General features: G+C 36.1%; 4 protein-coding genes across 15 annotated transcripts in view; 2 read left to right on the top strand and 2 right to left on the bottom strand.

The window, feature by feature from the left end:
- The window catches only part of mrtfaa (myocardin related transcription factor Aa), a 45819-nt gene extending 16271 nt beyond the window's left edge, over positions 1 to 29548 (bottom strand). For 4 of the 10 annotated variants that reach the window (XM_084116695.1, XM_084116690.1, XM_084116692.1 and 1 more), the window contains exons 1-4: positions 29458 to 29547; positions 26980 to 27042; positions 21926 to 22099; positions 10468 to 10533 (exon numbers count right to left, since the gene is read on the bottom strand). In XM_084116695.1, coding sequence (XP_083972821.1) covers positions 10468 to 10533; positions 21926 to 22085 — 226 coding nt within the window. In that variant the 5' untranslated portion in view covers positions 22086 to 22099; positions 26980 to 27042; positions 29458 to 29547. Of the gene's footprint in view, positions 1 to 10467; positions 10534 to 10955; positions 11180 to 15904; positions 16059 to 21925; positions 22100 to 26979; positions 27043 to 29080; positions 29100 to 29457 lie in introns of those variants that run through there. The other 6 variants (XM_084116694.1, XM_084116689.1, XM_084116691.1 and 3 more) reach the window with 6 other exon arrangements.
- Positions 29549 to 30261: 713 nt separating this feature from the next.
- Positions 30262 to 39711, bottom strand: slc25a17 (solute carrier family 25 member 17). Its single transcript, XM_084116766.1, has 9 exons — positions 39478 to 39711; positions 39124 to 39184; positions 38953 to 39019; positions 38639 to 38790; positions 36085 to 36201; positions 35854 to 36002; positions 34362 to 34457; positions 32422 to 32507; positions 30262 to 32308 (listed from the first exon to the last, which is right to left on the bottom strand). The coding sequence occupies exons 1-9, from the start codon at positions 39550 to 39552 to the stop codon at positions 32158 to 32160; spliced, it is 954 nt and encodes a 317-aa protein (XP_083972892.1). The 5' UTR covers positions 39553 to 39711; the 3' UTR covers positions 30262 to 32157.
- Positions 39712 to 40598: 887 nt separating this feature from the next.
- LOC311067867 (GTPase IMAP family member 9) lies at positions 40599 to 42795 on the top strand. 2 transcript variants are annotated; one of them, XM_084090014.1, is made up of 4 exons: positions 40599 to 40730; positions 40838 to 41165; positions 41380 to 41457; positions 41789 to 42795. In XM_084090014.1, the coding sequence occupies exons 2-4, from the start codon at positions 41009 to 41011 to the stop codon at positions 42619 to 42621; spliced, it is 1068 nt and encodes a 355-aa protein (XP_083946140.1). In that variant the 5' UTR covers positions 40599 to 40730; positions 40838 to 41008; the 3' UTR covers positions 42622 to 42795. The 2 variants fall into 2 exon arrangements, with proteins under 2 accessions (XP_083946140.1, XP_083946141.1); XM_084090015.1 differs by having other exon boundaries at positions 41042 to 41165.
- Positions 42796 to 46911: 4116 nt separating this feature from the next.
- LOC311096963 (GTPase IMAP family member 7-like) lies at positions 46912 to 55064 on the top strand. 2 transcript variants are annotated; one of them, XM_084136438.1, is made up of 6 exons: positions 46912 to 46971; positions 48115 to 48222; positions 48361 to 48446; positions 48571 to 48630; positions 48728 to 48772; positions 53695 to 55064. In XM_084136438.1, exons 3-6 carry the CDS (start codon positions 48365 to 48367, stop codon positions 54546 to 54548), a joined length of 1041 nt encoding a protein of 346 aa, XP_083992564.1. In that variant the 5' UTR covers positions 46912 to 46971; positions 48115 to 48222; positions 48361 to 48364; the 3' UTR covers positions 54549 to 55064. The 2 variants fall into 2 exon arrangements, with proteins under 2 accessions (XP_083992564.1, XP_083992563.1); XM_084136437.1 differs by having other exon boundaries at positions 46915 to 46971; positions 48571 to 48642; positions 53695 to 55049.
- Positions 55065 to 60948: the final 5884 nt, after the last annotated feature.

Genomic DNA, 60948 nt, shown 5'->3' on the forward strand with positions numbered 1-60948 from the left:
GGCGTTTTAGTGTGGACGGGTCAAAACGGAGGACTTTAGAAACGATGAAGTAGTAGAGGCTCACGCTCGGCTCTATGATTGGGTGTCATCAATCATGGCGTATATCTTTGCTAGCAGCTGTTGTGCAAGTAAATTCTGCATTTTACAATGCTATAACTGCCTACATGTGCCGGAGGCAAGCTATTATTCGAGCGATCTGTGACAATTCCCGTGTGCAGCGGCGGTATCGACCGTACATGGAGCGTCGGTTTTGGGTTAACCTGGGAAGAACCAGCGCATGTGGGATAATTTTTATCAATGAAGTTGTGTTTACACCGGCACGCGCATCCCCAGTGTTGGTGAATGGTCACGTGATCCGCGTTTTCAGTCGTTTTAATGCAGTTAAAAAACGCAGTTAAAACGCTGGTGTGGACGGAGATCGTATTCGTTTTAATTCTCCGTTTCTAAACTAAAACGCAGTAGTGTGGACGGGGCCTTAGTTTGCTTTTTTTGGCTTTATTTTTGTTAAATAAATAATGACACAATGTAATATGTCAAGTGTTGTTTTTCATCTGAAGTTGTATTTATGTAATTTTAAGACCGGATAAAGACCGGATTATTTTTTTTATTATGTCCTGACAGTTAAAACCATAGAATTCAAAAGGGTGAATTGTTTCAGAATAGGTGATTTGCTCCTAATTTTTTTTAAATTTTTTTTTGTTATGCTGGTTGAAAGTCTCTTCACATCCTGATAGCAATCACTAAGTTAAGTGGTCTAAATGTATTTATATGTATATATAAAACGTCTGTGGAAAGCGTAGGACCATAAAATGTTCGTCCAATCATTGCATTCGGTCCGAATGCAACACTATGATGTCCTACCTGCCTGTCAACATATATGTATTTTCATACTTATGCAGAGTTAAATAGACTTCAGTCATCGAGCACCGCAACCGAAACAGCACCCACCTTTTACAGTTCCTCCTGAACCAAAACAACAAGCTTATGTTTATGTCAAATGCACTACAGTAATTTGGAAGAGATGGAAACTTGTGACGTTATACGCTTTCAAAGCTAGCTCGCTATTGGTAGCCTACCCTACCTTTAAAACTTTATTTTTAATGAAATGTTGCAAATCTAAGTACGTGTATGTATGTATGTATGTATGTATGTGTATAACAGGGTTCCCACACCTTGGTTAACTTCAAATTCAAGGACCTTTCAAGGACTTTCCAATACCCTCAAATTCAAGGACTTAATGTGGGGACACATTTCAAGTAAGAGCAAGGTAACATCATGTTACCTTGTAAGATACATTGTTACAGTTTTCATGTGTCAAACAGAACTATGCAAAAAAAGCATTTATTTGTCGTATTTCTGTTTTGCATAAAACTGAAGAATATCTGGTACATCCTATACTGTATTCTTAAATGATCTGATATTAACTTAATGGATTTTATTAAAAAAAGAGCTTAGGCTCATGTAATGACAAGTTATAAGATATATGAATATGCTTTTAAGTTTTGCTTGCCTGATGGGTTTACATTATCATAACAAGCAACAAGCTTTGGTGAGCCAAATATCTTGAAACTTGCATTTTCCAGGCATCATGTTTCAGCGGTTTCAGCTCATTTTTGCAATGTTTCACGGTCTGTCTGTTAAACGTTGAGGTACCATCGTAGTAGTTTCTTAACGCAACGCATAAATGCGCGTAATTAACGTAAATCAAACAAGCAAGTATGCATAGGCCACGAAGTGTTGGCGAAATAACACATTAGCGGACCTCAGGGAATAATATGGAATCTTTTCAGAAAACTTCTTGCACAAAATAAATTCAAGCACATGTATCTATGTTTATTTTCAAAAACTTTCCAGGGCCTTCAATTTTTTTTTTTTTTTTGATTCACACACTTTCAAGGATTTCAAGGACCCGTGGGAACCCTGTATATATATAATTGCGAAATGTATTTAAAAATAACGTTTTCAGTCTGAAACAACTGAAAATGATTTTTGTTCCTATTTTCTATTGCGTACTGCAAGTTTTTTTGTTCCTTTCCATCCCTTTTCATAATGTTATACAGTAATTATATAAAATAAATCATGTAAAGTTTAATTTGATTCAATTAAATTCAAGTACTTTTTAAGACCACTTCAATATTTCGTTTTGATGTCCATTATACATTGCACCCTGCCTACAATGAATGAGAATTACAAAGCCACAGACACTGAATTTATCTCTTATATTATATATTTGTTATTATTCTATGACAGCATGTGGAAAGAGAAAAAAAGAGTGAGCTGGAAAGAAGCAAGAAAAAGATGAGTGCTGTAGTCGTTTATTGAGAGATTATGGTCTATGGGGTCAAAGTGGTTCATGCACAGCAACATCACACTCAAACAACGCCCTTTAACCCTGACCAGCAAAAAGACAGAATGCAGTTCCGCCTCAAGAGAGAACAGTGTGTGAGAGAGAAATTATGAGGTTAGTGTGAAAAACCACTTCATCTGTGTGAACTCATATCGTCATTTTCATCTCTAAAACCCTATTAAACATAATGTCTAATCTTGATTAGGGATTCATCGTATAATTGGGGTAAAATAAAGTTGCTTTATCTGACATCAAAATCATGGACAGACAATCACAATGGTCCGCCACAGTCAAAAACATGGCGATGTTTGTCGTTTATCTTCCGGTGAGGAATTACTAAGGCAGAAAAGGTGAAAATTAGGGCACAGACATAATTAGTTTGCGTAGTAAATCTCTTATAACTGCATTCATAGATGTCTGTAGAGGCTTTATGCAGTGCCCAAAGACATTTAATTTTGGTTTAGGTTATGTAATCAGAATTTAAGCAGAAAGTCCCTGTAACCACATCAACGTCAAGCCAATCCAGAATATGCGATTCACTGTGCTAATCACACATATTTAAATGATTCTCAACAGTAACACGTCTACTGTGACTAAATCAAATCACCAACATAGTGTTATTAGCATCATTAACGTAAACTTAAAATACATACAAACATTTTTATTAACTTATTAATAATTAAATTAAAAACAAACATTTTTCAGAAATATTTAAAATTGGCCACAAATTGATTTTAGTTTTAGGTTTTGATGCAGAATAGTCAATATAAGTATAATATAGTGTTTATAAAATAATAACTATTTTATAACATATGACTTCTATAGATGGCCCTGACAATTGTAATGACATCATTTAGTACTCTTTGGCATTACAAAAATACAAAAAACAGAAGCGGTTACATTTTATTTCGATTTTTGTGTCCACTTCAGACATTCTACTAGCCTGGGTTTCCCCATGCTGCCTTGAACGCAGCGCGATTTTATTCATGCTGCTAGGCAGCCTGGATACCATGGACCAGATTTTCCCCTCAAAAAGGGAACCAATCACAGAACGGGGAGGGAGCAGCAAGACGATGACGACGTCTATGCGACACACCGAAGCAGTTTGTTCATATCTATGGATCCAACATGGCATCAGCCGTGACGTTACCTTTCGATGCAGCCTTAGATAGTGTTCTAAGTAGTTTAGAACGCAAGTTTATTTCGTCTTCTTCTTCATCGAATTTCTGTCGCTCTACATACGTCATCTGGTATAATTGAAACGATTGCCTATGAGCTACGTACAGGCGCATTTGATAGACATTCGTAGCGCCCAATAAACGGCTCTGGGCATTCGTAAACCACGCCTCAAATACGAGAAAATGAACATGTGGTTCCCAGACCACGTCTCAAATGAGACTAGGTCTGACGTTAGCCAGGCTAACATTCTACTACCTGCAAGTAACTTTGCAACTACATGCCAACTAATTCTCAGAGCACAAGTAGACTGTAAAGTTAAGGTTCAGGGTTAGAAGAATAAGTTGGCATGAACTTGCAAAGTTATTTATAGTCAGCAAAATGTCTGGAGTGGACTATTGAAATAAAGTGTTACCCTAAAACTAAATCCACAACTAACTAAACTTAAACTAGGCCTATAAAAACAACTAAAAGGCCTATATATATATATATAACTAAAACTAAAAGTAAGAGTGAAAACTGATGATAAAAAATCTAAATTTAAAAAGGACAAACTGAAAATAAAATAGAAAAGCATTCAATTCAATTTCACTGTTAAATAATATTTTTCGAAATTAGAAAAACTATAAATTTACAATCAGGCCTGATGATTCTGGTGCATCAAAAGGTGAAATTGTACTTATTTCTAAGGTTGTAATAATGTGTTTTAATGGGGGAAGCATGTCGACTCAGTCAAGGGTGATCAGACAAGGCAGATAAGAGTGAACTAGGGCATTCAAGTTGACAGGAAGCGCAGACACACACAGGAAGTGAAAGGGAGAAGACAGTGAAAGTAGGGCCTAGGAATACTCTAAAAGAGCAGATACACATTTGCAGATTTGCTGGTGGCTTTTCCTTCCCCTTGGGATCCATATTTAGATCCAGACAGTTATTGGGTGAGAGCTGTAAAGATCCCCTTAAGTTGCCATCTGCTCTCATAGCTGTTTATTTCTATTTTGGAAAGACCATTTCTATCCAATCAACTCGCTATATTCTCTCTACAGAGTATATAGTTTGCTTCGTATAATCGAAAGGATTTGGAAAGCAAATGGCTTTGATGAGTATAGCAGGCGTCTGACCTTTTACTAACAGATATAATGGGAAACATGGCATGTATTTAAATACACTGCTTATCACCTGCTCACTGACTCAACGGAGTATGTGTGTGTGTGTGTGTAACCCACCCAATAAAGAGCATGGCTAGTCATGCACTCATTACGAGTAAGAGCGCACAAAATATCTTCATCTTAGACTCGTTTTAGAGCATTACATGCTTAATGTCTGCAATACAAATATCTGCAGATCTACTGCAATTAAAACATTTAGATTGAATGCTAATTCTTGAACCTTAAAGCTGCAGTGTTTATTTTCTGCAACACTAGTGTTGTCCCAAATGGTGCACTACGCACTATGTACTCAACCGTGTAGTAGTGTATAGTGCTGCCCCGGACTGAAGATTTTTCTAGTCAACTTGTCAAGCCATTAGTCGACTAGTTGCTTGTTTATGCTTTATATATTTATTAATAAACAAGTGTTTTCTGAGTCAATGTCGCTGGCAAAGATAAAGAAGAAGAGAAAGAGAAGAGAAAGAAGAACGCTGACTCATCTCCGCAATACAGCATCTTTAGAAAGAAATACACGTTAAGTTAAAAATGTCATGCTGCAAGTGCTGTACTTATTTAGCTTCCACTCTCCGCACAAACACTTAGATATGCGCACATTATTCTAGGTAAACATTAATGTTAGAGCAAGCGGCCATGTAGAGTGGCTAACGTGAGACGAGTAGAATCCTGGTATAGATTTGCTATAACTGCTTTCAAAAGGGTTTCCCCAAACCTACTTTTTTTCTGATTATGCATTGTATTAAAAAAAAAAAAAAAAAAGGAAAGTTAATTAAGGAAAACACTAAGAAATTGCTTCTTAGATGGTGTTTTCTATGGCATCATTGTTGTTGGTTGAACAGTGTTGACAGTCCAGTCAGTGTGCCAAGCGAGATGCTGATATCAGCAGACACTGGGTTCAAACTGGATCACAGATGCTGGAAGATATTATGGGACCAGTATGAAGCATTACATAAACCTACTAAAGGGAAGCACCACCTCATTTGAACTCTCTGTTTCTGCTTTTCTGGTTTTCATTTCTTTTTCTTTTTAAGATGATTCTAAGAAGAGATCTTAAGCAAGCATTTGGTGGTTCCACTTTCGACACGCCTTCTTAAAGGGCCAGTCACACAACCAATGTTTCATACAAAACAAACATAAATTGACATAAAATCTTTTAGTAGGTGTTGTGAGCATGCAAGGAATGTGTAATGTATCTTTAGTTATATCATAATTACAGTATTGTAGGTTAAACTGGCACATGGAAGCAGATAAGTGTAAATTAAAATCGGAAAAAGACACATATGTGACCCTGGATAACAAAACCAGTCTTATGTCGCACGGGTATATTTGTGGCAATAGCCAACAAAACATTGTATGGGTCAAAATTATAGATTTTTCTTTTATGCCAAAAATCATTAGGATATTAAGTAAAGATCATGTTCCATGAAGATATTTTGTAAATTTCCCACCTTAAATATATAAAACATTTATTTTTGTGAGTGGATGCAGCACTTTCGCCAATAGAAATGGACAACTTTGAAGGCGATTTTCTCAATATTTCGATTTTCAAATAGTTGTATCTCGGCCAAATATTGTCCTATCATAACAAACCATATATCAATGGAAAGATTATGTACTCAGCTTTCAGATGATGTATACATCTCAATTTAAAAAAAATTACACATAAGACTGGTTTTGTGATCCAGGGTCACATATGCAAAATACATATGCGAAATTAGATCACTGATTAGCTAGACCAGATCTCTGGAGAAAACATGACATTGTTACAGGGTATTTACACATTTGAAAGAATGAAATTTAAGACCTTTAAATAAATATTCAAAATGCAAACTCATATTCAGATTCAGATGAAGGACCAGAGCAAGGGAATGGTTTATGCTCTATAGCTTCAAGCATCACATCAGTCCGATCATTTGGATTATATAACTAGTGATTCTCCACTAGATATTCTTAGAAGTTTATGCCTAATATTTCATAAAGGAGTAGAGCCAGAGATCAGAGGATGGCAACGACGAATGCAACATACGAATGCAATGGACGAATGCAACTGGTTGTAGGTTTCTTATGTACACGATTAGCTTTGAAAGCTTGAAAGCTTGAAAACTTGGAAACAAAATGGGACAGATTCCGTAATTGGTTTTGTAAATGCACTGGTTAAAAAAAAATATAAAAAATAAATAAAAATAATAATAATAATAATAATAATAATAATAAATAAATAAATAAACAGAATAAAAAAAAATCTATTTTGTTTTCTTAAAAACGTACAGTATGTAAACACTGCTTTATTAAGTTATATTCCAGTTATTCGCATAAATTAAATCTGGAAACATAGCTATGACAATTAATCGCACCATACAATATGAAAGTCTTTCAGCGCTGTACAACCATGACCTGACATTAACTATTTTGCTCACCAGCCACTGTGGCAAGTGGTTTTCCAAAATTACTAGCCACTCAGCATCACTGGCCACAATTTTGACATCAATAGATACCATGGGGTATTATGCTGAATATGCGAAATCCCACGGCAAAATGCAATCCCTGTAACCAGCAATAGTCATTCGGAGCAAATGAAACGCGGGTTTGTGTCTCACTCGCTGTCGTAGAGATTAGAGAGCGAGAACACGCGGCTGGAATTGTGTCTCCTGCGGAATAGTTTCATATACTTCAGTATCGAATGTATCGGAAAATTTATATTTTTGACAACACTAGACTGCACTTAGTATATTATTTTAGATGCCTAGACTACAGTTGAAAATTTATATCAAATTCAACCCGCCAAAGTAGCTAATAGGAGTGACTGCGTTACACGCCACAGCTGAAATCCACCCGCATTTGGCAGGTTGGCGGGTGTTAATGTCAAGCCCTGTGTACAATTTACGTACAAGGAGTACATCAGAATAACCCATAATAGTCCATGCAAAAGGGTTTATAATATTCTTGAAGGCTGATAAATGAATCACTTGAAATATTCAGATCTTTTAATGCCGACAAAACACTTAACGACTAGCTGAAACATTCCAAGACTCAACTGAACACACTTACAGACTATTACAACGACTGCAGCAGGTTTAAAAGGGTAACTCTCGCCAAAATTGAACCTAGGCTCTTTTTGTTAATCTACCCGAATCAAACTTTCGTGTAAAAGCATAATTAGAATGGAAACGCCACTTTTAAGATTGACCGTATTTTCGGTTTAGGACAAAATGCCTTTTGAATGGGAGTGCATGGGGCACTTATATGATAGCATCAAAAATCTCTATTTTTAAAACACTAAGAAGGCTCGACACAACATAAAGTATCACCAGGGGCTCTACACATGAACTTGAGCATTGACTACATTGTTTGTGTACACAAAGTTTACTAAAAAGAAAGGTTTGGTATGACTCACTTTATCAGTTAAGTGTTTCCGATGGCTCAGTCAAAAGTAGTCGATCTCCGAATGCAACGTAACATGAGGAGAGTAAAGATGGAAAGCTCCTAAAGCTTGTTTCCATATAAATTCACGGATAATTTTTTATCTAAAGCCCTATTCGCACGGGATAAGTATTACCTGGTGACCTCTAGTAATTTGTAATAATTGCAGAGGTTGTCTGTGATCTTAATCCCGTGCGAATCAGCCATGTCTGTAATTTGTAAAGTAAAAATTCCCCCGCATATGACCTGCCATATTTCGCCGAACACCGAGGTCCTGTGATAATATTAGTCCCGTGCGAATCGGTATGTCTGTGATTTGGTGGGGTCGTTTATAATTTTTTCAAGGTTTTTGTTTCCTGTGCGCTTTTTTAATCCATCTTTCGCGAAAGAATGGAGGCTGCCTTGGAGTGTTTTGATAGTATTTTGGGTGCTGGGTCATATCGCTATACACCATACGATATAACTATACAATTTGCAGAAAGAGAAAGCTGAAAACCATCAGAAGAGCAAAAACAAAAATAATGATTAGATGGAGATGGATGACATGTATAGCAGCATGTGGTAAGGAACATTCTTCTGTTTATGATATATCATACAGCCAGACCTATAATAATGACAAGACATTTCCAAGCAATAGCCTATTGACATCATATCCGGGAGATAAGTCAGTAATTTCGAGTAAAATCACAGGCTTCATTTATTCCGTGTGAATGCGCCACACGAAATTCAGATGTGGGTGGGTAATTTCTAAATCACACGAGGTCCCAAGATAATACTAATCCAGTACGTATAGGGCTTAAGTTCATGTCATTTCCTCATATGGAGTCAGTTCATTACGTTGCATTCGGAGATCGACTACTTTTGACTGACAAAATTCCAGCCACCGGAAACACTTAACTGATAAAGTGAGTCGTACAAAACCTTTCTTTTTAGTAAAGTTTGTGTACACAAACAATGTAGTCAATGCTCAAGTTCATGTGTAGAGCCCCTGGTGATACTTCGAGCACAGTATTATTATGTTGTGTCGAACCTCCTTAGTGTTTTAAAAATCATAGTCAAGCCCCATGCACTTCCATTCAAATGGCATTCTGACCTAAAACAAAAATACGGTCAATCTTAAAAGTGGCGTTTCCATTCTAATTATGCCTTTACATGAAAGTTTGACTCGGGTAGATTAACAAAAAGAGACTAGGTTCAATTTTGGCAAGAGTTACCCTTTAAACACCGACTGTGAACACAGACTGAACGCAACTGTCTCTCTCTGATCAGTCGTATGTATCAAATTACATTCATAGTCTTACATGCGTTTAAGTGTGGGCTTACGCATCTAAAAGAGTTGCATTTTTTAAACAGTGCATCCTGTGTGAGGCCAGTTCAGTGTTAAAGTCTCAGTTATGTGTGAACAGGACGCTTAACATGATTCTCAGACTCACCACCGACATAGAATGGCGTGACTCAAACTTCTCACCTGGCTAAACTTGATAACTACTAAAAAACAAAACTTGTAAGCATACCAGAACCTGGCTGCTTATGTGCACTGAAACGAAAACAACTAAAAATGACAAAAGTCCCAAATAACATCAGCAGACACGAATTCCAAATGTCAAAAATTCTGCTTGCACAACATCTTAGCAATGACCAACTTAGCTATGAGATGTTACACGAGTAATTACATATAATTTGGCCATTCTTCTATAAGAGACTTGGTGAAGGAGAACAAGTACAAAAGGAAAAGAGTGAGAGATGTGTTGAGTTATTCAAGCTGAGTTACTTTCGAAGTTCTGACCTAAAAAATAGCTTGTTCAAACATACACTGGGATCTATGTGTGGGTGAGACCTCTAGGTACTCGTTTTACTCATCATTAAGCATTCAAATTAAACTATCTTTTAATTTTAACTGACTTAAATCAAAATCATACATCTCCAGCCAACACAAGATGGAAACCTTTTTGACAAAATCGAGTGCGTAGGCACCATCAGAATAGCGATGACCCGACAGTTAAGCAGAAAAGTTGTAGTTTTGAGATGAATGGGCCGACGTTTCATGCTCTGTAAAACCACAGCACAAAGGAAGTGAGTTCGACTCTATCTTATGTTTACCAAACCAAATCAGCATCTTAGACAGGATGAGAGAGACTAGCTATATCTGCTAAGTTTAACCACAAGGCAACTACATTTTGCCCAGATTTATTTAAGGATGAAAACCGTGTGCCAGGTGTGACAAAACTTGTGCAAAAGGAGCAAAAACACCTTCAAGGAACAGAACATTTGAGATGTACTACAGAAAGATCCACTAACAGAAGTGCAAAATAACAACAGATTATTAACTAGTACTACTAGGAGTGTGTGAGTGGTTCTTACGTGGCATGATCCCCTGGCAAACCAGTTCTTCTCGAGTTCGTCTCTGCTGAAGTTTGAGTTGGAGCACTAGAAGAAAAAATAAAGTCAAAGATGAAGACATATAGTCAATTATCAAAGGATCAAAACAACTCTGATTCAACTCTGAGTATTTTTAACCCTCTTTGTTAACCTGTTGTTTAATTCACTTAACTCATTTCATCAATTATTGGGATATAAAGTTGCACTGTTACACAATGAAAAGACTGATAAACTGTACATTTAGATTCAGATAAGCAGCATCAACAAAAGTCAAAAGTCAAAAAGCATTTGTCAAAAGTGCACAAATACATAACTATATTTATATACACGCAAAAATTAAACATTTCATAGACTGAAAACCCAGTAAAAACCACAAAAGAGTGCAAAAAAGATGCTAACAGGCAAGTCTTGTGCAATTAACACATTTGAATCTCTCAAAACACATCTCAACTGAAAAAAAGTTTACAAACTCTTCACAAAACGATTCGACGCCTCAATATTTGCATGTTCAGGAGACAGCAGGCTATAAACGTAAGGAAACACATCATGACAGAAGACGCACAAGTTGATCAAATACCCGGCGAGCAGCTCGATCTGTCTCCTTCATCCTCCCCTCGAACAAGCTCTTCCTGACAGCCGACAGAGAGCTTATCAGTCATAGAGGAGAGAGTACAGACTACAACATACTTCCTCTTCCTGTTTCTACATACAATTAAAAACAGAAGCAAGTGCGCGAGATGTTTCCACGGCTTACCACAGGAAGAAAGACTGTCAATTCCATGAAACTGCCTTGAAGAGTGTTTGAATCTATATCGCGATTAAACCTAGAAACTTAATTAAAATGATCCTGGCACTTCTACCATGAATAATACAATATAGACGCTAGAGTTATGGATATTTACACTTCAAGCTAACATTTTCTCAGGTTATCTGGGGTTGAAACCTCAAAGATACAGCAACAACATACATTTGGTTAATCAAGTGATTTAGCAGTAAAGCCACAATACATGAGGTAAAATAAGGAGACAGCACAAGGTTCTTGCTCATTGGCTCATATTTGGATTAAAGCATTAAAGTATCGTCATTATCCGAACTACAAATGTCGTGCAAAAGTCAATCATCTTCTCCTTCATTAGAAGAAACACCAACAGAAGTGCAATTAAAACAATGTTTGCCATGTGTCAGCGGTTTTATCGGAAACAAAGCATCATAATCGTATTTTGGCATCATAACCCTGCAGGTTTCAAACTTACAGCATATAAGAATGCATATCCAAGTCGTTCATGTAACAAATCTGCAACTAAACACCATGTGGTAGGAACAGGCCTCTCTGTGTTAGATTAATAACATGATACGAGCCTAAATCGAGCCATCTCTAGCTGTGGTTTTGGTTCTCGCATCTGACATTTTGTCACATTTGCTCCCTGGTGTCGTCATTAACCATGTGGTGGTGTAAAGTGAACATGAATCTAGATGTTAGTGGAACTTCAGTAAGAGCTGCTAATACATGTAGAAAAGAAAACATCCAGTCTGCAATATTAACAATACCGGTATATGACAGATACAACATTTTTATTAAATATTGTTTATTAATATCCATTAAAAAAGAATTGTCATCAATTACTCACCTTCATGTTGTTATAAACACTTTCGTTCATCTTCGAAACACAGATTAAGATATTTCTAATGCAATCTGTCACTCCAATGAAAGTCTATTCACCCAAAACTCTGACGCTTTAAAATGTTCATGAAGAGATCATAAAATAAATCTATATGAATCAAGCGGTTTAGTCTTCTGAAGAGAGACGATCGCTTTATATGATGAACAGATTTAATTTAGGCTTTTATTAAACTTCCGCAAGAACTAATGAAGTTGATTCTCGCGCGTCAAGCAAGCACGGTTGAGTTTCTGTTTACTACATTTGAGTGCTCTGTGTGTGTTCGCTGATCAGTGTTTATATGCGAATAAAAGCCTAAATCAAATGTGTTCATCATGTAAAGTGATCGTGTCTCTTCAGAAGACTAAACCGCTTGATTCATATAGATTTATTTTATGATCTCTTTATGAACGTTTTGAAGCATCAGGATGAATAGACTTTCAATGGAGTGACCAAAATCTCTCTGATTTCTTTAAAAAATATCTTAATTTGTGTTTCAAAGATGAACACAAGTAATTGATGACAGAATTTACATTTTTGGGTGAACTAACCCTTTAAATAAATTGTATATAAAATACAGTACATACACACACATACAGTTAGGTACCACAGTTTGTATAACAAAATCATTTTAACATTCATTTGACAACCACAAAAGCCTGAAGACGTGTTTTTTAACATGGCTGCTGTTGTTGAGGTCAGAACCTGTCAGTACGGTTAGATTTAATAACCAAGCGCCTATAGCACCTGTTTGTGTTGTGGAATAGAGCCAGTGTCGCACCTGTTGCACAGCTAAATTGTGATCTGGCGTTTTGTCAACACAACAGCTGACGTGCTTCTGAATTTTGATCTGGCATGAGGTCACTAAAGATGCTCGGGAGGTGAAATCGAGATGGCTGACAGGAGGCGTGTGCAAACGTTTCAGGAAGACAACGGTGCTAACAGACATTAAACCTCAACACTGCGAGTTAATGATCGTAACACCCACGTGTGTGTGTATTCCTAGTTGTTTCAGCACAAACTGCAGCAAAGAAACACTTCATACGTATTGTTGAAGTGAAAAAGGAATCAACATCAGAGACCTGAAGAGTGTGAACAAATGAGGAGAATAAAGGGATGCAGGTCCTAACAAGGCTGTAATGTACACAAGCCCAACACCGTAATATTCTGCTCCATTGTGGGTTTGTAATTTCTCCTAATCCCATGTTGACGATGCTTCAAAATAATCAATGGCACATTTGTTTATAATTTAACACAGTTTAACAGTTAAAATATTTTTAGGCTTTTATCAGTAATAGAGAGTACTTTTTGCAAAATCACATATACAATTTAATTTATTTGTAAATATTATTTATATATAAATATTACACAGGTATTATGTAAATAGTAATATAGATGAAAAGCAAAAATATATAAAAAATATTGTACTATAGCCTATATGTAATTATATCCCATAAATACATTTGCCACACAGTTAAATGGTGAAGCTTACCATTTAAATTATATGAAAATATTAAACTAAAATATTTAAATATTAATATTTATATACATCTAATATTTAATGAAGCAGCATATTTTCTTGAACCGAATAATGCTAAAATGAACAACTAGATTGCGAATCAGACACTTGCGTATGCATGTGACCTCCACACAATGTCTCCCCAAAAGAAAAAAAGACCATAGATTATAATATTTTATTTGATATATTTTATACACCTGAAACTACTTTATAGCCATGTAGTTAAAGAAAATTAATCAATACCTTGCAACATCTGTCAAACAATCAGATTCAAGGATTCAACAAAGGCAGAATATAAACTGATCTGAACTGCTTTACTTATGGTTTCTATGTTCTTACCATAAATATCACAGTTAAGCTCACAATGCAAGACTTATGGAAGTTGTTTGGAATCTCTCCATTTTTCTTGATACCTTGTACTCCATATGTTTCTATTTGTGTCCTGACAGTTATTCTGTACCTGACACTCAATCTGTGTGGCAGGCTGCTGAGCTGCCGCTGAGTTATTGGGGATATCATTGTAATTTACGCCTCACATCTCAAATTGCAACCTGCAGGACACCTAAATGTGCTGTTAAGCATATGTGTGTGTGTATGTGCGTGTGTGCATGCATGAGCTGATGCTTCTTCATCCTGGATCGAGGGAAATGTCGTCACTCTGGTTCCCTTATCACCCATGGCATGCCAAGCACAACACGCAGGGCCACACAAACACGTGCAAACAGCTTAGTGGATCACACCTGTGTTTACATATCTCACTGATAAAATATTCAATAAAACAATATCACAGCTCACATTTGATCTAATTAGATCTGATTGCTAATCCACAGACAATTTATAAACTAGTTATACACCTAATTCACCCTTTGCAGGGAGTTTGATTGACAGGCGATCTGACCAATCATAATCTGCCGAATCCGCCATTTTTGTCCGACAAAGCAGCCAGGAGAGTTAGTAGATTAACGCTGTGGACTTGAACTTGAAAAACGGTGTGTACTGACGTCTTTAGACAATTGAAACAACATTCTTTCTGATGTTTATTTGATGCTATAAATGAACTAGAAGGAAGAGATGATCGGTTCACGAGCAGCTTAAACTGAGGCGCTACAGCGTTCTGTCACGACACATTAAAGAGCATCAAAACGGTATTTATTTTTACATTTCTTTTTAAAAAAATTACCATATTTGAAGGTTAAGACTGTTTCATATCAAAAGTAACTTGTGTGACTAAACTGTTAAATCAGAGTCCTCTTTGCTCCGCAATGTATTTTTCACTGCGTAAGAACATGGTGCGGCGTGAGAGCGGCGTGGCTTGTCGGACATAGCAACAGTAAATAAAGGGGGCGGGTCTTTGCAAACGGTCAATTATGTGTTTGTTTTTAGACTTAAAAAAAAAAAGCATTATGGATGTAAAACAGATTTAGAAGAAAGATACCGGGTTTTGATAGATTTTCTATAGCTGCACAGTTGCTAGTTTGTAGACTGTATTAGACTAGAAACATTCAAGTACATGAGCACTTGGCCAAAGTATGACCCGGCTGAACAACATACTTAAAATACGCTCATGTATTAGTCTTAAAGTAACAAAACTCAGAACACCAGAGGGCAATAGAGTTACTTTCAAACTTCTGTGCCACTAAATAAGTTGAGTTATTATTCATGCTACAAAGATATACTAACTTTCTTAGCAATATTCTGTTCAAACTGTTGCTCTATTATGATGGTATTTGACCTAAAAGAGAAAACTGACCATAAAAAAGACATTTATCCTATTAAGCACGATTTTTAACTGGTGGCGTATGTATATAGTTTTACAACATGCTTTATGAAGAGTTCAGATGCAAAAGCCTCTAAGTGCCATCTGAAATTTTCTTCTAGAATGATCATTTTTATCAAGCTCGTATATTTAAGTTCAGTAATTTCACTTAAATGACTAATTATAGGTCATTTTCATTGCCATTAAAGTGAAATTACTGAACTTAAATATACGAGCTTGATAAAAATGATCATTCTAGAAGAAAATTTCAGATGGCACTTAGAGGCTTTTGCATCTATATATATATTTATCAATATTTATGAGAAATTTGCTTAAAACCGTAATAGCACCCCACAGTTCATGTCTGTAGTATAAGGTTGATCTATGCGGCAAAGTTGAATAGAGTTAGGGCCTTGTTCAGACACTTGCTAAAGGCTTTAAGTGTGTTTGTCGGTCTGAATGCATACATGCAACACGACTCCACACCTTCTCTCAGACTCAGGCAAGCACGCCGCTCACGGTCCAATCGGACAGCTCTTTTCCTCATGACACGGCTGATTGGAGCAGATCCAAAAGGGGCGGGGCCAGCGTGGAGCCAAGAGCTGGTGTCCAGCATGGTGGTCATGTTTTCAAAAGGTAAATTAATCTTTCTGCGGCAAAAAGAAGTGATTCACTGCTTTTCCCTCAAAGAGACGTTCCCAATTGACTCAAAAACTTCATTCAGCAATTGTGTCTTTCATATTTCATCTGTTTCAGTCATTGACGTAGAACACCCGAGCTGCTGCTCTGCTCACAGGAATCCAGATGAGGGAAAAAGAGAGTAGAAGATGATGGAAAAGTTAGAAATAAAAAATTTAAAGAAGAGAGATTTCTGATGAGAAGAAACAGCCACATCAAAGATCCAGAGCTCCTGCTGTTGCAGTAGCAGCATGGAGACTGAAGTTATCCGCAGGGAAAGGTGTGTGTGTGTGTGTGTGTTTGTGTGTGTGTTTGTGTGTGACAGCACTACCGCAGCTGTTCCTCAAGTCATTCGTTCCAAACACACACACACACACACATTTGTGCTGAGTAGTGTGTGTTTTTTTTTAAGGCAACCCACTCTGCACTCAATGACTTATCCCTGCCGACAGAATGACACAGATATGTTCGTTCATTTCTTAGTATGAATACATGGCTGAAATAAAAACCTGAGAAATATTCTGACTTCCTAAAAATGTGCAGACTTTCAGGCAGCTGTAGAGAGAACATAATTGTCTGTTGCAGCTATTTAAGACTGCAGAATTTTTGGAAATGCATCTAAAGTCTGTCTGACAGCCACACTTCACTGTTAAGGTGTAAAATCGCTCTGTTTGGCAGGTGTTTTAGGAGCCATTTTTAGCAAATATGGCCCACTCTTTCCTGAACCGCATGTGATTTTACACGCTGAAGTGTGAGGGTGTAAAATATCATCGGAGGCGACAAATCGAGAAAGATGGTTGTGCTTTATGAATAAATGTGATGGGCTCAAGGGTACAAGTAATGAAACTGAAAAATTCTCAAACTGCGCATTTGAAGAATAAAATGCGTGCATATGCAAACACAGTCCTGAGTGACAAATGGAGTCTCTCATCAATGTTGTTACTGTTAAAGTCACCATGAAATCAAAACTGACAATTCTTTATTTATTGAATACTACAATATTTATTATAAATGAATATTTTAATTTATGTGTCCTTGTAATATTTCATCAAAACAACTTCCTCTCCCTCTTGCAGTGACATCTCTTCACTTCTCTGATGACGTGTTTGTTGACGTGAAGGCGGGTCGCCGTACTTTTTTTCTCATTCGAGAAGCCGCTTCACTCGGATATACGTCACAATAGAGAAGAAAAGACTATCACAACTTCCGTTTCATGCCGACTTTATGTAAAACAAAAACTATTAAGAATATTTAAGAGTATTTAAATAATATAAAAAATTATAAAATTAAATAAAATTAAAAACTTAACATTGAAAATTAGAAATGTTGCCTAAATTAAAAAGTATTTTAAAAAAGAAATTAAAAAATAATTAAATTATTTAAAAAAAGAAAAAAACTAATACAAATGACAAAAAACACTAAATTTAAATAAAACTGAAAATACAAAAATAACAGCTAGCTCCAAATATTAATAAATACTATAATAGTATATAAATAATAATAAAATAACACAGTCTCTCATCCCATTTGACATCCAAAACATGATCTGGTATGACAAAACATATCTGATACCGCAGCGGCAACCCTGCAGTGTGGCCAAATATACATGCAGTCGCCGCAAATAAATTATTCAGACACATGCTGAAAGTTACACTTGTAAAATAAATGACTTCGGATAAGATAACAAAATATAAAAGCATCCAAATATTAATTTGGGGTTGACTGTATAAGCACAGATTTCATGTCCTCTGAAACACATCAATGTGAGTTTCATTGCTGAAACTATTGTATTTGTTTCAAAATAATTATTATAAGAAACAAATTTTAAAAATCAAAATGCCAAAATCTGTTACAACATCATGCGACTTATTTCCAGTTCCTGTGCAGAGAGTGCAAGTGCAGACAGAGTAGAGTGCATGTCTGCAGCCAGACCCTTCTCGCTAGGGCCGATCCATTAGCCTGAACAAGGCACTTAAATCAGGTCAATCAGGTTTGGTTAAAAGCATCTGCTAAATGAATACTTAGGACTGCCAGACTGTATATATATATATATATATATATATATATATATATATGGTTGGACAATGAAACTGAAACACCTGGTCGACAATAATTTATTAGTATGGTGAAGGGCCTCATTTTGCAGCTAATACAGCATCAGTTCATCTTGGGAATGACACATACAATTCCTTGGCCAGAAAGATTTTGAGCCTTCCAGACAGTGGCCAGGTCACTATGTCATGCTGATGTAGGAAAACATTTAGATCTGGTGACTGTGCAGGCCAAGGAAGATGTTCAACTTCACTTTCATGTTCATCAAACCATTCTGTCACAAGTCTTGCTGTGTGTGTTGGTGCATTATCATGCTGATGCACGGCACCCCCTTCAGGGTACAGTGTTTTTAAGCATTAGGTGCACACGGTCCTCCAGAATGGTTCGGCAGTCCTTGGCAGTGATGCGTCCATCAAGCACAGTAGGGAATGCCATGATATCGCAGCCCAAACCATCACTGACCCTGATCCACCCAGTTCTTCACTCTGGGCAGCAACAGTCCGGGTGTTAAGCTTCTGTGAGGCTTCTCCACGCCGTGACTCCCACGATTGTGGAAAAGACAGTGAAGTTGAACAATACATGTTTCACATTGTCCACAGCCCAAGTCTAAGATTTGCCCTGTTGGCACCAATGAAACCAACTTTTGGCATTGGCACGAGTGACCAAAGGTTTGGCTATAGCAGCCCGACCATGAATACTGACTCTGTGAAGCTCCCGACAAACAGTCGAGGCGCACATTTAATTCTGCAGTGAGTTGGGCAGCTGTGGTTTTACATCTTTTGGATACAATCTGGGTTAGTACTGGACAATACTTTCAGACAGCTTCCTCTTGCATCAACAGTTACTCCTGTTGGATGTAGTTCGTTCTATGTGGAGATATGCCGACATTACCCTGGATACCATAGCTCTTGATTCACCACAAAGACTTGCTGTCTTGGTCACAGATGAGCCAGTAAGAATTTGTCCTTTTTTGAACTCTGATATGTCTCCCATAATGTTGTGTGTATTGCAATATTTTATGTGCAGCTGTACTATTGCTCTGCTAATTCAACCTTCACTCTGCTAATACTGATGTATAAAATCAGTGCAGATTGCTTATATAGGTGTGAAACCTCCAACACTTTATTGGCCATTGTTTCAGTATCATTGTTCAACCCCTGTAGTGCAAGTGATTTCAGGCTGACCAATACTTTTCCAGGATAAAAAAAAAAAAAAAAAAAAAATATACCAAAGTGCTGATATGATCCACTGGATGGCAGTAGCAACACCTCACAGATAACACAGTTCCTCCAACCACATTTTAACCCTGAACATACAGAGATTGTGGGAGGCAAGTGTGGGTGTTTACAAAAATAAACAATGCAAAATAAACCTAGAAACCATTATTAGCCAAAGGCCGGTCACCACATGCTAAACAGGTCATTGCTATGAGGCAGAACACGGTTAATCAGCCTAGCCACGTGTGAGCATGTCACATTTCGGCCATGTGCATGTATGCTAATCATAACATTAGGCTTATAATATCAGATCATAACATTGTGTTATTATGCACTTGTGCACGTCAGTTGAAGCACTTTCTTTTTGTCCTGTTTATGATTTTGGTAACAATTTACAATAAGGTAACATTAGTTAACGACAAAAGAAAATTACTTTATTAATTACTCTCCCTCATGTCGTTCCAAACCCATAAGACTTTTGTTCATCTTCAGAACACAAATAAACACACAATCTTTTTTTTTTTATGAAATCTGAGAGCTTTCTGTGCCTCCGTTGACAGCTACACAACATGTTCAAAAGGTTCATAAAGAGATCATAAAACATATGAATTGAGCGGTTTAGTCCACATTTTCTGAAGAGACACGATCACTTTATATGACGAACAGATTTAATTTAGGCTTTTATTCAGAACTAAATATTCATGAGCTCACTCATTTTTGTGTTACGCAGCTGGTTTGAGATTTTCAGAAATTGCTCAGATTTCATTAAAAATACCTTCATTTGTGTTTTGAAGATGAATGAACGTCTTACAGGTTTGGAACAACATGAGGGAGAGGAAATTATGACAGAAATGTTTTTAATTTTTGGTCAACTATCCCTTTAACTAACAGTGCGAAATACATTGATAAAGTATTTGATAATCTTTGTTAACATTAGTTAATAAAAATACAACTGTTGATTGCTAGTTTGTCAGCTCGGGTCCATTAAATAATGTTAACAGATACTGTATCAGCAAGTGTTGAAATTTGCATTAACTGATATTAATAAATACTTTAGAAGTTTCTTTTTCATTGTTAGCTTTTGTTATAGTAATTAACTAATGTTAACAAATGGAACCATAATGTTAAGTGTTACCGTGATTTTGTGTGTGTGTGTGTGTGTGTGTGTGTGTGTGTGTGTGACTCAAGCTACATAAAAAAATTAAAATAAAAATCAGCTTTTAAAATCTGTGATTGCACAGGGGATCCAAAATCAGCATCCAATAAGTGCAAATGAGAATACAATTCCTTGCCATTTGGCTGCTAGATTTACAAAAGTCCTGCGACTTTTAAAATAGAACAGTCTAAAATGAATCGTACCTTAAAATTTACCATCAAACATTTATCTAGGGTGCCTTAGTTTTTTTTTCCTCCATAGCTAGATGTGGTGACAGTGACACTGCCATTAATGTGAAATATTCTTCTCATTAAGACACCCAGACAAAAATATGAGGGACAAAATCTGTCCAGGAATTGTGAGATGGTGCCTTTTCACAGGTTATTTTAAGATGAGCTATTCTTTCTCTTAAAACTGTAAATGTTTTCAGTGGCATTGCATAGGTTGTAATTATACATTAGGTGCAACATTTCTATATGATATGAACAGTTGTTTTAAAGAGGCCATATTATGCCCTTTTACAAAATGCCCTTTTGTTTTCAGGGTCTTCTAGAATAGGTCATGCTAGAGTCTATACTGTTCAAAAATGTTTCTCATATTTTACATTGCTTCAGTACCTCTCTTCTCAGTCTCTGTAACGCTCTGTTTAGTTCCGGTCTGTGTGAAGCCCCTCCCTCTGAAAAGTGCAATGTGTTCTGATTGGTCAGCTGGACCAGTGTGTTTTGATTGGTCCCCCGCTTCGAACACATTTCGGAAATGCCACGCCCCTTACCATAACCGCAACTTTCAATACACCACTAATGCAACTCAAAGCCTAGTCCCTTTTTTGAGTATGCCTTGGGTGGAAATGATTTAAATGAGGAATATTGTGACGAATGTGTTCCTGGAAGAAAATTTAAGACTGCAATAGAGGTGTTTAAGGGAGTTCAGAAACAGTGGTTACTGATTTAGAGAATAACTAAATCCCTTTGGTGTGACTTTTTGCTTTGGAACTTTGCTGACCTTTTTTCATGCTCAAACAGCAACATTACACACCAAAGACAGTTGAAAATAGCCTGTGGTAAACAAAACTTGACTTGACTTTATTTTGTTCTACAACATGATTTACACACATCCATGAAGAAGTTAAATTCATTTTTGAAAATGTACATTTTTAATAAGTAACTAGAGAAGACAGCTTGGGGTGTGAGTGTGTGCAGTCATCTAGTTATGTTTACCACAGGTTATTATTTTACTCATAGCTTTAAAAAACCCACTATAAAACCCCATAGGAAAATCTAGATGGAACGAATTAGACTTTCGAGTTCTGACGTCATACCTGCACCACTCTATTATTCAAGTTTCTGATGATGTTTTTAGATTTAGTATTTAGATGGAATTGTTTTGGCATTATAATAAACTCACCATTCTTTCTCTCGTGAATAGGAAGCAAGTTGGGGACGGGCTGAAGAGACAGTTCTTGCAGCTCATTGGCTACGGCTTCACTCTGTGGACTGGAGGCGGAGCCTGTGGGAAGAGAAGGGGTGGTGACACTGGGACTTGACTCCTCCCCCGTAGTCGCCATGGTCAAAAACAGCCCTAAAGGAAAAAAAGAGAACGGATTATTAAAAATAATTACATTAGTCATTCACCGTTACCCTACTTTATCTTACATTTGCTAGGCTTATGTCCCTTTAAAGGGAACAAACTATCATTTCTGACAACAGTTTGTATGTACAAGTATGTACAAGGATATATTCCAGGAAAAAAGTAAACCATTGTGAATATGACCTTTAGTTACAAAAAGAAAAGAGGCATTCATTTCAGATTGTGTGTGTGTAGTGAAGAGATATATGATCTCACTGCAACAGGAAAAAAACAGTGGTAACACAAACTCTGCTGCAAGAATTTTAAGCAGATGACAAACACCATCACCATGGTAACATGTTATAACACTTCACATGCAGAAAGCAGCATCTTTGCAGTGACAGGTTGCGAAGGTATCATCCCAACACTGAGTCAGATATTCAGTCACGGCCGCATCTGCTAATGGGGTTCACTTTTTCCAACCATCAACTTCCAATGTTAGAAATCTTGAAAGATCATTTGAAAATTGAGAGCATGTCTGCTCTGACCTTTACATATTCTGTGTCATGGTGAAATGTCCCGGCAAACCTAGAGCTCAGATTACACTTTTTACACTCAATTACAGAACCTGAAAGATGGTTTCATGTGCTGAATGGGACAAGATTTTGATTGTTTAAATGTTCAAAAGCAGAATTTTAGAATGTCTTCAACATCTATAACATTTCAAATGTTGAAAAAATATATATATATATTTGAAGATGTCTGCAACATCTATAACATTTTGAATATTCAAAAAAGAGAATTTTTGAATGTCTGCATTTCTCAGCAACATCTACAACGTTTGAATTTTAGAATGCCAGAAACATCAAGAACATTCAAAAAATGAGAATTTTAGAATGTCTGCAACATCTTGAACATTGGAATGTCCAAAAACTGAATTTTAGAATGTATGCATCGTCTGTTAAGACCCCTGTGGTGAAAATCAAGTTTTTAAATGTTGTTTAAATGTGGTGTTTTTAATATGCTATATAAAACATGTGCAAATTCGTAAGTCAACACCATTGCCAAGTATTTTTCTTCTATATTTCTACTAAAGACAGTCTCTTGTAACTAATTACATCAAGGTGCCGGATGGCTTTAGCATCATTTATATTCTCTGAAGCAGGGGAGTCTAAAGAGAACCGATGAATTCCCGGTATATTTTTCTGTTGGGTACATTTAGCATTATAGCGGGTGAATTATGTATATGATGTTACGATGTTATGATGAACTATACGTCTTTCTCCACTGATGTTCTGAGTTGTTTCTAAGGATTGTTAGAAGGCAACTGTCTGACTCTGAGATGGTGAACAGGAACATGTTTTGTGTAACATTAGCAACTTGACTTGATAACAGTCAAGCTAAAGGCTAATCATATTAATTACTGTTATGTGTCTGACGTTGTAAAGAGCGATACCATTGTTTACCTCAGTTAAGTTGAGCGAGTTAAGTTCATAAAGTTCAGTTAAGTTCATAAATCTGTGAGCTGTTGTGAGTTAGTGGAGGCGGGGCTAATTTTCATATTCATGGCACTGCATTACTGCATTACATTCAAGCTATTTTGAAACATGAAGACGTTTAAATATGTCATTTTGGTGCTCAAATATGAGTTTTAAGGGATTGAATTATTGACTACAGGGGAACTTTAAAAAAGTTCTCTCATGTGCATGTTAAAAAAAGCACAACATGAGAAAATATGGTTAACATAATAATTTATAATCAGAATTGTGTACAACATTTTGGATCTGTCAGTGTGGAATATTGAAAATGTCCTGAATAATTTCTTGTAATTGCCACAAGTAAGATCTGGACAATTTGAAATATTATACAATGCATGCCTGTGTTTTTAACATCCAGAAAGCATTCACAGATTTCTCATTTTGAGCGAAATTTCAATGAAAAACTCTCAAGCTCTCCATCAGAACTGATCTCAAGTTACAAAATCCCCTCTTCAGAAAAAAAAGATCATTGTTAGATCCTATCACCTTGCTTTGAATAATAGGGAAATAACATTGTTAATTCAGCTAGTTTACTGAGAAGTTGCAAGCATCAACAAAGCTGCAAACTCAAGCGGGAGCCATATGAATTCATTTAGTTTATTTAATTGGTAAAGTACAGTTAATATTGGAGCAAAAGGTTTCTTTAAAATTAGTTTGAGCATAATTAGGTGAAAAAAAATGTAAAAAATGAATGTTTCTGTTGTCATCTAACAATGACATGAATCACAAATGAAAATGTCAGTGGATTTCATTGTAGTAAGGCTTCTCACTGAGCTCTTGATGATTTGATGGTGTTATTTGTCCTGTATAATCTGAAAAAGCTACATTAAGATTCTTATTTTGTGGAACAGAAAAAGTCATACGGATCAGACTTTCCCTCTACACAGAGGGTTAGCAGAAAACAAAACACTTTGTTGCAGAACAAGAGAATTGGTTTTGATAGAAGGAGTGTCAGGTGCTTTCAGAAACGCATTTCTCTCCACAGGGTTCGAGTACAGAGAAGAGGAGCAGATAACAGCTTAGTCATGTGCCGAGTGAGTCACGCAAAACACACACACACTTAGTTCTCATCAGGCCATCTGAGCAAAACAGTGCTGCTGGAATCTATCGCCATGGTGATGAATGATGTCACAACGGGAAAATATGATTGACAGGTGCATTCTGTTTACATCTCAGATTCTCAGCACTGCAGTAAAACTGTTTTGCAAACTCATTTGTTTTCTGTGATATGCTTTTTTTTCTTCCCTTTTGTTGGTTCACAGAACATTTCTGTGAAGTAATACTAAAAATATGAGTGGGAGTATTTGTGGTAAGAGAAATGTGCTGAGAGCGACGATGAACACAGGGAAGTTTGGGAAAAGGGACCGCAAAACACCAGATGTACTGTTTGGGCCAGACTGTGAATGTATATAGATATAGATGTATAGAGATTTGCATATACATATATAGCACCAAATCAGCCTATTAGAATCAATTCTGAGAGATCATGTGACACTGAAGACTGGAGTAACGATGCCAAACATTCAGCTTTACCATCACAGGAATACATCGTTTAAAAAGATTCTAATAGAAATAATTTATTTTAAATTAAAGTAATATTTCTTAATATTACGTTTTTTGCATTTTTAAACAAATAATGCAGACTTGATGAGCAGGATGGATGGATGGATGGATGGATGGACTTTAAAACTGAGACATCCTGACTCTGACATCCAACACACACTCACGATAATTACACTATACACTTACACAAAATGTATATGATTTATTGATCTTTATGGGAAACTGATGCTCAACTGCTGGGAACATACTGCACTTACTGACATCACTTATCGTACATCACTTTGTAGATTACTGCTTACCCTATTCAGAAGTTATAGTCTTTCCAATACACTGTTTTATTACCTCCCAGCAATTAAAGCCAGTACACAAACAAATTTCTGGGGGTTTTGGCTACTTTTATGGGCGAGGAATGGAATCAGGATATGACTTAAAGCCAAGCCTCCAGCATAAGCAAGGTCTTTTCCTCAGGTCTTTGAATTGTAAAACTGAGGTCAAGTTTCTTATTATGGCTTTCGTGGTCAGGCACATTTGCTTTTATCTGGGTCAGAATGCAAAACACCATTATCTCTGGGATGAACTGTCCTTCTACAAATGCTCTCTGGCGTTATTATCGGCTTCAACAGCAGGCAGTTGGATGGTTGTTTCTTCTGTTTACCGAGCTAAACACGTGGGGCATAGACAAGACAACATTTTAAGACTACACACATCACCAAATAGATGAGGTCACTGAGTCAGAATATCATGCCGTGTGCCTGTTGTCTCTGCAAAGTGGCAGCTGGCTAATCTATGCCAGGAACAGCCAGGCCAACAGTATCCAAGTGGCCCGCAATCCCAACTGACTTTCAGTCAGTTTTTGTTTTGTTTTTTTCTGAGATATATCAGATTACAAAAGCAAAATGGGTTGTGTATGGTGTTTCAAGTTGACTTTTACTCCTAGGCTATATGAATACAAACTAGGGCTGGGTTCGATTTCGATTCACAAGCTTGTGATTCCATTTAATTCAATACCAATTTCATTTCAATTTAATTCGATATTGATTCATTTGGATGTGTATCAGGTATAGTACATGTCAACTTTTCTCAAAGAAATCATTTTCTGACAACTAAAGCTGTAAACTATACAGGGAAACCTGTCAATGGGTACATGACTATTTTAAAGGTTAAAATGAGTTGATTTGTGTAAAAACGTGTAAATTACACAAAAATTAAGTTTTTTTTATAATAATAACCTTTTAAATTACACAGTTATGGTTCTAATCTAAGTAATTTTTTTAAATATAAACATTTAAAGGGTGGCTGTCATAAAAGCTTGTTTTCATGATGGATTTATTCAAACATATGAAATATTGTAGAATTTTGTTAATTTTTCTAGCTAACTAACGAGTTTATGGTCACTGAATGGCTTTCCTGTGGTAAATGTAACGTTATGTGACACACTGTTTACAAGCTGTTTTATTGACATCTCGCCACAGTTGAAATGCTAATTGAGCGATAACACTAGACATGATACGAATTGTGGTAAGTTGTACAGTATCTTTCAACATACCTTCTGATGTTCATTCATGCTTATTTCATGCTACTGCATAACTAGTAAAGCGAAAGAGATGATCAATTCACATGCCGTTTGAACTATATTAATGTACTACGCCAAATTAAAGAGAGCTGAGTTTCTGAGAAGTGAAGATAATAACAGGGTTTTGGGAATGGCATGCAGAACAGCAGCAAAATAAATACGAGGAGCTGTGAGGTGGAAAATACCCAGAGGCGTTTACATGTAGGTGATTCAGTTACCTGATTTATTCCCTGTTCAAAAGAGTCCGGAGTATTTCCATGTCAGGTGTGACGCACCACCAACTACAAGAAAGAAAGTAAGAAAAGAAAGAGCAAAAGATTAGCTAATAAAAAACATGGTCACACTTAATTCTAGAGTCCAATTCTCACTATTAACTAACTATTAACTGACTTTTGCCTCAATAAACTCCTAATTATTGCCTATAAATAGTTAGTAAGGTCGTTGTTAAGTTTAGGTTTGGGTAGGATTCAGGGATGTAGAATATGGGCATGCAGAATAAGGCATTAATAAGGCTTTAATAAACAACCAATATCCCAGTGATATGCATGCTAATGTAATAAGCAACTAGTTAATAGTGAGAATTGGGCCCAAAACTAAAGTGTTACCAAAAACATCTCAGAGATCGGTTCACATTAGGGGCATTAGGTAAAACAATCATGAGGATTCGACAATAAGGATTTGCCAGTAGTAGTTTCAATCTTTTTACTCACCATGTCAACACAGACCCCACCACAAAAGAATGATCATGTTAAGTATTTTCATATTTGTTAATTTTTATTTTATTTTAATATATTAGAATGTTTAATATATTTAATGTTTTAGAAATACTTATTTTAGAAATATTCATATTTTTCTTCACAAGATTTTTCTTTAAACTACAAAACAAAAAGCTGGAAATGATATAGCTAACAGTCATTTTGTAGTTTCCACAAAACCCTCATCTGTGTTAGCAAGCTAGATAGCATTGCTGTTGCAAATTCTGCTGATTTGTCACAAAGATAATGTGAAATACAAAACAGAAAGCAAAATGCTTGCAAATTAGCAAAGGATTAAAAATGCTAAAAAGATGGTAGCCCATAACCAGAAGTCTATCCACATAGAACAGCAGTACCACAACTAAAAGGACACATTAGACAATCTTACAGCCCAAATAACCCATATTTTAGCAGAAGAATTAATGTGCTTTATCAAAAGTACAAGCTGCACATTTCTGCTGCTGATAAAGTTGAACTTCAACATTCCTTGAAACCTGAGCTGCGAGACAAAAGGACAAAAGTAAGAGTGACTAAAAAGAGGCAGGCACAAGAAACATATTACAGAAATAAGTGAGGACTGTTGTTTTTTTAGCATTTTAAGCTGGTTTGTCTCAAAGTCTCTATATAGTGTGAAATGAAGCAGAAGTTCGAGTTCATTTTGTCCCACTTTATTGAGTCACTATGAATCATCAGCTGACCTAGTTTATACACACACACAGTGTGTGTGAAGCAGAAGGCATGCCTGTTGATCATAAACTGTGTGGTATTATTGTGTATATGTTAAATATTGTATATTCATAATGTTTCCAACCTGCAGTTAAAACGCTGATGTGACAGAAAGACAGATCAATAAGTCTTATGCATCATGCAATACATCCCAAGACACTTACAGCAGAACCTTGAACCAATTTATTTTAATACATATTTATAATTCTAGAAATATATTCATATATTTAATTACCCTATTTATTATAATACATTTTTAATTTAGTATTTTAGAAATATATTTATCACAAACCTATTTATTTTAATATATATATATATTAATAAATGTCTAATTTTAAGAAATACTCACATTCTTTTTCATAAACCTATTTACCTTAATGTAATATTATTAAATAAACTAAAAAAAAGATAACTTTTAAGTTAATTAAAAAACATTTATATTAACAAACCAACAAAATGATTGCAAAACAGGACATTAAACTATTGTTTATAAAGCAATAATGCAGTCATACAGAGATCAAATGCATCTGTATGGCCATCAGCATTTAACTAAACTAAGACTTTAGACTTTAACTGAAGTGTCTAAATTATTTTTTCTTTCATACACCTTGTAACTTGGATACCACATTCACATACACTGTGATATTGTACATGGTATGATAATACCATAAATGTCAAAAACTATTTGGTATTGTTTGTATTTATTGTTTAAGGTATATTGTCCAAAAACAAAACATATGGCATAATAACCATAGTACTTTTGGAACAAAGGCAAAAGAACACACTTTAAAAGCTTTAAATAACATGTTCTAAGAGCTTTCATAATATGCAAACTCACCTAACGACAGATGCATTCAATAAAAGAATAAAGACACCATGTCATGATGCACGTTACATAACAGTCCCACCTTCACAGCATCAGGACCACAAGCACCCTCCTATGCCCACTGTGGTCAAGGTGACCTGTATCCCTAATAATCTTCAGTCATACGCAGGACAACCCCAAAAAAGATGCTGTCTCATCCAGTAAACATATGGCACAGTATCCTGGCAAGCAAACTCAGACCATGTGCTTGCTGTTCCCAACTAACGTACATGCAACTTCCAGCAAGCTCATGATGCAATATTAAACACCCTGAAAGTATTGGATCAAAAGACAGCGCCTGCACAGCGGTAGCGCGTCAAACCAAGGCATAAGTTTAACAGTTGTCTTACTTTACAATGGTTGATACATCTCATCATCTGTTGGTATTCCAGTGGTCTGGACTTCACTAATCGTTTCCGATATCCAGCAAACTTCAACCGGAACCCCGCCCAATTTTTTTGATCCATCCAATAGTTGGCGAGTACTTAGAAGACTGGCATCGCAAATAACCAATAGGCTCATTTAAATGACTTCCGCGACAGGGACAAACCAGAGCCATATCTGTAAACAAACGAGGTCGACTGTGGACTGTGTTGAACGATGACCTACTAAACCAATCACAGCGCTGCTCACTGTTCTTGGTGGAATCAGAGGGCCAATCGGAATGCTCATCGGTTGAGGGTCTGAGCTCAGCGTTGAGATTTGATCAAATGGTAAAATGAAAGTTAGCTTGTACGTTATTTACTAAATAATAATAAAAAAAAATGTTATATGTTAAATACTACATACTTTAAAGTGTACAAATATCTCCAATAACATAAAAAGATTAGGGTTTTTTTTGTGGCCCACAATTCGGCTTTGTCTGTTAGTTTCCAAAAAAAAAAAAATCAACAATGATGATAATTTATTACAAATCTTTTTATAATAAAAATATTTTAATTATTTAAAAAATATATTAGTCACTAAAATCATGGGGACTTGGAAAACTTCTTATGGACTCTAGTCTGGGAATTTTTAGTTGAATAGCGCAAAAAGAGTGATCTTACTGCCTCCTCGAGGCCAATTTACACAAATATCTGTTTGTCTGACCCTGTCAATATTGAGGTTTACCATAAGGTTTACACCTTGAAAGCAAAACTCCATTTTGTACCACATTATCATTGATCAATTATTTTATTGTATAAAAAAATATTACACAAATTTTATGTGACATCAATTATAAAATCTAAAATCTGGGTTTGTGATTATTAATATATTAATCAATGTTAATAATCATTCTGACATTCAAGGAAAAAAAAAATTCACATTTTACATTCATAAACATCTGTAACAGTATGCTGACGATTCCACTTACATTTCAGTACAGTGTGGACATCAGCAATGAGAGAGACTTTTAAAATGCTTTTACTGTCCAAAATGCATTTTAATATCTGTATGGATTCACATGAGTCTGTCTATAAAGCATGCACATAAGCCTCGGTGTCTTGCAGTTTCTGTGTGCAAGTGCAACATTCAGAGTTCAGATGTGGTGATTCTGACTCACTAACTGGTTATTCCAGTCCCTTATCAAGAATGATACAAGTAAGATATTTTAAAGTTCAGGCTGTAGACTTTTTAGGTTAAAGGTCTGTTACAGCCTCAGTGGCTTTGAGTTGTCAAGTAAAATCAAGTACCACTTAAACAGAACCAGAAAAACCAGCCTGGACTGCGTTTCCCACAAACATCGTAAGAAGTTGATCATAGAGACCATTGGTGGCAATTACGATGCTTTTAGGAAACGTAGCCCTGGTTACGTTTGGCTGATCTGATCTGAGATCAGGGTCCATTGTTGACAGCAATGATCTCTCTCACAAAACAGATCCGTCATAAGCATTACATTCCTTTTGACGCTTTGTATCAGGACTGGTATTCGTAAACAAGGTTAGTTCAAAATACTATATAAAATAGTGACCAAGGCATTAAGGCAATTTTGCATTAATGAGTATATTGCATTAATTACTTAAGTGGGGTTGATTTCAGCAATTGTGCATATATCCTATAATAATTTGTATTACTACACTATCAGTCAAAAGTTTGGACACACTCCTTATTACTATTTGCCAAATTTCTCAATAAAAGTAATTAAAATACAAACTAACACTAAAGAAAGAAAGAATTACGTAAAACTCAATTCACAAATCAAAAATGACCTATATTTTAGCTTCTTTAAAGTATCCACACTTCATTTCTGGTTTATACTTTCAATCTGGTCATAAATGAATCAGTTTTATTTTAGTATTATTTATATACTATTATAGCATTTATCAATATTTTGAATTAGCTATATATTATATTTTCATTTTCATTCTAATTTTAAGTTATGTTTTAGTAATTGCTTTGTTAAATATGTCTATCTAGCTTTAATAATTCTTTTCAGTTAAAGTCATTTTAGTACTTAAACTTGTTTATTTCAATTTGATGCAAAGGCAACATTTCTATTTTCATTTAAGCTATTCAAGTTTTTAAGGATTTTATCCAATATCTATATTTAATTTTATTTCAGCTTCATTTCAATTACCGAAAATGACAATAACAACATTGTTCGCTCTTATGACAAATTGCTTGTGATGTTCCTTATTTCAAAGTTTCTTCATATAAAAGCGTCTGCTAAATGATTAAATGTCTAGATCACAGCTCTGCACACTCTGGACATTCTTGCAAACAATGAGGTGCATCATGGGATACTGTACTGACGGAGTTTCCATTTATGCTTATCACTAGTTGGTTGAATTTCCTTTCACTATTCAGTCCAACTCAACCATTAAAAAAAAGGTTTTTTTAACATACTATTCATATGTTGGCAAAATGCAAATTTGCTTGCAGAGTTTATATCAAGCATGTAAGCATAATAAGCCAATCAAACGTTTTTAAATATCTTGAAAAACAAACTGAGTCAAGTATGTCTAAACTTTTGGCTGGTACTGTATATTTCGTCCATTTCTAAAACACACATCATTTGACCACTGCTCAACACATGAGTACTCTTGTCAGCGCTTGAAATTCCTATGACATCAGTGGGAGGTCACTGTGCGTTTGACCCCCATGACCCTGAAGGTGGTGTTGGCAATCTTCTCGTACAGCAAGAACATCAGTGCGGCAGTGAGGACCGTCTGAAGCAGCTTCGCCTCCAGGCCTTTAAACAATCCCAGCATGCCCCACTTCCTGCAGTAAATCAATCAACAAACATGTCGGTTTGACAGGAGGAGTTCAGATGTCATAAGATAATAACATGTGAATATGTGCGTGTTTGAGAGTTTGAGTGTGTGTAATTGCACCTGACTCTATTGATGAGCAGATACATGACGGATCTCAGGCTATTCAGGAGTTTGGACTGATCTGCAGGCCTGCCATGCTGTCCGAACTGAACACAGAGGGACAGGACAGGTTAAATAGACCATATTATCAGTACACAAAGAAAATAAAAACTTTAGAAGAGGTGTGGATTCCTAATGTCTAACAGTGGTTCTGAACTGGTGAGCAGATCTGTTCTGATAGGGACAGCAGAAAAAAATAATGCTAAATGATTATAAGCAAATTAATCTAACCATATAACCGTGGATAGTTAAGAGAGATAAATAAATCCACTCTTAAAAGGGAGGAGAAAATGCTTCCCTCAGCTATCTTTTGTTGTTGAAATCAGTGGTCACGTTCAATCAAACTATACAATATTTTGGTATATATATATATATACAGACCCTTTCCAAAAAATTAGAATATCATGGAAAAGTTTATTTATTTCCATAATTCCATTCAAAACGTTAAACTTCCATAGATTATAGATTCAGGGCCCACAACTTAAACGATTTCATGTATTTAGTTGTTTATTTGTACATAATTTGGGCTTCCAGCTCATAAAACCCACGAAAACAGGATTTCAAAAAATTTGAATATTACATGAAATCACACAGTAATTACACAGTGATACCATGGTCATTGAACCAGGTTTTGGTTCTTTTGGCAGTGTGGGCAGGTGCAAATCCTGCTGGAAAATGAAGGAAGCATGAAGTGCTCTGAAAATGTCCTGGTAGACGGCTGCGTTGACTCTGGATTTAATAAAGCACAGTGGACCAAAGTCCTCTTTTCTGATGAGAGCAAATTTTGCATCTCATTTGGAAACCAAGGTCCCAGAGTCTGGAGGAAGAATGGAGAGGCACACAATCCAAGATGCTTGAAGTCCAGTGTGAAGTTTCCACAGTCTGTGTTGGTTTGGGGAGCCATGTCATCGGCTGGTGTTGGTCCACTGTGCTGTCCACTCAACGCAGCCGTCTACCAGGACATTTCCAGAGCACTTCATGCTTCCTTCAGCAGACAAGCTTTATGGAGATGCTGACTTCATTTTCCAGCAGGATTTGCACCGGCCCACACTGCCAAAAGAACCAAAACCTGGTTCAATGACCATGGTATTACTGTGTAATTACTGTGTGATTTCATGTAATATTCTAATTTTTGGAAATCCTGTTTTCGTGGGTTTTATGAGCTGGAAGCCCAAATTATGTACAAATAAACAACTAAATACTTGAAATCGTTTAAGTTGTGGGCCCTGAATCTATAATCTATGGAAGTTTAACGTTTTGAATGGAATTATGGAAATAAATAAACTTTTCCATGATATTCTAATTTTTTGGAAAGGATCTGTATATATATATATATATGTTTTTATATCAGTTTTTATTCAACTTTAATTTATTCCTGTGATCAAAGCTGAATTTTCACCATCATTACTCCAGTCTTCAGTGTCACATGATCCTTCAGAGATCATTCTAATATGATGATTTGCTGCCCTAGAAACATTTCTTATTATTATCAATGTTGAAAACAGTTGTGGTAATTCATATTTTTTGTTTAAAACATGATTTTTTGGTGAATAGAAATTTTGGTAACACTTTACAATAAGGTTTCATTAGTTAACATTAGTTAACTACATGAACTAATAATGAACTGCACTTCTACAGCAATTATTAATCTTATGTTATTTTCAACATTTACTAATACATTATTAAAATCAAAGGTTGTATTTGTTAACATTAGTAAGTGCACTGTGAACTAACACGAACAAACAATGAACAGCTTGAATTTTGGAGGATGGATATCTCTCAAAAAATTAGATTTCTTTCGAAAAAGTATGAATTCAAATGTCTTTCTTAGTGACCCCAAACCTTTGAATGTACATGAGACCTGCTTGGGTAAATTTAATCCAAATGTATTCTGGTCTTACCCGTAGAACCGACTGAACTGTCTGTAGTGGGTAGGTTATGGTGGTTGCTATGGCTTTAGCAATGGCTCCAATAAGAAACACCTCCACCGAGGACAGCTATTAACAATCAGACAGAATCACAGTGAAACATATCAATTAAAGGTATAGTTCACCCTAAAATGAAAATCAATCATTTCAATAACAATTGAACACATTGCAAACCCATTTACAGTCACTCTGTCAACACAGAGGAAACAGCACATTTAAAGGGTTAGTTCACCCAAAAATGAAAATTCTGTCAGTAATTACTCACTCTCATGTTGTTCCAACCCCGTAAGACTTTCGTTCATCTTCAGAACACAAATTAAGATATTTTTGATGAAATCTGAGAGCTGGCTCACTCCTTCATAGGCTGCTAGGTAATCGATATCTGCCATCCCAGAAAAGTTAGTAAAGACATCGTTAAAATAGTCCAAGTGACTACAGTGGCTCAACCTTAAGTTTATCAAGCGACGAGAATACTTTTTGTGCGCAAAAAAACCAAAAAATAACGAATTTATTCAACTATTAATTTTCTTCCGTGTGAGCCTCTGAGTGAGTTCATGAGAGCGCCACGACACATGCGCGAGAACTGAGAAGATGACGCTCACAATCATTTAATTAAGCCATTCATTTTGCGGCATTGGCACTTTTACGTTTTCTCGTTGGTTTCTCACGATTTGGACATCCAGGAAATGCACACTTTAGAACCATTTTAAACACTGCATCGAAACCCATAGCGTCATCTTCTCAGTTCTCGCGCATGCGTCGTGACGCTCTCGTGAACTCACTCTGAGGCAGAAGAAAATTAATAGTTGAATAAAGTCGTTATTTTTTTGTGCAAAAAAAGTATTGATAAACTTAAGGTTGAGCCGCTGTAGTCACTTGGACTATTTTAACAATGTCTTTACTAACTTTTCTGGACCGGCAGATGCAATTACCTAGCAGCCTATGAAGGAATGAGCCAGCTCTCAGATTTCATCAAAAATATCTTAATTTGTGTTCAGAAGATGAATGAAAGTCTTACAGGGTTGGAACAACATGAGGTTGAGCAATTACTGACAGAATGGAAACTGAACGTTCTGTGACATCATACGTGTTTGCATAATCGTATTGCTATATCACTATGGAATCAATACACTATCTGTGGAGTGGTTTACTCATCCTCGACAGATGCTTACTCATGAGTGCTGATCTGAATGGGCAGATCCACTCTAACAATTCTAATCAACATCTGCACACTCAGAAATGTATCAGAAATGCTGCGGTTACTGTTTCCCAGGCAACAGAGATCTTCTGAACAGACTCGTCTGTTTATTCATGTGCGGTCATAATCGGGTCTGCTGAGAAAAACCTCTAAATGAAGATAATCCATTACTGCACTGTCCTTAATATTGTACAAGTTTCAGACTATGAACTTTAGAACATTATAAAAGAAGTCCCCAGAAGACTGTATTTGTATCAGTAGTCTAACCTCTCTGCTCACACCCCTCAGGAGATGCCTTTTCAGTCCCTCGTAGATCATGAACTGCACCGCTGGATTGAGCACCAGCAGCAGGGAGGGAAACGTCCCGTTCCATAACGCTCCCACTCCTTCCTGCTGCATGATCTGTACAAACGCATCTGAAGAGAGACAGGTCAACTAATGATATCACACATTTTAATTAAAGGGAATGAAATTAGTATCATGTCTGATATATTTTACCCATAATTCCTCTGTAGTGTGTGGGCTGTATGTCCTCATTTCTGAATTTTGCGCCCTGCAGTTTCAGTCTGGTATTGACTACCCAGAGTGGAGTGGTCACAAGAACATTCACTACACCTAAAGGCAGACATATGGCTTTATTTTAGTCCTAGCACAAGCTACAGTACATGCATATAGTAGAAGATGAGGAAACATGAAATATAATCCATATATATACAGTGAGGAAAATAAGTATTTGAACACCCTGCTATTTTGCAAGTTCTCCCACTTGGAAATCATGGAGGGGTCTGAAATTGTCATCGTAGGTGCATGTCCACTGTGAGAGACATAATCTAAAAAAAAAAATCCAGAAATCACAATATATGATTTTTTAACTATTTATTTGTATGATACAGCTGCAAATAAGTATTTGAACACCTGTCTATCAGCTAGAATTCTGACCCTCAAAGACCTGTTAGTCTGCCTTTAAAATGTCCACCTCCACTCCATTTATTATCCTAAATTAGATGCACCTGTTTGAGGTCGTTAGCTGCATAAAGACACCTGTCCACCCCATACAATCAGTAAGAATCCAACTACTAACATGGCCAAGACCAAAGAGCTGTCCAAAGACACTAGAGACAAAATTGTACACCTCCACAAGGCTGGAAAGGGCTACGGGGAAATTGCCAGGCAGCTTGGTGAAAAAAGGTCCACTGTTGGAGCAATCATTAGAAAATGGAAGAAGCTAAACATGACTGTCAATCTCCCTCGGACTGGGGCTCCATGCAAGATCTCACCTCGTGGGGTCTCAATGATCCTAAGAAAGGTGAGAAATCAGCCCAGAACTACACGGGAGGAGCTGGTCAATGACCTGAAAAGAGCTGGGACCACCGTTTCCAAGGTTACTGTTGGTAATACACTAAGACTTCATGGTTTGAAATCATGCATGGCACGGAAGGTTCCCCTGCTTAAACCAGCACATGTCAAGGCCCGTCTTAAGTTTGCCAATGACCATTTGGATGATCCAGAGGAGTCACGGGAGAAAGTCATGTGGTCAGATGAGACCAAAATAGAACTTTTTGGTCATAATTCCACTAAACGTGTTTGGAGGAAGAAGAATGATGAGTACCATCCCAAGAACACCATCCCTACTGTGAAGCATGGGGGTGGTAGCATCATGCTTTGGGGGTGTTTTTCTGCACATGGGACAGGGCGACTGCACTGTATTAAGGAGAGGATGACCGGGGCCATGTATTGCAAGATTTTGGGGAACAACCTCCTTCCCTCAGTTAGAGCATTGAAGATGGGTCGAGGCTGGGTCTTCCAACATGACAATGACCCGAAGCACACAGCCAGGATAACCAAGGAGTGGCTCTGTAAGAAGCATATCAAGGTTCTGGCGTGGCCTAGCCAGTCTCCAGACCTAAACCCAATAGAGAATCTTTGGAGGGAGCTCAAACTCCGTGTTTCTCAGCGACAGCCCAGAAACCTGACTGATCTAGAGAAGATCTGTGTGGAGGAGTGGGCCAAAATCCCTCCTGCAGTGTGTGCAAACCTGGTGAAAAACTACAGGAAACGTTTGACCTCTGTAATTGCAAACAAAGGCTACTGTACCAAATATTAACATTGATTTTCTCAGGTGTTCAAATACTTATTTGCAGCTGTATCATACAAATAAATAGTTAAAAAATCATACATTGTGATTTCTGGATTTTTTTTTTTTTAGATTATGTCTCTCACAGTGGACATGCACCTACGATGACAATTTCAGACCCCTCCATGATTTCTAAGTGGGAGAACTTGCAAAATAGCAGGGTGTTCAAATACTTATTTTCCTCACTGTATGTATATATATATATATATATATATATATTAATACCATTGCCAAAACTGCTAAACTACTGGCCTAAAGTCTGGAAAAAATAAGATAATACATTTAGAAAGAAGTCTCTTATGCTCACCAAGGCAGCTTTTATTTTATCAAAAATACAATAAAAACAGTATTATTGTGAAATATTATTGCAATTTAAAAGAACTGTTTTCTATTTTAATATATTTTAAAATGTAATTTATTCCTGTGATGGTAAAGCTGAATTTTCAGCATCATTACTCCAGTCTTCAGTGTCACATGATCCTTCAGAAATCATTCTAATATGATGATTTGGTGTTCAAGAAACATTTCTGATTATTCTCAATGTTGAAAACAGTTGTGCTGCTTAATATTTTTGTGGAAACCATGATAAAGTACCACTACTTTTATTTATTAAGGATGCATTAAATTGATTAAAAGTGACATGTTATAAACGGTTTCTATTTACAATAAATGTTGTTCTTTGTATTAAATATCAAATAAAATATATTCAAACAAAAGTCAATCAAACATTTATTAATTTTAAATGATAATAATATTTCATAATATTACTGTTTTTACTGTAATTATGATCAAATATCATGGGGCAGTTGTGGCCTAATGGTTAGAGAGTCAGACTTCTTGTAATATAAAGGGAAATTGAGCTTTCCTGCTTTCCTCTGAGAAGCACATACAGTAGGCTACATTTTCAAATAAGCAAACCTGCAGCAATGCCAATGACGAGGTCTCGCCCTGGCGTTGACCTCTGACCTTGCAGCCAGGTGGCTTTCAGACTATGGAAACAATAGAAGTAGACGAAGTTTGAGCAACAGAGGCTGCAGATTACAGGGAACCAGCCTCTATATGGAGCTAACCTGGAGAGGGAGAGAGAGAGAGAGAGAGAGAGAGAGAGAGAGAGAGAGAGTTTGAAAAAAGACTGGTTATTGGTTATGCTTGCAACCTGAAATAAAATGAAAAAGACCTTAAGGCTTAGATGATGCCACATGCATTGATTTAATGCATTTGAAATAACTTACAGACCCTCTTCCTTGATGATCTCCGACAGAATGGCTGGAGTAGATTTGGCTTTCCGCTTTTCATCAACTGCACAGAAACAGAAAGAAATGTGGTCACATATTTTAAAACACAGAAAACAGAACATAAAGGGGCAAAAGGGAAATAAAAAATCAATGTGTTTCACTGTTTACCTTGCAGCCGAAGCCGAGCTGTGTCAAGAGGAAAGAAAACAGTCATTGCTGTAACACTGCCCTGCAAACAAATGACTTATATTAAAAATAAGTGCAAATTTACCATATTCGATTTTTTTGTGTCAATATTTTAATATGCTGACTTTAAAGGTTCAAAGCAATCAAAATCCACATTTTATGAAGACTTATTGATTTCTTTATTTTTCCTTGAATTGTTTTTAATGCTGTCATGCAGCAGGTGGAGTTCAGAAAAGCAGATCAAAATGTGTGATAACTGCACATGTGTCATCGTTCAAAAAGCCGTAAACGAAATCATATGAAAACCCTAACGTTACAGATGTCACGAGTTTTTACCATCGCACCGGCGACTGCATGCACGAGACTCTCGTATGAAAACACATCCAGGAGTTTCAGATCTTTAGATCCCATCCTCGCAAACTGGAAGATGCAACTGCAAAGTGACTTCCTTTTTTTCTAATTTATTTAGATTGCAAACAAATATGGTTTCTGAGTTCAGAATTAGGAATGATACACAGCTCCAGCAGATATTTCCCTAGTGTCAACATCAAGCTGATCAACTTCCGGGTCCGTTTGAGCCAATGAAAAGGCTTGTAGAAATTTCCTCAACGATGATTGGACAAAAGTTGTTCTTGACCTCGCGTTGTGTAGCCAATCAGAAACGTAAACCCCTTCCACAGGTTCGAATAAAACGGAACTATAAGCGATTTTTTATTGTTATTACGCTGAATAGACACTTTCTAGGGGAAATATGACAAATAACTGTCTCAGATATGATGAAATGGGTTTCTTTTTCAAATCTTTCCAGCCGACTATATATTTCTGAAGGATCATGTGACACTGAAGACCCGGAGTAATGACTGATTAAAATTCAGCTTTGTATCACAGAAATAAATTATATATGAAATATATTCAAATAGAAAATTTAATTTATTTTATTATTTAATTTTATATTATTTTAAATTGTAATAATATTTCACAATATCAGCCTACTGTTTTTTCTGTATTTTTATCAAATAAATGCTGGCTTGATGAGCACAAGAGACTTCTTTAAAAAACAGAAGAATAGGTAGATATAGACATAGATATTTTGAAATGCAACCATATGCTCAGACTACAGTGAAGTATCTTTGTGACTTTGCACACAGGTGCAGGTGTGTGCTCAGATGTTGTCAGTTTAATCTACTCTGTTACTCAGGTTGAAATCTAGCTTCCACTCTCAAGGCTGGAGGAGCATTTTTCATTTAGGATTGAGATGCAGGGGAAAAGTGTCCCAATCAACCTGAATTCACCCAACAAAAAAGTGCTTGCCAAAACACTCTCTATATTCCTGACTAACATGTTAAACGAGTCCTCATGCCTCAATGGAAGAAACGCTTGTTGAGTGAAGTGATTGTAGGCTATCCTTTAACAAGACCAGCCCTCTAACTAAAGTCGATACCTGTGTGGAATATTTTACATATCTTCCACAACAAACACAGCATATGAACCCTGCAAATTTCATCGTCTCATGCAAGTGTGGAGGTGCTGATCGGTGCATGTATTATAGTACATAAACAGGTTTAACACTATCAACTTTACCAACTGTGGTAAGTCGCTGTCTCGTTTCTTTGATGTTATGATCAGAATAATCAGAGTAAAACTAAACTTTTCATAAAAATAACTGATCAAAGACTTTTTTCTTTCTTGTTTTAAGCATAAATCTAAGGAAAGTTAGAGAGGTTTAAGCTTCAAACAAAGAAAAAGACATGCTAACAAGATAAGAAAAACAAACCCTTTTTCTCTTAATATATCTTATCTTTAAATGTAATAATATTTTGACTGAAAAACAGGACAAAAAACTGAATAAGATAATGTTTTCTGCAGCATGATACTTGAAATTCTCTTCTTTTTACATCAGAAAATTACTCTTCGGGATAAGATGGACAGTAAGAAGGCAGATGACGATATAGACGAGTCTGAGGAAGATGGGATTGACTTTGAGGAAGATGAGAATGATTCAGCATTGGACTCATCAACGGGCTGTGAGTCACAGAGTTAAACGTTTACAACATCTTATGACATCCCAAAAAGCCATACAATTCCATTCAATATTCCAACAGTCAATGACTATCAACTTTAAGATCAGGGAGATCAATGTCTATCATTTAAAAAAGTGAAGATTACATAGAAAATGGTCTGTCAACACAAAATGTGTTTTGTGTGCGAGAACTTAATAAAACAAAATTTTATGTACAGATGCAACATCTGAAAAACTGTATGAAAATGTGCAGAACATAGAGAGAATCAGTTTAACTGCATCAACAGACTTACAAGGTAAGACATTTAATGATACCCATATTTTCACATTTTAAACGGTTATAATCAGTTAGAAAACAATGTAGTGTCAACCTGATGCACTACTTAAGTTATTTTGATTAAAGATTATGATGGCACATGAATTTTAAAAAATAATAATAAATAATGACATGCATGGATAAACCATTTATAATAAATGCTGCATTTTTTCCCATAATTTTTTTTAGAAATGTCAATTTTGATTTCATGGTGACTTTAAAATGATCTTGGAGAGACTATGAGGGTTAAGCAGTTATATTAAACTCTTATATTGTATGATTGAAACCTTGGTATTTCATGATTTTGGCAGAGGAATTGCGCATCATGTTACTGGGGGCGAGGGGGTCTGGAAAAAGCTCAACTGGAAACACCATCCTCAGTCGGAACGCCTTCAACACGGACATGCAATTGAGCAGAGTCACCCAGTTCTGTGAACGAGCATCTGGAAACATCAACGACCGACCCGTGGCCGTAATCGACACGCCGGGACTGAACAGGATAGGCCACACAGAGAAGAGAGTGACCCGAGAGATCCTGAAGTCCACCTCTCTCTATACTCCAGGTCCACATGTGTTTCTGCTGGTTATGCCTGTTGGGAACTTAAGTAATGATGACAGAAGCATGCATAAGCTGATTGAGAGCATGTTTGGGCAGAGCATCTGGAAGTACACCATCATTGTGTTCACTCACGGAGATCGTCTGGAGGGGAAGACGGCGAATGATGTTATCGCATACTCGGACAAGGAGCTACGCAGTTTCATCCATAAGTGCAGCGGTGGGTTTCTGTTTTTCAATAACAAGGACACGACAAACTATGAGCCCGTGACAGAACTCCTAAAGAAAGTCGAGACCCTTGTGGCCATCAATGGAAAGAGCTGCTACACAACGTCTTTCTATCCGGCCTCTGAGAGAAAGATCAAGAAGAAAATGGAGAAAGTTTTAGAGATGAGAAAAGACCAGATTGCACAGAAAGAGAGAGAGCTGATGATACACTGCAAAACTGAGCAGGAGGTAGAGAGAAAAAAGCAGGAACTCTGGAGAATGGAAGAAAATTATGCAAGAAAAATGGCTGAGAATCCAGCCAAACAAAAAATGTCCATCAAACTAGCCAAACGGCACCCAGACCGAAAGTCTTCCATTTAGAGACTTGTCCAATTATATGACAATGCTTGTGTTTTTATATGTAAATTTGTCCGGCTTGCACAGTAAGATAGAAATGGACAGGGCAAATTCTTCTGATGTATTTTTTGTTTGACTGAGCAAAATTATGTTGTTGTTTTTTTTTTTAATGAAACTTGCCCATATTCAAGTGTATTCAAAAAAGAATGAAGTTAGAATAAAAAGTTATATATATATATATATATATATATATATATATATATATATATATATATATATATATATATATATATATAACTTTTTATAATATATAATAATATATAATATATAAAGCAGAGGGTCTGTTCTTTCTTTTGATATATTGCATGTTCAGATGTTCATACAATTAAATATTCTGGGGGCCATGAAATTTTTGTGAAAATGCAATCAAAAACGCTGGCGGTGGTTTGCAGCTTAAAAAAAAAGAAAAGAAAACGCTGGCAGGGAAAGAGTTAATGCTCTTAAAGGCGCACTATGCATTTTTATTTTGTTCAAAATTAACAACATTTAAATAATAAAGTAAGTTGCTTAATACATTTTAACAGGTATAATTAAGCTTTAATTTGTTTAGCAATATATATTTCCTTAAGTTGTTTTAATGCTAGACAGGGTCTCTACCTCATATATTTAAGAATTACAAATGAAAATACAGGTGTCAGTATCGGTGAGTAGGCTACCAAAAATGAAAGTATCGGTATCTGTCTAGTTCTAAAAAGTGGTCTAGGTGCATTCCTAACGAGAACTGAGGGATTTGAAATGTTGTAAAAGAGACTCTGAGATGGTGTTTTTATCATTCAACAGGTGAGTAAGGTATTTTATTGAACAGATAAACTGCCATATGTAGCTCTCCAACAGAATTCATTGTAAAGTATTATCTATTGTGAAGGGTCATTTCATTATGGTTGTTGTAGCTGTGCTGGAATTTATTTTCAAGGAAGTACCGTGTCTATTTATGGGTAGGCTAAAGCTAAACGTCTTCAGCTAATAGCTTGAGATCCGTTTCGTATTAACTGGTTATATCTCTTAAGCCTAGTAGTGTATGTTTTATGAACAGCAGGTCAGGATAATCTCTCTCTTTTGAGTTATGAGTAAGAACCATATTCATCTGCACAGTCACAGAGAGTCGAAGCAAAACCAAAATAATTGTAACCCTTCTTTTCTGTCGGCGATTACTCCAGTCTCTTCATCGTGGGTAGCATAAATGAAACACGGGTTACAATGGTGATAATTCAAGTTTCTTCTTTAATCAGAAGCATCAGCATAACAGAACAGCCGCCTAACTAGCCTACAACTCACTTCTCTTCTCTCCTCTTTTTTTCTTCCAGCGCGCTCTGCCTTAAAGGGGCAGGAGCACAAAATAACCTCTACAGCTACACAAATATATATAAAACTTTGTATAAGACAATTAAAAATGTATGAAAAACATTTTCTTAAATAGATTATTATTGTTTAACATGTTTCTTTTCCCCAAATAAAAAAAATCAATTTACAAATAGTGAAATAAAATAAAAGAATGAGCAAATGTAAGGTTATACACAATGTTCTTCTGCAAAATGCATGAAGTTTGTTTTTTTAACTGCTAGAGGGCCAAAAATTACATAGTGCACCTTTACAAAAAGAATGTAGATTAAATAGGCCTACATTTGCTATATTAGTTGTTAAAATTTTAAATTTTTTGAACGGTGTCCTTGACCCACTTTTGAAGTGTATTGTTACAAGAGGCTCCTCTGGGCACAAAACTAAATCAAATCAAATCACACAAAAAAAAAAAATTAATAAAATAAAAATAATGATTCTACTCAATTAAGTTATGATGCAACTAAGTTTAATCAACTAAGCTGAATAATAAAGATACCTCAAACATACATGTACAAACATATCTTTCCCCTGCAACACAAATCTCCATCACTCCATAAGACATAAAACTTGATATTCAATGTGACAAATTCAAATATCACTATTATTCAATAAATAAAAATGAGATGTAACCTCAAAAATGTTCCAGTGGAATAAATCTGGATGAAATGTCAAAATAAAAAAGCAAAGCCTTTTTAGTCTTCAAATTCTGGTCAGGTATGATTCTCTCACTGATCTGTTGTAGTTTTTTCACTGATTTATCCAGGGAAAAAAATATTTCATGATTATAAACACAACAAGGGGAAATGAGCATCATTTTACCTGCTGCCTGTACCATTCTTAAATGTGATACGAACACCAGTGTAAAAATGAATTATATTCAGGATAAAAAGAAATAACAAACCAAAACCTAATTATTTTGCTGGTCAGTTTCCGACATAGCTGTAAAGCAACTGTGATTGTCTTTTTCCTTCCTCTTGAGTTTCACTTAGATGTGTCAGAGATTTTTCTTCACTGTAAAAAAAATTACATCCCCAAGTCAAAAATTTCTAGTGACTGATAACATCTATTATTTCTCATTGAGCCAATGTTAACAGACTATTGCAACAAGAATTGCACTTGGGCCAATTTAAAAATTTAGATGTGACCAGTCACTAGAAAATTTTGACTTGGAGAGGTTAGAATTTTTTTACAGTGTTTCGAACCTCTTGCAGTTGATGCTTAAATACTAAAGTACTCGGTTAACACTGGGTTGACTACATGCTCATGTTATTCCGTCATCCTGGGGATCGTCCTGTCTCAGTGCTGCCCTCCACTGCTTAAAAGACTATACTAAAGTACAACAGTAAATTACCTACTGCAAGTATGCCTTTCAAAGTGTCAGTTTTTTTAATGGCACGTCAGTTTGCCATTTGTGTTTTCATCCTAAGTAACCTACAGTAGATTAATGTCTTGTAAATAATCATTTTCAAGCATTTTTGTTGCATTTAATTAGCCACATTTTGTTTATACCAACATATTTTGTCTATTTATACTATGGTTACATCATTGAATATGTCAAAAAAGGTTCAGTGGGGTTCTTGTCTCATTTTTAAAGAATACTTCATACCAAAAAGGTTCTATATAAGGAGAAATGTCTTAAATGACTGCATCAGTGTTGGGAAAAGTTACTTTTAAAAGTAATGCATTACAATATTTCATTACTCCCTTGAATAAAAATATCTAATTGCGTTATTTAGGTACTTGTTATGGAATGTGATACGTTACTTTTCTCATCTGGGATGGTCTGGGCTTGTTGTTTATGTTTTTTTAAAGCAAAAGAAACATAGGTTCTGTTTTTGTTTTTTTTCTCTCGCGGTTCAGACAAACAGGCCTGGTCAACCACGTTTGTCATTACGTTATGCATCAAGTTCAAGGTTTACTCTTTTGGCAGCTAGACAAGGCGATAGACGTGGATAGACAAGGCGAGAAAAAAAAAAAATCTTGGTCCGATTCCCACAAAGCACTGCCATCTGGCCCTATATAAGCTTTGTGATCTTCTCCGCGGTGCCTGGCGGTGGCGCTGGATAGCCCTCGGTGGACGGTGACGGCTCCTCCGGACAAGGGCAGTCGGCAGGAGTCCCCCATTCCCTGCTCCTCCCCATCATGGCGAATGGCAGCAGGCTCCGGCCCACGACAAACGGCGGCGACTCCTCCGCTGATTTTGGATCATTTTTAACCAAAAAAAGTTATGGACTGCAGCTTTAATCAACTTATGTTTTGTAGTGCATTACCCCCAACACTGGACTGCATATAGGCCTACCTTTTATGTTTAATGCAGGGGCGTAGAATTTAGTAGAGGCGCTAATATCCAGTGACACTGTCCAGTCCCTACTACCCCTAGCAATAATTTCAATCAAAATGTTTTATATATTTTATATAACCACTGTTGTCCGGTTGGGTCTTGTGGTTTTTATGTATTACTTATTTTATTTAACCAGGAAACACCTCATTTAGATTAAAATCTCAGATCTGTCAGTCCTGCCCACAGCTTTCTTCCAGCGCGCACGCGCGCACACACACAAGTGATGTTTTTTGAAAATGTAAAAATGCAGAAAGTTTTCTGTGATAGGTAAGATTAGTCTAGGTGGGTAGAATACACAGTTTGTACAGTATACAAATCATTATGTCTATGGGAAGTCCCCATAAAACATGAAAAAATAACATTGCTTGGTCTTTTGAAGGCTTGGTCTTGTTGAAATGAGAGGCCTGTTTGATCAAGTTGAAATCCTTGTCATCCCAGTCTCATCAGCTGGACTGAAAGAAGTTTCAGTGCTCTTAGGACACTGAAAACATGGCTTAGAGCAATGGTCACAAGTGACACTTGACAGTATTGCTGTGTGCCATGTCCACATACAATATATCCTCTCTTGTGTTCAGCAGAAGAAAGAAATTCATACAGGATAATTGAATTGAATTCATAATTGAAACAACTTGAGGGTGAGTAAATGATTTTAATTTTTGGGTGAACTATATCCCTTTAATGAAAGATGCAGATATGTGTTTTGCTTCTTCAAAAAGCAAGGAACAAGACAGTATTGCACTACTGCATTGCACTATGAACGGAGTAAAGTTAAGTCTCTGTTAAACTGCTTCCTTGTCTTTATTAGTTACCTATAACATTACAGAATTAATAAATTAACGTCAAATATTGACGTCAATTTAGACTAAAAACCTTAAAACATTATCCTATTCATTTCCTGATTCCTCCGCTTCTGGGGATGTCCCCACCAATCTCAAAATCAAACCTACGCCCTTGGGTTATAGCAATTAAAACTAAATTTATTAAAACTAATTCCATAAAAAGAATGCCTAAAAAGTTGCATATATGATGTGCCTGACAGAAGGCTACATATCTTTTCTTCTTAGAGTGTTCTGATTTGAATTTACCTATGCTTGAGTTAGGAAATGAAAGACACATCAACAGATGGCATCGAGAGATAACACCGTTTTAAGGGTTTTGTTGTTGTTGAATAGCTGAGCTCACAGGTGTTATCTCAGTATGCACTTCCTGACAACAAATCACACATCACATCCTGACACACCATAAGACGAAACACTTAACATGATCATTATTTTTTGCATTTAACTAGTGTGTAAATATTGAAAACTGCACAAGTCATCTTAAATTTGAATTTTAACCCCATTTTTACCCAAGCAGGAAAATATTTTTGAGCAATATTTACCGTCTCAAAGAGAAACTTCTAAATGCAGTAGATGAGCAAATTAATACTCTTGGCTGCTTCCACAATATTTTTGAAGTCAGTTGACAAATATTTAATTTATGTATTTTTTTGTAATTTAAACAGAAATCAAAGTCATCAAAACTTCATTCTTAAGTAACAAAGCTCATTCCACGTTAGCTCAGCATACCTGAGAAATGTGTCAGATAGCAAATGGAAGAGTCTGACTGGATGAAATCCTTCAGTAAAACTCAGTACGATCAGCCCTCCCATTTTACTCATGTCACTTGAAACTACTGAAATTGTTTGCATATCTGAAAGATGTTTAGCTCCATTTCTTATAAATGCCTGTCAGAAGACAGATAGAAGACCTCTCATTCATTTTGTGCAACCCTTAAAGACACTGGTTATACAGGATTCCCAGTCATTCATAGTGGCGAAGGAACTCAGATTCAAGCACTTTACACTGTCTGTGGATCCAGAATCATAAACATCAGCTCTGACCATTGTGAGTATTTTCTTGAATATATCTGTTAAATAATATACGCTAGAAAGAAATAAAGAGACTAAACTGTTAAAATAGGGAAGTGAGTCTCAAATACTTAGGGCACTTATTTCATTCATTAAGTTGTTTTCCATTAAACAGAGCGATGGCTTCAGATGAGAAGCTGTGGGACAGTCTGAAGGCTGAAATAGAGAAAGAAACCTTTGAACTGGAATCATCACTGAGCTGTGAGTTACTGATTCAATACATCAAGTCTGAACCCATTCATTCAAATCAAATCATTCTTAGTATCTGTTCTTTTACTGAAAGATATACGAGGTCTATAAACTAATGAATATTAATATTATGTAGCTGAGATTGATGAACTATACGAAAATGTAAGAAGAAACTCAATGTCACCAACCCTGGAAGGTAAGCAGAAATGTGAGAACAATAATTATATATATATATATATATATATATATATATATACACACACAATTATTAATCTGTTCTTTATTTGGTTTAGATATTCAAGACTTGAAAGCAAATTTAAAATCACCCTCCTTGAATGGTAAGCATGATATTAATTATAACTGGCAATCAGGGACATGCAGAGATTTCAGGGGCAGGGGCTCAAATGTAAAAAGGGGCATATATATACACTCACCTAAAGTATTATTAGGAACACCAATTTCTCATTAATGCAATTATCTAATCAACCAATCACATGGCAGTTGCTTCAATGCATTTAGGGGTGTGGTCCTGGTCAAGACAATCTCCTGAACTCCAAACTGAATGTGAGAATGGGAAAGAAAGGTGATTTAAGCAATTTTGAGCGTGGCATGGTTGTTGGTGCCAGACGGGCCGGTCTGAGTATTTCACAATCTGCTCAGTTACTGGGATTTTCACGCACAACCATTTCTAGGGTTTACAAAGAATGGTGTGAAAAGGGAAAAACATCCAGTATGCGGCAGTCCTGTGGGCGAAAATGCCTTGTTGATGCTAGAGGTCAGAGGAGAATGGGCCGACTGATTCAAGCTGATAGAAGAGCAACTTTGACTGAAATAACCACTCGTTACAACCGAGGTATGCAGCAAAGCATTTGTGAAGCCACAACACGCACAACCTTGAGGCGGATGGGCTACAACAGCAGAAGACCCCACCGGGTACCACTCATCTCCACTACAAATAGGAAAAAGAGGCTACAATTTGCACGAGCTCACCAAAATTGGACAGTTGAAGACTGGAAAAATGTTGCCTGGTCTGATGAGTCTCGATTTCTGTTGAGACATTCAGATGGTAGAGTCAGAATTTGGCGTAAACAGAATGAGAACATGGATCCATCATGCCTTGTTACCACTGTGCAGGCTGGTGGTGGTGGTGTAATGGTGTGGGGGATGTTTTCTTGGCACACTTTAGGCCCCTTAGTGCCAATTGGGCATCGTTTAAATGCCACGGCCTACCTGAGCATTGTTTCTGACCATATCCATCCCTTTATGACCACCATGTACCCATCCTCTGATGGCTACTTCCAGCAGGATAATGCACCATGTCACAAAGCTCGAATCATTTCAAATTGGTTTCTTGAACATGACAATGAGTTCACTGTACTAAAATGGCCCCCACAGTCACCAGATCTCAACCCAATAGAGCATCTTTGGGATGTGGTGGAACGAGAGCTTCGTGCCCTGGATGTGCATCCCACAAATCTCCATCAACTGCAAGATGCTATCCTATCAATATGGGCCAACATTTCTAAAGAATGCTTTCAGCACCTTGTTGAATCAATGCCACGTAGAATTAAGGCAGTTCTGAAGGCGAAAGGGGGTCAAACACAGTATTAGTATGGTGTTCCTAATTATCCTTTAGGTGAGTGTATATGCTCATCAAGGTTGCATTTATTTGATAAAAAAATACAGAAAAAATAGTTATATTGTGAAATATTACTACCATTTAAAATAATGGTTTTCTATTTTAATACACTTATAACCTTTGATACTTTTTCAGGATTCTGAGTTTAAAAAGTAAAAAACAAATCTTTTTGAATCTTTTTCTTACCGTTCAAAAATTTGGGGTCAGTAATTTTCTCTCTTTCTTTCTTTTTTAAAATAAATTAATACTTTTTTTCAGCAAGGATGTGTTAAATTGATAAAAAGTGATAATAAAGACTTATAAAATAATTTATATTTTAATCAAATAAATGCAGCCTTGATATACATAAGAGACTTAAAAAAAAAAGAAAAAAGTAATGTGTCCACATTTTTGACCGGTACTGTACATACTATTGCTGCATAATTATCAAAAATGTTAAAATAATTACGTCACCATTTCGCGTGTTGTTGTCAGCCTACACTTTACATTATAGGCCTGTAGGTGGCGTGGCGCCTGGGCTTCATTTAACCAACTATGATAGTTTGATCAAATGGTAAACGGTGTATCAATATACATAGACTAAATACAAGTGACTTAAATACTACTTACCATTAATGCTATTTTTGGTGCTGGTTTTGTGATTCAGGTCGCTTCATAAATGTAAATTCGTCTGTCCATATAATTTTCAAACGATTTACGAATGACTGGAAAATTACCGCTCCACTTCACATTGTCCAATGAAATTTGAACTTGTTGTACCCAGATGACGATTGGTCGGTGTATTATAGGCTACATGTCAAACAGACATCAATGAATTATGTAATATTTTATGTTATATGTGGATTTTTAATTGAATCAACACACTACCTTTGATTATTGAAAAAAAAGATATAAAAAATAGTTTGGTTTATTTTTTTTCGGCCGTCGAGCCATATATTCACTGAAAGAACCATATTTGGCACAAGAGCATCAGTTCCAGAGTAGTCTGTGGAGTACTTTTACAATAGTGCATTTTCGTTTTAAAACGCATAACTTTTGCTACGATTACGCCTGCCGTCCACACTACTCCGGAGTTTTATGTGAAAACGGAGACTAACACCGTCAGTCAAGTCCGAAGCAAGACACGCAACCCATAGCATAGGCTATATAATGGCATAATGGTATGGAAGGCCGTAAGGACAAATGTCTTTTATGGAAGGGCGTAAAGACACACATTTTTAATCTCTGTATATTTAAAAAAAAAAAAAAAAATTCCTTCAAAAACCATATATACAAGAGACCTTGAACATTTTCATCACCCAAGTATTTCTATGCTGGTGACACCATTGCTTTGTGTATGGGGGACCAGGATCACACTTTCAAAATAATTTCCAGGTAATATTATTACTGTAAAACTAATTCATAATTATTATCACTTCAGTCTTTTTACTGCAAAACAACACAAAAAGTTTTTTTTTGTGTTCTATTTTGAGAAAAGCCCTGCAAAAGTCTTGGTGGGACTGTTTGAAGGATATCCCATTAAAAGTTAAAAGGCTTTACAGTAAGGTTGACCATTTGAATCAAACCATGTTTTAACAAGCTAAAATAAATATGAAATAAAATGAAATAAATACCATACTTTTATGTATTTTAAAGTTGGTGAAAACTGCTTATTTAATTACTTTGAAAACTGAAATGAAAATCATATAATATATTCATTAAAAATAATATACTAATTATATAATTATAATTGTCATTTTTAGATATTCTAAACATTATATTATGTTAAAACAATTAAATATATATTATATAGATCAACTATGATAAAAGATTATATACTGATAAATAAAATAACTACTACGTGTTTACTACACGCGATTATACGCTTTTCAGACAGGAAGCGGAATACGCGGCGCTGGCTGCTAAGTTCAGCGTAGCCCTTCAGATACAAAGTGATTTTCAGATACAAAGCGACAAAGCTGGCCAGAGCAAAGTAGGCGGGGTTTTCAAAACTTTTAGCGGGAGTTCTATATGTCTAGTTATTTGATTGTTGTTCCTCCTTTCGGTCAGCAGCAAAGCAAACTAAGTATCTGTCCCGTTCTAAGAAGTGAGCGATAGCACTATTCCTGCTAGTGAGAAGAAGAAAGAGAGCAGCAAGGAGGAAGAGGAAATTCTGACACACACAGTAAGCTGTTCAACCACTTTGATTTCCACCCAAGCCATTGAAATAAATGGGTTTCATAGCGCAGCGCATTCTGTGTCCTGTCTGAAAGGGCCATAACGCGTACAGGTGCATATTTGTCTTTACGGCCTTCCATATGGCAACGACACCTCAGACTGACAGATACGTAAAAATAAACGTGAATTTAGGCTACTTTAGTTTTGTACACATTGTCATGTTGATTATAATCAATTACACCCCCCCACCACCACCACCCATGTATCATTCCTATTTTGCACCCGCGCTCAGCGGACTTTTCCCTCCACAGACGCACGTCGGTTAACTAAGAAATACAGTGCAAAGAGGAGGCGTGTTCCGGCGCAAACGTTCCCTCATGCTATTTTGCAGGTTTAGAAAACAATTCCGCCACTGACCAAAAAAACCTAGTCTAAAGTCAGTGGCGCGTTGCGCATGTTATTCATATGCTATTTTAAGGGCGCATGCTTGGCCATAATCAATGTAGTGTGTGCACAACGCGCATACACTTTGATTCTCTCATCTACACAGAAGCAGCAGTTTTCATTTTTGCAAATCATACATTATTACGATAGATAGATAGATAGATGGATGGATGGATGGATGGATGGATGGATAGATAGACAGTTTATTATAAAAGCATACATCTAGCTTACACATTTACCCAAATTATCATAGGCCTGTTTAACTGAAGTTAATTTGGGTGGGTTTCTCCATCCCCAACGTCACTTCTCTGTGTTTTTTACGGCCCTGACGAGAACGTCAGTCTCCTCGGCTGTGAACCGCTCCTGGCGTGCGCCTGGCAAATCCGCCGTTATAATAGGAATCCGCTATAGAACAAGCGCGTCTGCTCTTAAAGGGAATGTGAGATGTCGCTCTGATTGGTTTATTTCACGTTACGCCCAAACCACACCTATGAATAATGAAGCTACTTCAGACCAACCCATTTTAGATTTGCGTCGGGCGCAAGAGTCATTTATCCCGCCGGTATAATAGCAACAGCGCCCAAGACCCGCCCACAAAGTTACTTGCGTTTCGCGCTTGCGTTTCAGACCATTAAAATAGGGCCCATAGCATTTTAGGCATAAAAACATTCCTGAGTCCTGACACAATTAAACTCTTTTTGAGCAGATCTTAAATACTGAAGTATCGCAGAATGTCTTGCGAGGAGCTTTATGAATATTTTCCAGAATGTCAATTTGAAATATGTTTCAGGCGAATTGAGAATGAACTATTTCACCCAGTACTTGAGAGTACTGTTTTTTATGCTTATTAGTCAACATGCTAACATCAGGTGAATGGTGAATTTAGGTCAGGATGCTCCTTACAAGGCTGCGTATTTAGAAAGTTGACATTGAAGGAGCTTTCTTAGATTTGGAACATAATTCATGTTCTTTCATTGTATATACTGAATTCGATTCAATATGTGCATAATCTTTTTCCAGCTGAAGCAGAGGAATTGCGCATCATGTTACTGGGGGCGAGGGGATCTGGAAAAAGCTCAACTGGAAACACCATCCTCAGTCGGAACGCCTTCAACACGGACATGCAACTAAGCAGAGTCACCCAGTTCTGTGAAAGAGCATCTGGAAACATCAACGACCGACCCGTAGCCATAATCGACACGCCAGGACTGAATAAAATCAATCGAACAGAGAAGGAGGTGATAAGGGAGATCATGAAATCTGTCTCTCTCTATAAACCAGGACCACACGTGTTTCTGCTAGTTTTGCCGGTGGGAAACTTAACCAACGAGGACAAGAACATGCATAAGCTGATCCAGAACATGTTCGGAAAGAAAGTTTGGAATTACACAGTTGTTCTTTTCACACATGGAGATCGACTAGAAGGGAAAATGCAGAACGACGTGATTGCCAGCTCAGACAAAGACCTTAGAGACTTTATTCGCACTTGCAGTGGTGGATTTGTGTTCTTTAATAACAAGAACACAGGAAACTTTGAGCAAGTGACTAAACTTCTGGAGAAGATTGATACTTTGGTGGCCATCAATGGCAGAGGCTGCTACACAAATTTGTTTTACCCGAACTCAGAAAGAAAGAAGCGTGAAAAACAAGAGAAGATTCTGGAGGAGAGACAGGTGGAAATTGCACGAAAGGAGAGAGAGCTGGAGGAGAATTATGAAGATGAGGAGGAGTTAGAGAGGAAAAAGCGTGAGCTCTGGAGAGAGGAAGAGGAAGATGCACGGAAACTAGCTGAGAATCCACAAAGACGCAAATCTCTGACAATGAATCACATCAGAGCCCCCACATCTGTTACAAAATCACAGATCTTTCACTAATTCAACCATCTTATAAACTGTACACAAAATTTCAGATAGATTAATGGAATTAATGTAATATTCTCAGTAGGTGATCATCTATATTCTGCATTAGTCAGGTTTTTATCACATTTCACATTTTTCACATTATTGCTGCAAACTGTTGTTGTGTTGTTTTAATTAACTGTGAATGTAATAACAATAAAAATTCACTGAATAACCTCTGCTTCCACATGTAAAATTAAACGCGCACACACACACACGCTATACTTTTGAGGACATAGGCATAATGGTTTATATTGTACAAACTCTATATTATATCCCCCTACACCCCTAAACCTACTCATCACAGAAAACTTTATGTATTTTTTAAGTTTTTAATAAAACACTGTTTAGTATGTTTTTAAAGCCATTTTAAATATGAGGACCCAGGAAATGCCCTCATGAATAATGGGTGTAATACCCATGTCATTTTCCCCACAAATTTCTGTCCTCATAAATCAATACATAAACACACACACACACACACACACACACAAAATGTAAGAATCTAAAAAAATGTATATAAAAAAAAACTTTTAACTTTTCATAAAAGTTTAAATAAACTGAAATTACCACTGTTACCATTATACTTTAATGGAAATTTCTAAATTATGAAACAGTTCAAATGGCACAGGAAAATCTATGATTCTGTCATTCATCTCGGATTATATCTGCTGTATTATATGTGTTCTGTTCTGTTTCTGACCTTCACTCTGACCTTTCACTGATTTTCATGATTTAATGCTGCCCTCTTCTGGTAATTACTGTTAGCAAGCGCAAACTTGGCTTCAAGGGGAAAAATCTAATAAGATTTATGCTAATCTACTAGTAAAATAAATAATTTCAGCGGGAAATTGTACAGGCAGCCAGTTATCATTGCATAAACAGCAAGCAAACAAAACCTAAATCATACTTTCTTACCTTAAAATGACCATGATAGGCTATATAGCAAGTTATTTTGGCTGGAAAAAAGAGCTAGAGAGAGTATTTTGCTAATTATGTGTAGGCCTACTATATTTCATATTTGTTATATTTTTTACTTATATCATTAAACACAGTTGTTATTATGATAAAAAAAACGCATTATATTTAATTAATTTTTTTATGAACTAACCCTAACTTTGTCCTGTAATTTTCTTTCTTTTTTAAAATAAATTAATACTTTTTTTCAGCAAGGATGTGTTAAATTGATAAAAAGTGATAATAAAGACTTATAAAATAATTTCTATTTTAATTAAATGCTGTTCTTTTTTACTTTTTATTCATAAATGAATCCTGAAAAAAGTATCACAGGTTCCAAAAAACATTAAGCAGCACAACTGTTTCCAACATTGATAATAAATCAGCATATTAGAATGATTTCTGAAGGATCATGTGACACTAAATACTGGCGTAATGATGCTGAAAATTCAGCTTTGCATCACAGAAAATAAATTATATTTTGAAGTATATTAAATAGAAAACCATTATTTTAAATTGTAATATTTTTTCTGTATTTTTGATAAAAAATAAATGCAGCCTTGATGTACATAAGAGACTTCTTTAAAAAACATAAAAAATAGTAATGTGTCCAAATTTTTGACCGGTACTGTACATACTATTGCTGCATAATTATTAAAAAATGTTGAAATAATAAAGTCATTTCACGTCACCATTTCGCCTGTTGTTGTCAGCCTACACTTTACATAATTGGCCTGTAGGTGGCGTGGCGCCTGGGCTTCATTTAACCAACTATGATAGTTTGATCAAATGGTAAACGGTGTATCAACATACATAGACTAAATACAAGTGACTTGAATACTACTTACCATTAATGCTATTTTTGGTGCTGGTTTTGTGCAGTGCTTTATAGTCAATTAACATCCTTGTTTCAACGACGCAGATTCAGGTCGCTTCATAAATGTAAATTCGTCTCTCCAGATAATTTTCAAATGATTTATGAATGACAGGAAAATTACCGCTCCACATTGTCCAATGAAATTTGAACTTGTTGTGCCCAGATGATGATTGGTCGGTGTGTATTATAGGCTACATGTCAAACACGTCAATGAATTAAGTAATATTTTATGTTATATGTGGATTTTTTATTGAATAGACTGATTATTGAAAAAAAGTTTAAAAATTGTTTGGTTTATTTTTGTCCTGCTGTCGAGCCATATACTCACTGAAAGAACCATATTTGGCTCAAGAGCATCAGTTCCTGAGTAGACTGTGGAGTAGGCTACTTTTACAATAGTGCATTTTCGTTTTAAAAAGCATAACTTTTGCTATACGATTACGCCTGCTGTCCACACTACTCCGGAGTTTTATGCGAAAACGGAGTCAGTCAAGTCCGAAGCAAGACACACAACCCATAGCATAGGCTATATTATGGCATTATGGTGTGGAAGGCCGTAAGGACAAATATGTCTTTAGACGTTACGTGTAGTACAGACGATATAACGCATGTACGCGGAATTTCGTCTAAACACGTTATTTCGTGTACAGACGTTATGTTTTGGCCAATGGCAAGGCCGAAAACTTGACAATTTGCATAAAATTGATTAAACATCTAATGGTGATGTGAAATATCTAGACAAGGCCATGTCATTAATGAATAATGCATATAAAGGTGACACACCATCTCGCGTGCTGTCTATAGTCACATGATAATGACGTCGTGTTACGACCAAAGAAGGATGCAAATACACGGCGGCGGCAGAGAAAATGTTGAGAAATAGAGAGAAATGCACATTTCATATGGATTAGCCTACATAAGCAGAGAGTAGTCTGCTTCTTTTCGTTTTGAATTGTTTTGTTTAAAAATAGACATTTCAAGCTTTATATATATATATATATATATATATATATATATATATACAGTACCAGTCAAAAGTTTGGAAACACTACTATTTTTAATGCTTTTGAAAGAAGTCTCTTATGCTGATCAAGCCTGCAGTTAAAAACAAAAAAAACAAAAACAAAACAGTAATATTATGAAATATTATTACAATTTAAAATAATGGTTCTCTTTTTTAATATACTTTAAAATGTAATTTATTTTTGTGATGCAAAGCTGAATTTTCATCAGCAAGTACTCCAGTCTTTGGTGTCTTATGATCCTTCAGAAATCATTCTAATATGCTGATTTATGATCAATGTTGGAAACAGTTGTGCTGCTTAATATTTTTTTATAACCTGAGATACTTTTTTCAGGATTATTTGATGAATAAAAAGTTAAAAAGAACTGTATTTATTTAGAATAGAAATCTTTTGTAACAATATACACTACCGTTCAAAAGTTTGGGAACAATAACTATTTTTTTTAAAAGAAATTAGTACTTTAATTCAACAAGAATGCGTTGTTTTATATTGATTTATATTTACTCTGATTTATATTGTTAGAAATGTTTTTATTTTGAATAAATGCTGTTTTTATGAATAAATGCTGTTAACGTTTTACTCATCAATGAATCCTGAAAAAAGTATTCCAAAAAAATATATTAAACAGCACAACTGTTTCCATCATTGATAATAACTGAGTATCAAATTATCATATTAGAATGATTTCTGAAGGATCATAAGACACCAAAGACTGGAGTACTTGCTGATGAAAATTCAGCTTTGCATCACAAAAATAAATTACATTTTAAAGTATATTAAAAAAGAGAACCATTATTTTAAATTGTAATAATATTTCATAATATTACTGTTTTTTTGTTTGTTTTTTTTTTTGTTTAACTGCAGGCTTGATGAGCATAAGAGACTTCTTGCAAAAGCATTAAAAATAGTAGTGTTTCCAAACTTTTGACTGGTACTGTATATATATATATATATATATATATATATAGGCCTATATATATATATATATATATATTTTTTTTTTTTTTTTTTTTTTCTTGTCTGTGAGGCAAGTAGCTTATACTGAGTTTAGGTTCATTTATGAGACGACCAATATAGTGCGCATCTTATGACCCTATCTTACTCATGCTGTTCACTTTTCATATAATCAACATAGATTAAATACAAAAATAACATTATATTATTTAAACATAAATATGAAACTAAATGCGTTTTCTTTAATGGCTACAAGTATAGTACAGTACAGAGAAATGTAATATTGGAGCAGGGTTTGAGTGAACGCCATTTTACTGGTGAGCATGTAAGATTTTCTAATAATTATCGAATAATTCCCAGCGATCATCGGTATTATTTTTGCTTAAAAAATGTCCATCCCTAGTTATCTATAAGTTTTGCCCAGTTATTTACGGGATGATGCAATAGGCTATTTCGTTTAGTTTTTGCTTTGAAAAATTCTAACTATTAACATAGGCTAATAAACATTAATAATAAGGTGTGTTCTTTTACATTTTGAAACCGTTCTATTGAAAAAAATAAATATTTGTACAATGTCCTGATGTAACCATTTGTATTAAGCTCAAACTAAATGAAAATGTGGGACCCACTTTGCAGTTGCAGTGTCCTAGTTTATCTGAAAAAGCCTTAAGAATAAAAATGGGCACTTAACATTTTTAACCTTAAAATGTAACATTTTGGGCTATTTAAAACAACAATCCTTTGATTGTTACATAGCCTATAAGTGCAATATTTCAGCTGTAAAATAAATAATAAATTTTAGCTAGATTATGTTAACTACCTGTCTAGCGATGTATGTTTATGTTGAAATATAATTAATTAAAAAAATGTTTTCAAAACATCTATCACGTGTCGTTATGAGTTGGCTCGCATGACTTAGGCTATGTGTCGCACTTCAGAACTTCTGTTAAGAGAATCATCGATGCTCCCTGGTTTTCACGATGCATTGTGGGACTTTTTAGGGAGCGAATGTTTCAGTGCCCTGGATTTTGCTATTAAGACGGCCCTTAAAATGGCAGATTCCCTGATCAGTGCCCTAGACTACTAAACTAGGGAGCAGATTGAGACATGATAAAAGTCACATGAATTCTGATGTCAGACTGTCTCCTGTATCGGATTTAGGACCACATATGGAAGTGGCCCAAATCAGAATCGAAAAGATCAGATTCCATGTGGTTTGTGCTATTCACACTGTACAGTTACTCACTGACTGTGACTCTCACTGAACAGAACAGCCGATGTAGAGAGAGGTGTGAAAGCAGCTGAAAAGCAAAACCTCACCCTCACGCTTGCAGGAAAATACTGGTGACATGTTAAAAAAAAAAAAAAAGGTTATAAGATTTGGCCAAAAAGTCACAAGATTTGTTGGTGGGATTTATTTATTTATTTATTTATTTATTTATTTTTATTAAGGAAAAAGTCGCTTATCGTGCGTGTCCACTATAGCGGCAAAACTCCGCTCAGTGCCGCTGGCAACGCTATAACCCTTCCGCTTTGGCGTGTGTCTGTTGCGAGTGTGTTTAATCTATGTTTTTTTCAACACACACACACACACAGTATAATTATTAGAGATGCACGCGATTACATTTAGAAATAGACAAGCTTTGTTTCCAAATGCACCAAGCAAAGATATCCTTTCAATTGTATAAACCTTATAAACCCAGCCAATGTAGCCTAATCACAATGAACACATCCAAAATAAAATATTTAACATATAACAACTGCAAAGCGTCTAATTCGTAAACAAAACAAATTCGCACTAAATTCAGCATAAACTCCGGCACAATCTGCATATTTTGAAACTCTCAAGACAGACGTCACATCGCTTGATATTTGGATAAAGTCAAGAACTGACGCTCTCAACGCTTTCTCCGGTCCACTGTCAATCCCACAATGCACTGCGCGAGCGTGAAGCTCAACTCCCAGTCCCATAGGAATGAATTGAAAACGCTCGCTCCGCTTCTTTCGCTCCGTGCCAGTGGACACGCACCATTAACATGAAAATCACTCGCGCTAGACGCTCTACTCGCGTTTGGTGTGAACGCAGCATTAATCTTTCATATTTGGGTCTGGATTTCCAGGCTACTTCAGTGAGGGCTCGGCAAAAGTGCGCATCGAGGAAGGAAAGCTTGATCACTTGATCACTCAAGCACTTCAAAGCGTCATCAGCTGCGCTCAGGGGATCTATCCTTATGTTGTTGAAGTTTGGTGATTTAAGAAATTCATAATAAATAATCATAAAGTAAGATGCCCTGTTAAAATATGTGAGATGTATGGCTTATTTAAACTGCAAAGGAAAAGCATAAATTAAAATAACTGTGACAGATGTGCCCTCACTGGCCTGAGCCCTCGGGCGTCAGGACCTTTTCCCCGCAGCCTTCTTGGCAATAATGGTCCGCAGATCCGTTTTACCCCTCGAAGGCTGGGGTTGAGAGCGCCCTCCGTGTCCCCGTGATTTCTGTGGGGGAGCACGGGAAGAAACGCTCTGCTTCTGAGTGGTTCCTGCTCAACAGCCTCGGGATGA

This window comes from Abramis brama (genome assembly GCF_963993115.1).
Source record: "Abramis brama genome assembly, chromosome: 1".
In the NCBI taxonomy this organism is placed as follows: domain Eukaryota; kingdom Metazoa; phylum Chordata; class Actinopteri; order Cypriniformes; family Leuciscidae; genus Abramis; species Abramis brama.

Bases quoted from the DNA above. Each gene is read 5' to 3' on its own strand.
- slc25a17 (XM_084116766.1), bottom strand. From the start codon at position 39,552: ATGGGATCTAAAGATCTGAAACTCCTGGATGTGTTTTCATACGAGAGT. The intron at 39,020-39,123 runs GTAAACAGTGAA...GTTTCTGTGCAG, and splicing joins AGCTCGGCTTCGGCTGCAAG to TTGATGAAAAGCGGAAAGCC. The intron at 36,202-38,638 runs GTTTGCTTATTT...GTCTGCCTTTAG, and splicing joins CGTCATTGGCATTGCTGCAG to GTGTAGTGAATGTTCTTGTG.
- LOC311096963 (XM_084136437.1), top strand. From the start codon at position 48,365: ATGGCTTCAGATGAGAAGCTGTGGGACAGTCTGAAGGCTGAAATAGAG. The intron at 48,643-48,727 runs GTGAGAACAATA...TATTTGGTTTAG, and splicing joins CCTGGAAGGTAAGCAGAAAT to ATATTCAAGACTTGAAAGCA. The intron at 48,773-53,694 runs GTAAGCATGATA...ATCTTTTTCCAG, and splicing joins AAAATCACCCTCCTTGAATG to CTGAAGCAGAGGAATTGCGC.
- LOC311067867 (XM_084090014.1), top strand. From the start codon at position 41,009: ATGATACTTGAAATTCTCTTCTTTTTACATCAGAAAATTACTCTTCGG. The intron at 41,166-41,379 runs GTGAGTCACAGA...TTTTATGTACAG, and splicing joins ATTGGACTCATCAACGGGCT to ATGCAACATCTGAAAAACTG. The intron at 41,458-41,788 runs GTAAGACATTTA...TGATTTTGGCAG, and splicing joins TGCATCAACAGACTTACAAG to AGGAATTGCGCATCATGTTA.